The sequence below is a fragment of the Pipra filicauda genome, unplaced genomic scaffold (assembly GCF_003945595.2).
Source record: "Pipra filicauda isolate LSUMZ 115617 unplaced genomic scaffold, ASM394559v2 scaffold644_size270591_pilon, whole genome shotgun sequence".
NCBI lineage: Eukaryota > Metazoa > Chordata > Aves > Passeriformes > Pipridae > Pipra > Pipra filicauda.
In genome coordinates, this window is record NW_024104803.1 from 121,206 (window position 1) to 191,018 (window position 69,813).

The 69,813-nt window shown below is 39.3% G+C and overlaps 2 long non-coding RNA genes across 4 annotated transcripts; both read left to right on the forward strand.

The window, feature by feature from the left end:
• Positions 1-32,822: 32,822 nt before the first annotated feature.
• LOC113999342 lies at positions 32,823-52,118 on the forward strand. Of its 3 annotated transcripts, none has more exons than XR_005566152.1 (5): positions 32,823-32,890; positions 35,980-36,179; positions 41,662-41,775; positions 48,288-48,536; positions 50,276-51,619. It is a non-coding gene; the product is annotated as an uncharacterized LOC113999342 (long non-coding RNA). The 3 variants fall into 3 exon arrangements; XR_003544832.2 differs by lacking the exon at positions 32,823-32,890 and adding an exon at positions 51,777-52,118 and having other exon boundaries at positions 35,974-36,179; positions 50,276-50,421; XR_005566151.1 differs by lacking the exon at positions 32,823-32,890 and having other exon boundaries at positions 35,974-36,179.
• A 2,229-nt stretch (positions 52,119-54,347) lies between these two features.
• Positions 54,348-59,932, forward strand: LOC120324664. Its single transcript, XR_005566153.1, has 2 exons — positions 54,348-57,420; positions 57,851-59,932. It is a non-coding gene; the product is annotated as an uncharacterized LOC120324664 (long non-coding RNA).
• The last annotated feature ends 9,881 nt before the right edge of the window (positions 59,933-69,813 follow it).

Here is a 69,813-nt window from a genome sequence, read left to right on the forward strand (position 1 = left end):
GTTAGCCTGTCTTACTTGCTTCAAGTTGACTGGTTGACAAGAAGTTAACTTCATCCAAAGAGTCAGTAAGTCACACAATGGTGCAGAGGAGTGGAGAGGAATGAAAAGCAGTGATTTGCCCTTGCTCAGGACACTCTTCTAGGGTGGGGATTGTTCTGGCTCTTGGGTTCAAGCTTGTTCCATGCTCAGTTTTAATTAAGACTTTGAGTCTCACCTTTCATATCTTCAGTGGTGTGAAAAGTCAGCTCCTGGCATTATGGAAATATTGCAACTGATGTCTTCACCTTCAGAGTTTGCCATTACTGTTACTTCTAAACCTCATCAGCACTTTCCTTTGGTGTAGTGGTTTTGTTTCTTGGTTTGGTTTGGTTTTAAAAATTATTTATCTGTAGCACTGGAGCCCCTTTAAAGTCTCTAAGTAATAAATCCAAACACCAAATCACCAAATCTGCATTAGAGGAAGAGGCAGCATTTGAAAATATATCCTTTGATCTCTAACGTCCCCTTCTACTTTCTATTATAAAGAAATGCTTTTCTCAGTGAAATACATTCTTATTGAAGACTTTGAATCTGAACATAGCAGAAAGGAGAAGTTCTTTGGTTTTACCTTGGCAATTTTTTGTTCGTCTTAAATTCTGGGACATTTCTGATAGGATATGATGGCTGTTAAAAAAAGTCAAAAGTCACTTCCTTAAAAATGTAAATAATAATAAATATACACTGCCAGGGAGAGACATATAAGGAAATAATATTATTTACTTTAAAGCTATTCTATAATTAAGAGTATATTTCAAATTTTTTTAGTGATAAGACAGTAGTCTAAGCAGGACAGTAACACAAGATTGGAATGACAGTGAGAGAAGACATACTCAACTTTAATAGTCCAGTAAAATTAAGTGGGCTCATGAAGATTTCTGTACAGACCAAAATATGTTTTGTTACCCATTACCTTTTCCCAAGTGCATTATTGGAGATTTAAAGGATACTTAGGTAGCATTTACATATATATGCCAGTTTTTAAATTAAATTATGCTGGCCAGGGGAACTCATCATTCCAAGGTGAAACACATTGGTGACTTGATTACAAGCATTCTAATTGTGGTTCTTCTCAGTATGAATCCCTTGCTAATGTTGCCTCACTGGGGACAGGAAGATCCCACCCAGAAAGACCTAATTAGACTACATGTAAATGAACAATGACCAAATAAGCCCATTGACCCATAAGACCAAACATGTCTTGTTAGGCCTGTGATTTTTATTTCTATAATTGGATTTTAATCTGAGTGAAGCATCATTATCACCATTGCTGATGAGCAGGGCAAAGTCTGCCTGGAAGAGCTCAGGGTTGAGCTGGCAGCTCCAGATGAACAACCAAGCAGCTGAAGAGATGTGTTATTGCTGCTGCCTTCTTCCTCATGCTTGTCGTCCTCCTCCTCACTGCACATCTGCCACCCAACACCTCTGTGGATCTGCTATTCCTTTGCTGACCCTGAGCTGTATTATTTCTCTCTCCCTTTTTTTTTTTTCGTCTATCTGCAAAGTCACTATGGTTCACCATACCTATGATCTTTCAGGAATTTTGGAAGTGATACATCCCCAGGAACAGCCCTGCTGGCTTAAGTAATTGTCATTCTATACAGTATACAAGGAATCAGTTGTATTTGTCTGATTTAACAGATAATCTCAGAGATTTTGCTCTTGCAGATCAAAATCCCATGGATTTTGACTAAGCAGAAGTCAAGTGGTTTCCGTGGTGTGGAACCCATGGGAAGTCCAAGGTTTGCCTGCTCCCACCAGCTGAACTAACAGGAAACTTCTGAGCTGTAGAAACATTTCTTGCTAATTTCCGATTTGCAAGGGACGTGTTTATAATCATGGTCGCCTTTCCTTTCTTCACACTTTCGTTATCCAAACAGAAATTAACCTGATGCAGAGCTTAAAATTGCTCAGGTCAGGCTTCGGGTGGAGCCGGACTTGCTGGATGGAATTTTGTCAAACATCAGTGTAATTTTATCAGCCATTAATGTGTGTCCCCCATGTGTTCATACACACTTCAGCACGGTAGTTTGGCTCGGAGACAATGTGACTACTAAGACAAAGGCAATAAGACAGCAGCCTGCATGAGAGCTTTTGATGCTATGTGTTTGCAAGGCATCACCAACCCATGCTATTGTTGGATCTGGGGTGGTTCATCTCCAGAACCTTTCCCATAAGTTGTCAATATAAGAAATACATATATTTTCAAACAGCTGTGTATTTCATTGTTTTATCACTTTTCCTCCTCTCCCAAGTGACTTTCAGTCCTCTTTGCCTTTACCTCTACTTGTGCTACCTGTGTTAGGAGAACGTTCACACTTAATGTTCTTAGACTTTTTAACTTATCTATTATTTTATTTATGGATAAATGGTGTTTGATTCCAATTGGCATTTCTTATTCAAAAGTAAAGCACAAAAGCACACAGAAAAAGCCTGTTTTCCTGTAGTGAAAGACTGATGGAAAATCTCATTTGAGCCCTGATTAGTGGAACAATGTGCTGGTTATTTATGGATGACTATTTTATAGCATGTGTACATGACATATCACATCTCAAAGAATCAGTTGTGGCCATCTCCCTGCACGAATGCCAGAATCTGAAGGTCTAGAGGATTGAAGTGCCACTCGGCTTATGATGATCCTTGCTGATGATTTCCACAATGCTTATGGTGAAGTTGTAGTACTGCCCTTTGCAATGTAGCTCTGGACTAAAAATCAGGAAACATTCTCCTTCTGCAGCTCTGGAGAAACTGAATTTCTTGCCCTGGGTTTAGAACAGGCATTGGCATTTTGCTATAGTCTGAAAGCTCATCATATGTCTGTGTTTTAAGTGTTTGTTTCCGCCAGGACTGAATTAGATAGAGGACAAGAACAAGAAGCACTGGTTTAAAAGAACAAGGAGCAATGGTTTTAATAGAGCATGGAGTGGCAGATGGTACTGATTACAGGTACATGTTGGATACACCAGGATGTGAGTCATTGCTCTCTTTATGAGCGAAACTAGAGTATCAAGAGCAAAATTAACAGAAATATCCAGTAGATCAATTAGCATATTTAGATAATGTAAAATATACATTTATAGGCTATGGTTGTTCTGTCATTAAAAAACAGAGGGAAAGGTAATTTAAGAATAAACAAAGTTATTTTGCCATATATGGCCCCGTTAGACAGGGAGTCCAATAGAAGAAGTTTGAAAACGACTATGATTAAAAGGTCAGTTTTGCATCAAAACTGAGTAATTGGTTTAGGTGGAAGGAGAGGCTGGACACAGAACAGACACTCACCTCTCTATCCATCAGACCCCTTGCATCCAAGAGATATGGCCACAGTTTTGAAGTAAAGTAGTGGCAGCAGTGGAAATGAAGCGTAAAATTAAGTCACAAAAGGTCAAACAGAATTCTCATTTCAATCATCACAGACAAGTTTTATGGTCCAAGAAACAGGACCTTAAAGGCCTTTAGCTACATTTTTAAGAGGTAGACAACTCTCCAACTGTGTTTCTCCCACCAAATCCCAAACAGTGTAATGAAAACAGTCCTTGTTAAAATAAAACACTTGAATTATGTTGTCAGAACATATATGAATTAAGGGGTAAGGCTTCATGGAAGAACGTGGAACATAAATGTTAAATTCCCCTCAGCTGAAGTAGAAGAAGAATGTATACAAAAAAAATTACAAACAGAGACATGTGTTTTTACATTGCTGGCCAAGAGGCAGCTAACTGTGAGTGATATCCAATATGGGAAATGATGTATTTTTACAAATAATACCTTGGATGTTGATGAATTAATGTGTTCTTTTGCCAAAGGGTACTTTGTGTGTGGAGCATTACAAGTAACATGTATTTTTTTTCGATTACTATGCTTTTGAAAGTTATTATAACTTATTCACAAAGACATAAAACCTCTACCTATTCAGATTAGCACAACTGTGAGTGTAAAATCCTTCACAGTGTGGAAGAAATGTGACAAGATATCAGGAAATATATTTACCTGAAGGAAACAGAGGAATGGGTAGAAGGTTTGGATACTGTAATTTATACTGCCAGTTTGGTGAGTAGATGGTGAATTTTGGAATGCAGATATTACATTTTCCATTCCCTTTTGCAGCAACCGATCTTGGACAGGATCATCTCCTGGGGCAGCATCCTGCCTGGGGACACAAGACATGGATACCAGACATCTTGCTGTCTTCTTGAGCTCTTTTCTGCCCTTGCATTCTTCGCAGCTCTTGGAAACTTCTGATGGATGTTTACCTGTGGAAATAGAGCTTCTGCTTATTTGTAAAGCAAATATGGGAATCAGATCCACCCCAAACTTCTCCCATGTGTCTTCTGTCATCCCCTCAAATTTCCATCCCTAAAAAAAGGACTCCTACACCAAACTGTGCCTCTCACTGTGCTCCTTTTAATAATCAGTCATCATAACCGTTTCAATGAGACCTCCTTTTCTAATGGAGTTAAGTGTAAGCACATGTGCCAGTTGCTTTCTGGACCCAGTTAATTTTCTATTTCAAGTAGGTTTTGTTGCACATCGGTGCTTGTGGGAAACTAAAAGATTTATCTACACTCATTTAAATTACTGCCTGATTTCCAGCACGACTGGATAAAACGGAACCTCTCAAAATAGGACAAATTATTGAGTCAGCCAGTGTCCAGTATGACCATGTAACAAATAAGTAGTAGTAAAGTAATTTACTCATCAAATTAGTAGTGGTAATAGTTGTAGTAGAGTAATTTACTCATTTAATAGTATTGCATGTTATATTTATATATATATTATTGTAATCAATGTTCTGTTAAGGCCAGAGGACTGTAAGTTGCAAAATGGGTAATTAACCTGTCAGTACTATAGGCTGATAGTCCTGCAGCTGCAGTTCTTAAGCTGACAAAACAAGTTGTTATGCCTTACTGAATAAGTCTTTTGTATATTGTCTAAAAGTGTACGCTTAAAGTAACGAAAGAAAGGACAAGGATCAAAGAGTCAAGTACGAGGATGATAAAAAGGATCCAAGATGGACATCTGGAGGGGCTCACACACTAAGTTTCAAGGACGAAGAATTACCTAAAACTATGGAAGGGAAAGTACCTGGCAACTGAAAGCGAGCTTGCAAAAGAACCAACCAGAACCAGACTTGCGAACTCGGATCCAACAGAAGGATAACAAGTGACTATGGGAAGGCAATTGACAATAGTATAAAGATTACTGTTTTTGCCCGCTGCTTTGCTGGCCGTGTGTGGAGAAGGGGTCTCCCCGGCAGCCCAGTGCGCTGTTTTGCTTATTTGCAATTTATACACATCTTCAATAAATTTTGCTGCTATATTTTAGCCTAAGTTTCGTTTACTTATATCAACCATATGTGGGAAGCAGGATGCCCTTCTTTAATTGACATATCTATGGTATTGAAGTATTATCTCCATGTACTTGACATTAACTAATTGGTGGTAACTAAGACATGGTGTATCTTTTCACTCCAAATGATATAGATAGCAAAGGGCTCAGCATCTCCATGCTTTAATGGCTGAATTTTCCATAGTATTTAATAAATTCCCAGTGTACAGGTAACTTTCCTCAGTTAAGGGTAAGTAGTGAGCTAAAACCCCAAAACAATTAAGAGACACAAGATTTGAATAATTATTAAACAATAATTAGACAATAATTCAAAATTTAAAATGAAAACATGCTTTCAACATTTTGATTTCTTGAGATAAAATAATAAGATGAAAAAATGTTTTGCTTTTAACCTGCAACTTGACCTTTAGGAATAATGTTTCTTCTTTAGTTAGCAGATTTTTAAAATAACAAATACAATTGTCATGGTCTGAAAAGGGGGTGGGGCCATGGCACAAGGTGGAGTGCAGGTAAAATTCTTTATTCCAATGCGCACGTGGTTTCTTATCAGCTCAGGAGGGGAAAGGGCCAGAAGATAGGGCGGAGCATGAGACAGACAAGCGGGGGGACAAACCAGGATAGGGACACGGGCAAAAGGGGGAGGAGCACAGGAGGGACCGAGGGAGGAAAGGGCGAATGGGGGCTGTCTCCTGTCTGCAGCTTCTCCAGCTACCCAGCAGAGAAACGGGGGAGAAGGGGAATGAACAAGCTGGGACATGTCCAGGAGATACAAATTCTGGGGAAACATACAATGTGTATATACATAATACCTGTAAAGTCTGCATCACAAAGTCCGTTTAATCACTATACATATTTTTCCATTTCTGGAATCTAATTCTTGGTCCTCGACACACAATATAATAAATGTTTGGCTGATTTTAAAATATAGATAAGTCTAAGCAATACTAGCTTCTGCAAAGTAACATTAGTGATCCATAAAATGTTGTGTGGAAAAAAGAACTATTGTTATTTATCCCACATTACAGGATAAAATAGGGTGGGTAAAAGTTCCATGAGAATTCGACTGGATTCACTCCTAATTCCCACAGTCTGATCCAAACTAAAATGTGGCACTGACAACTGGAACAATGCTATGGGACAAAAAGAAATTCTCACTGCTCCATCTCACAAGAGATGGACTTGACCATGGATATTTTAACGAGGGGCCACACTTCTACAGCAGAGATAATAATCCCCTTTCATGGGTGAGGTACCTTTTATTTCATCATGAAAGCAATACTTGAGTATTACATTTGTCCACATTCAGCTGTGGGATCCAAGGGTGAGGAGCTGCTTTGTCCCCCCCAAGCTGTGCTGACACTCACAATGCAAATGTCACGCTGCGGATGGGTGATTTGACAATTGATTTCTTGGCTTTTAGGGAAAAAAAAAACCCTCCTCCACATGACAGGTCCATCACACTATAAGGCAATTGTGCTCTTTCACTCTCTGTCTTACATGGCAAGACACTCCATGGATAAAATACTGCATGGGGCAAGATTTGGAGGAATGATGTTTTCTCTAAGACACTAATAATGTATTTATTTTTCCATTGTACATTTATTTAGCTTAATCACTTATAAATTAACAGATTTATGAACCACTTAGGGTAGTTTACATGTTGTACGCCACTGTATGCATTGATAATGCCACAAGAATATTAAATGTTATAACCCATAACGCCATGCTGTGTAACCCTTCTCAAGTAATTAAGTCCCTGATTTATTGAAATAAATATAAATATAAATTTACTGAAATAGTAATATAAACAGTGGATTTCATGAGCTTTGGATCAGTACTCCTGCTATTCCAATCCTGAACTCAGATTCTTGGTGAGTACAGGTGCTGCAGGTGGAAAATGGGCATTGTGTGGGCAAGTAATTTCTCCCAAGAGTTTATCCAGATGTGCACGCTATTTTTGTAAATCCATAGTGTAAATTATTGGGCCACAAAATTAATTAATCCAGACAGAGCATATCAGCAATCAGCAATCAGCTAGTGTATAAACTGAAAATCATGAGACAAATGGGCACTGATTGCAATACTTTGAATTGAAATGAATGAAGTCAGAGATTAAAGCAATTATCAGTTCTGAGGTTTTTTTCCTTTTCAAACAAAATAACCTCAAAGTTATTGGAAATTCATGCAGATGAGATCCATGGTTTTTTGTCAACTCTTCTCACATTTGTTGGCCTCCTTGCAGCCAACAATAATTGATTTGAACTGGTGAATCATAACTAAATAACACCCTTTGTTTATTATGTTAAACCCACTTGAACACACAGTGAGCAAAGATATAAAGCAAGTTGTCTGAGTATTCCAGTTTCATAAATGTGGAAATGGAAGAATTTCCTAATTCAGTGTGCTAGTCGAAATGCAAAATTCTGAGTTATTGATTTCAAATACAGAATTGCAGTGACCTGGCAGTGGAAGGGAGGAAAACAAAGAAAGAAAAATTCAAATGGAAAAAAAATACCCATTGTAGAACTTGCGCATTTTAATATTTGTCTTTTCAATTTGTGGTTTAAATGGTATCCTTATTGCAGAATCACATCACCATAAAAATAAACAAATCTAATATAAATCAAATACTATTTACAGGGCATTTATCCACACTGCCAGTTTTTGGCAGCTCTGCAGGTTTAAAAATCACATTACTTCCTTTTGATCAGGAACATGATCACCAAGGTTTAGGGAACAAAAGGTTTTAAAGGGGCAGCAGCACAGTAATTAGGATGGAAGTTAAAAGACCTACTCCTCACAATATCCTTGCAAGTTACATCTAGCACATTTCTTATAAAATTGAGAATCCAGTAACAACCATTCCTGAAGACTGGCCCAAATGGAGGTCTTGTTCTTACCTCCTAAATGTGCCAAAGAAGTTCTCTGTCCTATTGCTATTCATAGCTTAAATTTTCTGTTAGGTTGCAATTCTATTCTGAAATTCACATCAATCTAAATATTTAATTTTCTTTACCATCTTTGTTACATCCTGATGAAAAAGAAATCCTCATTGCAATGTTCTAGATTGAATGATAGGTAATGCCTAAAATAACCTTCTTTATCCAAGCCAGGCTGAACGTGATCCTGGGGCCACCCACCTGTAATATTCCCCTGTGGCTCATGTTCCAGTTTTTCTGGCCTGAAAATGAATTGTTTGGCCACAAAATGGATGTTGGGAGTGAGATAAAGTGTGTATAACATGGGAAACCAGAGGGTAGGACTGAAAGTGAGGCAGTACACAGATCTCCCAGGAGGTCAGAGAGACTAAGTTACAAAACGCTTTGACCCTCCACTCATACCAATAACAGATTTTCAAAATACTAATGCGCAGGACCAGGTCCTATCTCTGCATTTTAAAATGAGTATCTATGCACAGTGTAAGTAGAGACCACACATACTCATCACCCGAATTTCACAGGTTTTGCTTTATAAGAAGGTTTTCTTATTAATTCTTTTGCAAGAGATCAGACCCATTTTGAATTAATTTTGCCCAGGAGTGTCAAGTTTATTAGCAGTCAAAATACCTCCTCGTGCATTTATGATGCTTCCACGCAGAATGAACACATACATATGAAATGTAACAGGAGCACGTGTTACCATCTTCAAACCTAGGAACATCTGTGTCATGTATTATATCTTGTTGCAGGTAGTGGGGAAATACAGGACAATCATTCCTCTGTCAGCACAAAATTGCTTCTTCCCAGGTGAAGACACGTTGCATGTTTTCTCTGTAGTGGTGTCATGCCGCGGTCTGAAGAGGGGATGGGACACGAGGAAGGGTGCAAATAGAATGGTTTATTCAGGCGTGCGCAGGATTCTTATCGGTTCAGGCAGGGAAAGGGCCAGAACACAGGGTGGGGTATCAGACAGACAAACGGGGGAGTAAATCAGGATAGGGGCACAGGCGAAAGAGGGAAGAACGTGGGAGGAACCGGGGAGAGAAGGGGCGAATGGAGGCTGTTTCCTCCCTGCAGCTCCTCCAGCCAATCCGCAGAGAAACAGGGGAGCAGGGAGGTGAACAGGCCGGGAGATGCCCGGAAGATACAGATTCTGGGGGAATATACAATGTGTGTGTACATAATAACTATAAAGTCTGCATCATAAAATCTGTTCAATCACTGTACATCCTTTTCCACTTCTGAGATTTTCCCCATTCTGATTCCTGGTCCTTCACAGTGTCATATGTGACTTTTGGCACCTTCTAAACATGGGAGGGTTTCTCATAATCTTGGAAGTACGCTGAAGATGGACAAGTACATTAACTATTCATTCCAGATAAGGGCCAAAAAAGTGCTAAGCAGGGGCTCTTCACACATGAGGGTGGTTTTGTGCAAGCCATGGATAGTGCAGAGTGATGGGTCTCCTACCAGTGCTGAGGGCACCATCATCTCTCCTAAGGTCTGGCCACTGCCAAGGAGCTAATCAATTTCCTTTATTAGATTTATTACTACAGTAGGAGGGCCTTTAATCTGAAAGTACAGACTCTTGTTGTTTCCAGTTAGGATGGGATGGGGTCTGCCACATAACCGTGTTTTTCATGCTGGAACGTGGGGAGTATTCCTGTTAAATCCTGGGTTTTGAGTTCAAAAGGGACCAGTAGGTCAGATAACAGTCTGACGTCACAGGTTTTAAATTTCACCTATCATCTCCTAAATACAGTGCATTAACTCAGGATGGTGATTTTCATCCTGAATGGTAACTCAAAGTACTAAACTACTACCTATTGAAAGTGGGGAATGGGAACAAACTGAGATACCCCCAGATCTCAAAAGCCTCTCCAAAGGAAGTAATTAATGAATTGAGTTGTCCATTTTGCTGCAGTGGGATATAAAAACCTTCCAATGCACCAGGCACTTTGGCTTTGAAGGAATTTCTTTTTAGCCCTCAAACAAGGCATCTCCTTTAGATCTGTGCATGCCAGCAAAGCACGAACCAGAGAATCATGGAAAAGGTTGGAAAATACCTCTAGACACCAAAAAGATAGGTCATGGCATGCAGGATCTCTGCCCTTTGCCAGGGACCATCCACTCCACCAGCTGCTGGAGGAGGAAAATGGCAATAAAACTTTGCAGAGAGAAAAGAAATTTTTCCTGGCTCCTGAGGGCACTGGGGAGGTAAATGCAGTTATAATTGTGGAAACAAGGCAAAGCAACCTTGAACATGGTTTGACCTGTTGGTCCATGAGAAACACACTCTCAGCCAATTCTTTTGAAAATGTCAGGAGGGAAACGTAAAAGTCTTACAAATTGCCCTGTAAAGATGTCAAATGAAACTCTGAGTTGGAAAATGGCATTTTCATTCAGACTTGACTGCAAAATAAAAGTATCATAATGCTCCTAAATAAAATAAAACATCTCATTTTATTAGACTCTTCATTTTTGCATAATAACATATTCCATTTACCCTGAATTGATTTCCCCCCTCCCCGATTTACATTTCTATTTGGTTTTATTTAATTGAACAAAAGAAATATATTCACTATTTTCTCTGCTCTAATTCCTAGCCTTTCTGTGCTTTGAAACCTGCCATGAAAAACCCTGGATAGCAGCTAGGTGGCATTGCTATTGTTTCTACTGGTTTTCTTGACATTCCTTTTGTTATGCAAAGATTGCATTACCTCTGTTTCCACAGATTGATGCTCAGAGCATATTTAGAGGCAATTATTTATGATGTTCCATAAATTCTTTGAATCACTGCCTTCTAGGAAAAGTTGCCTGTTTTCTAGGAACAGTCTTTTTTCTCTGCACCAAAGAGGAACATTTTATTACTTGCAGTGTTTGCAGACATGATCATCTGTACTATTAATAAATGGTTCCTAGTAAGACTTTTCTGGTTTCTTCTTAACTGTCATCTCAGCACTAAACAAGGTGTTTTAGACGTGAAGTATTTGAGTTAACCAATGTTTTTGCAACAGCAAGTGTTACACAAAATGCTCAGTAAGAAATAATCAGTATTATTATTTTGCAGTTCAAAAATCAAAATGCGTACATGGTCTTGGCTTCCTTGTAGACAGGTTTTCCTTTACTAAGGAAGTATCTGTCCCAAGAGCTGACTGTGATTGCAGTGGGACCTTCATGGTGACTGCCTGTGCTCTGCCAGAAGAAATTGTACTGAAAACCAACTGAGTCCATTCCCCAAGGCAAAAGAATCTTCTTTGAATACAGTAAAAAAAAGAACTCTATATGCCATCTGGCAGTCTCAGATGTAAAAATATCACATTTTTTTTACAAATATTTGTTGAAGGGGACTGGCCAGGCTGTGTTCCTTGAGGTGTCTCTGTAGAAATCAGCAGGGGATGGAAAGGATCTGGTTGGGGCTAAGGAAAACTTCCATGGAAAGGTGATTCTGGTCTTGCGGAAATGTCCATCAACAAATCTGAAAATGCATCCTTACTCTCAAGTGGGGTAAAAAATAGATGTAATATGTGGTTGGGAAAATACAGTGTTGTAGGAGAATTGCTGTCTTTCAACCAATAAATGGATAGGGATGGGGATATTTTGTAGACATCCCCGTGCACACCAAGGAGGTAAAAGCCTGGTTGATCTCCAAGCTGAGCATTGTCAACAAGCTCCTTTGAGGTGGGTGCAAGAGCTGCAGTCACTTGGCCTAAGAGATCCAGATTAAATTAAGATTTAATTCAGATTAAATATCTTAAATAAAGACTTAATCCCAGATTAAAAGGACTTCTCAACCTTTAACACAAACTATATGGGTCACTATTGGTGGATTTGTTTGAAAAAATCATTTGGTTTCCCAACATAATTTGCTACTAAACCCCAACTGCACCAGTTATGAGTGAAGACAGATCCTCAAATGTGCTTCTGCCCTTTGGTGTACAGAATTGTGCTGGGAACTAATCACGGGCCTGTCAGCCAGAGGAAGCTGTGCCTAGCAGCTCTTTCAAATCTGATGAGGGGCTTGGGTGCCCAAAATTTCCTCAGTTTTTCCAGCTATATCCCTTTGTTCAATAAAAACTGCACACGCTTTGCAGCCCTCCACAGTCCTGGACAAGGGAGAGGCTTTAAGCATGGCTTTCCATTTGGCAGAAGTTATAGCAGACATAAAGCTCCTCTGCCTTAATAGCTAAGCCAAATTAACTCCACGATTCCCCTGTCAGAAGGGAAGTTTGTGAAGTCACTCATAAATCTGCCTGCCTTATCTACTTTGTCCATAAAATGACAAATCTTAGAATACATGGCATTGTTTCTGTATTGGTTTAAATATTGTTCTCATCTACAGTACTGTGAATCAGTAAAATCAATGAATATTTCTTACTGTCTCTTCCTGGATGTAGAATTTAGATATGTGTAACAGATTTGACTTATGCTGTTAGAGCAAAACATTTAGAGAAAAAAAAAAAGCTATTTTAAAACATTGCTTTAGAGAAGGAATTAAAGGGAAAGAAACTGAGCTTTAGATGCTACAACACCTATGCCTAGAATTACTAGGAAAAAAAGACTAAATCATTCCGTGCTGCCAAAGCAAAAGGATAACAAGTGGACTGAAAGATTTTGACTCATCTAAATTGTAATAAGTAAATAAGCAGTTTTGTTGGACAGAAGAGGCAGACTTGGGGTGCATCCAAATTTTGTGCTCCAGTGCCTAGAGGAGAGGTCTGGTTAACAACTTCTGATAGCTCTTAGAGAGCAGGATACTGTTAATTAAGACATGGGGAAGAGAGTTCTTGGCAAGATTGTGTCCTCCACTGAATCTGGAAAGCTAGTGAACAAACCCCAGGAACATGAAGGAAACCTGAGATGTCATGAACACCTTTCTTTTCAAGGGATAGAAAATGTTCCTTTGAGCCAAAGTAAGGAGGTACTGGACAATTAATCAGAGTCCAGAATAACCACAAAAATGGTGAGATTTAGCAACTAACCTTACAGGAGAGAACACACACACACACACACACAAAAATCAAAATAACAAAAAAACCTCCAAAAACCCCACAAAAGCCCCAAAACCTCAAACCAAAAACAACAGAAACCCAAACCAGTAGAGTTTATTGGATCTGCTCCTGGAAGTAAATTTTGAGCCAAAATGAATATAGTGTACTAAGTATCCAGCACGTACAACATAAACTTATAAGCTTACATGCACGTAAAGCAATATATCCTCACCAACACACACAAAGCACAAACAAATCTCACCAGAAACCACCATTATAAATCTGATCTAAAACTGACTATATATTTTTTAAGTCAAACCCCTGTTGTATTACTTGGATTTGTCCATGTATTTATTTTCTTCTTTTTCCACACCCCAAGCACATTAAAAAAGGTGGATATATTCAGATTCCAGATTATGCTCATTTGAAGTTCAGAGGCTCTGTTGGTAGACAGTGAGTTTTCTACAGATAACAGCTCTGCCAGAAGAAATCTGACCTCTAACATGATTCCCAGGAGAAAAGTAAAAATCGCATAATTTTTCTATCACTTGATCAGATTTTTAAAAAAAAATCATATGCAATACCTTTATTTTTTGTCTGATAGAGCTTAAAATTTCACTGTTTTCTTCATCTGGTGGAATTATTTTTTTTTTTTGTATCATTTATTACAAGACTGTCTCTCACAAGTTTGTTTTGTACTTGCTCTTGAAAAATATTTCTCTTTGAAGTGTAACTCTTAGAAGTACTATTCTTATAAGACCAGTTCCAATTTGCCATGTAAGTTCTGTTAAGCTTATCTAGTCTTCTGCAACACAAACAGTACTCTTCTTAATCAGGATTTTTCAGGATTTTGATTAAATTATGGTTTTTACTTACTTTTAAATTAAGATTAAAAAAAAGGTTGTGTTTTTTTTCTTGGGGTGTCCTGTGCAGGACTAAGATTTGGACTTGATAATTGTATGGTTCCCTTCCAACTCAGAATATTCTGTGATTCTGTGATTCTGTTTTTACAAAAACTGTAGTGAAAATATCTTTTTTTTTAATCTTGGTTTTAAAACAGGTTTTAATAGGTTAAAATAGAATAGGTTAGAAAGAGGTTAATAGATTAAAAGGAAGTTGCATTGTGGACTCAATCTTACAGAGCTGCAGTCTAAAGTTTTGATATCTATGAATTTTTTATAATATCTCCCTCTTTTGAAGAGGGCAGGGTTATTCAAGAGCATGCCTTTCAGAAACAACTGAATAATTTAGTAGACCAATTCCCATAACAAGGAAAAAGTGGTCCTAAAGTAAAGACTCTGAAAACTCTCAGGAGAGAATTCATGAAGGTTTAGGTTCTCCTTGCCTGTTACTTGGTTTTGAACTTGAAATCCAAGTGCTTTGAAATGAAGACAAATGAGCAACCCTAGGGAATTTTTTCTCCTGACAGTGCCTTTGGGAGTCTATATTCTCACAAAATACAGCCCTGGCTTGGCTGCTTACCTGTGTTTGATGGCTGCACTGATAAGAAGAGGTCATAACATTTGGGAATGCCCTGACTTGATAAAATCAAAGTCTCTTCCAAGACTGCAGGTGGGAAGCAGTAGCAAAAGGAAAACTGTTCTTAAGGAAAGAAAAAAAGTACCATTAAGAGGAGATAGGAATTATGGAAAAGAGGAGAGCTATGGGGAGGTAGAAAATGGTAGGGAAAATGAGACAGAAAGGATGAGATGTGTAGTAAAGAAGGATGACAACAACAGTTAAGGAAAGGAAGTTAAGGAAAAAGAAGGAAACCAAAGATCTCGGTGAGAAGGAAAAGGAAAGAAGCAGAGATGATGCAAAAGCTTCAGAGGAGAAATATGTAATGAAAAAAGACAAAGTAAGCCCAAAGAAACTGTGGCTGCCACTTCCCTGTAAGTGTCCAAGACCAGGTTGGATGGGGCTTGGAGCAACCTGGGTTAGTGGAAAGTGTCTCTGTCCATGGCAGGAAGTTGGAACTTAACAACCTTTAATGTTCCTTCCAACGCAAACCATTCTATGATTTTATGGTAAGGGAATATTCCCCTCTTGCAGATACTTAGAGTCAACTGATGATACTTAGAGTCAACTTGCTGGGAAGTCAATGAAAGAGATAAAGATGAGACTTGAGGCAAAACAGCAGTAGAGGAATTGCCTTGCTTGAGATAAAATGAGAATAAATTGTTGTTTACTTTTAAAAACTAAGTGTTAGTTCCCCCATGGGATGGACAATGAAATCTCTGAATGTCTGTCTTCCAGCTGGTATTATCTTCCCAAAACTGTGAACATTGACCTGAGTGCTGATGTTTAAAATCAGAGGAAGAATCATTGTCAATATCCTGGAGGAGCTGGTGGAGTGCTCTCCATAGAGTCTGCAGGTAACACCAAACCAGGGAGGACAAGGAGTGCCCTTTGGGCAGAGCTGCCACCGAAACAGTTGACTGGGAATATGGGTAAGAGGAGTCACACCAAAGTCAACAGGGACAAATGCAAAGCCCTGCCCTGTGCAGGGAGATCCCTTGCAAGGGGATGGGTGCTCAGTTTTGGGATGTCCAGCTTGGGAATGACCTGGATAAACTAGAGTGAGGTTGGGGAGGTTGCCACTCTGGGACTGGAGTCTCTGCCCTTTGCATCTCCAATCCTGGGGTCAGTTCTGGGCCCTCAGACAAGAGAGACGTTGAGGGGCTGGAGCATGTCCAGGGAAGGGAATGGAACTGGGAAAAGATCTGGAGCACCAGGAATGGCTGAGGGATCTGGGGGAAATCAGCCTGGAGAAAAGGAGGCTCAGGGGAGACCTTCTCACTTTCTGCAACTCCCTGACGGGAGGGTGGAGCCAGAGGGAGGTTGGGCTCTGCTCCCAGGTGATGATTGACAAGGACATGAGGCAATGGCCTCAAGTTGCACTGTGGAGGTTTAAGTTGGATATAAGGAAAAAAATTTTCACTGAAGAGGTGGTTGTGCATTGGAATAGGTTGCCCAGGGCAGTGGTGGAGTCACTGTCCCTAGACGTGTTCAAAATACATATGCATGTGGCGCCTGGGGACATGGTTTAGAGACAAACGTGGTCGTGGTACTGGGTTGACAGTTGGATGGTGATCCCAGAGGTCTTTTCCTACCTTCACAACCCTGTGATTCTGTGAATCTGTGATGGGAGGCTGTGTGACTGGGGCTGATTGAAACTGAGCTAGTGCCAGCAGCCTCAGAGCCTAGGGGAAAATGATGGAGGAGATGGAGAAGGGACCTTCACAGCAGCAGTGTGATTAACTGGAATTTCAACAGTTCAGTGAATAAGAGATCATTATCTCCACAACTCCTGGAATAAAAATCTTCCCATGACAGTATAATTTGTGTAAAAAACCAAGCTACAGAGGTTGAAATCCTCATGAAAGAACATTGATGGAAGCCTAGTCTGAACCCTCCTTGCATCAAATATGTAATTATAATAGCAGCCACAGTATGAGTAGAGTAACCTTGTGCTGTAATTTCATCAGACACTTAAAAACACATTATAGTAATTAATTCTGTACTTACCCATGAATGTCCAGGACATTCAGACCATGATTTCCAGCTGTATGGTCAGCAAACAAAAAGGTCTCACCTCCATGTACATTTCACAGTATAATCTAGACAGCAGTGAACAGCAAGTGGAAATCTGACCTTTCATTATCTTCCAGGACATGCCATTAAAAAACCAAAGAATTTGTCAGTCCTGCTGGTGAGGAAAGCGACATTGTATATGGTGTTTAGCATGAGAAACAGGCAGTACTTTATTTGAAATTAGGAACACTACTATTTTCTATTAGTATTTAGGATTTCTGTGCTTATGCTGATTCACTTCCACTAAAATCAACAGAAGGAGAAAGATGGAGGAGTGAGTGCCCTCCTTTTAGTGGCGGATTATGCATTTTCACAAAGAGCCATATGCAAGGCCTTTTGTCTAAAGTGGATTGAAAGACTTTTACTTACTTTGATGGCAGTTGTATCAGGTCCTAAGAAGAATAAAAGTCTTATGAAAAGCTTCTGCTACTGCTGTATTTGAAGAAGTAATTAATAACAAGGTTACAGGGAGATCAAAGGGCTATGGTAGGTAATTAGAAATGTCAGGAAAATTGCTTAAAACAAAACTTGTACCCCCCAAAAAACCGGAATAAAAAATAAAGCTGTGTCTTGCTATGCTCCCAAACAAAAAATATGTTTCTTATTTCTGTTTCAGACAGAAAATAGACTGTAATTTGTTTCTCCCTGCTACTTTAACCAGTCACGGCAAAATCCAGTTATGCCAATAAGAAGCAATAAGAGCGGCCTAGACAGATGACTGCTTACTCACTTTTTCATTAGGAGAGCAGCAGTGAAAGCCCATTTCACTGCAGGCAGAGAATTAGAGGATTAGGTTCATTTGCTGCACTTTTACTTTAGGCTCCATGTGGTCCCCATCTGGAGCCCTCAGAAGACAAGTGCTTGACAACACATGCTCGCCAGCTCTTTTTCACTTTGTTTTTGCTGACATGACTCCTGGGCCAAAGCAGTGCACAAACCCTCCCTGGGCTGCCCCCAGCCCAGCCCTGTGGTGGGTTGTTGCTGCAACCTACCTTGACCCCTCTACATGGGTGCCCACTCTTGCTCCAGCCATCTCCTCCCTCCTCAACAGGAAAGGGAAGATCACACTTTGAGGGAAAATTTTCTGTCAGTGGGAAGGATGCTGTCCTTGGCAAAATGGTCTTTTGTTTTGGATTCTACACTTTCTATCAGGGTAGGGTGAAGGGGTCTGCAGTGGAAAACCAGATTGCAAAATATGATGCTCACAGCACCTTCCTCAGTGTACCCTGGAGGTGCCTCCCCAGCCAGGATATCCAGGAATGGCATTTACAGCTGTTCAGAAGGGCCACGTGGGGATTTATGACCAGAATACCAGCTGCCATTTAGTAGGGGGCCCCCACTGTCAAGTAACAACTATTGTCCTGCAGCAGGAAGGCGGATGAGCCCAAGGCAGTGAGTGAAGATAATGTGAAGTCTAGGTAACAGCAATGGACTGGGGATGAGGCACAGTCAGTAACAGGGGATCAGGGTTATGGCGTGCAGGAAAGACAACAGATGGCATGGAAACCCACTCTTCCCTCCTTTTTTCTTCAAGGAGATCATACTGATGGGAAACATGCCAAACTTTTCCAGACTCTCAAAGCTTGAGTAAAGGATTATTACGTTTCCATAATTCAGGAAGGAAGTATTTTCAGTCTGTTTCAACCTCAGTGGCTCCTCCAGCTGTGGAAGTCTCCCCACATTTGCTTCACATGGTAACTTTGAGCCATGGAGAGCCCAGGGTGACATTTCTCACTCCTACAGCCCAGACAAGGAAACCCCTGACAACAACTTGCCCGTTTCTTCTTGCACATCAGTATGAGGTAGCACATCCCCTAGTGATGGTGAAATCATCAGGCTTCAAATCTCTTACATCTCATTGACATAATTCACTTGGTTTTTTATCCCCTTTTAAAATCTATGTGAAATTTTTGCCTTTATCCTGTTGTGTGGTCCCATCTGCTCTTGTTACCCACTGGGGAAGGTTCAGAGCTTGGGAGCCAAAGGGGAGCACAAAGCTCTGGAGAACATAGAAATTCATGTGCTGCGGCACTCTGGTCTGATGCAGCAGAGACCCAGGCTTGGCCTCTGTGAGCCATCACACTGCAGTTGCAGATGCTGTCTTTCCACAGACACATAAAACAGGTTCAGGCAAATTGCCGTGATTAAAAAGCCACTTTCCCTGCAGCAGTAGGAGTGTTACCTCCAGTGACTCAAGTTGGCTCAAGCCAACTTTTAATTCCAGAAATTTACATGTTACTCACCTAGAATTCTCCTGATGATTTCAGCTAGATAAGGCAATATAAGTTTTCCTGGTTGCTGCCACACTCTTTGGTGCTGCTATGTCATTACACAGCTGCTGTGTTTCACCTCGAGGTGGCTGCACAACAGCTGTTGACAAAGTGATTCTACATTTACAACAGGTGTGTAGGTGAGGTTTGTAAAGCCATATTGAGTACTTTCTGGATTAAATGTGCATGCAAGTGTGCGGCAATTACCATTAAGCACATTTCCTCCCAAATACTGTGTTTGCAGAATCATCAGCCTTAATGGGAGCTGCTAACCTGCATCCCAAAACGACTAATTCTCTCCAGGCATAATAGCAATGTCAGTAAAAGACGTGCTAATAGCAAATGGCACTATTCATTCGAACTTATCAAAGAAAGGCTTCAACTATTTTCCTCAGTAGAGCGACTTCAAAGACGTCTTCATTCATTCATGTGCTGCAAACTTGCCTCGGCCGAGGACGAACGCTGAATAAACACTGTGAGAGGGAAAATAAGATAAGGCGCATAGGAGGTTTAACTGAGAGAGAACACATTTCACTCTTCCCACTACCCTACATGGGTTTAAGTGCCTGACCGTGAGCCCCACTTACGTTATTGTTGAAGTCCCTTTGAAGCACTGTGCAAACTTATATTCCGAGGAGGGACAGGAAAGGATGTTGCTGTTGTTTTTTTTGTGCAGTTCACCAGTCCTTAATGGACTTCATATGGTCTCTGTTTTTTCAAAGCAGACTTCTTATCACAACTACAAACAGCTTTTTTGTCTTCTGCAAATTCTTCGTGACAAATTTATCACTTGTCCCTCTCCACATCCCTACATAAATAAATCCCCCTCCAATGCTGGAGAAGCACGTGGAGCAACAACCTCCATTAAATATCAGTGTAAGTGGCAAAAGTCTAACTACAAATACTAACTTCAGATCAACTACATTGCTGTCTCTCCTGGTGTGTCATGCCCAGACTAAACACAGAATCCAAATTTGACCCCAAGGAAAGCAGGAACATGAAATCATTGGGTTTGGTGACTTCATGGAAATACCACCAGACTGCAATATGGTCATACTTAATGATGTTTCTTCCTGTTTTGGTGTTCCTGGCTGTGTTTCTGAGGAACCCTGAAAAGCAGAGCCCAAGCCTGATCTTTTGGGCACCCAGTTTTTGGTAAATCCAGGGGAACACAGAGCCATGAGCAGAACAGAGCTGCTGAGTGTAAGTCTTGTCTCTTGGAATTTTTAAAGTCTCCTGGACTCTTTCTTGAAGCATCTTGTGTTGTGGGTTTTTTGCAGTTTTTTGTCGTTGTTGTTGTTTTGGGGTTTTTGTTTGTTTGGGTTTAGTTTTTTTTTTCTTTTCTTTTTTTTTTTTTTTTTGGGGTCCTTTTTTTTTTTTAAATTCTGTGCATTACCCAGGGGATGAGTTAACTATTAACTCTGACTTCAAGTGTGACTTGTTGGAAAAAAAAATAGCCATGAATGGTCCTTGACTATTTCAAAGTAATGATGTTATTCATCTAATCCTGTTGTGAAACTAGCAAAGAATGTCCTTTTTTTAACAGTTGTGTATGTGACATAAACCAATGAGGCTCTTGGCTTCTTGCTTCTAGGCTTAAAGAGAAAAAAAAAGAAAAAAAAGAATGAGCTTATTATCTTATTATCAGTTTCTTCCTTCAGAAGTAGCTACTCACTTTGTTTGAGTGGGACAAGCTTCCGCAATTCAAAGTCTGAAACCTTCATCTGAACCTTATGCTACAGCTGAGCAGGATTCTCAGCTGTGCACTGCACAGATATGACAATATTTCACCAAGAACTGGTTGGGCTGGTAGGTGAGTAGGATCAGGAAAAAAAATAAGAGGGGTTTTTTGGGTGCGATTTTTTTCTAGTTGTGGGATTTTTTGTTTGGTTGGTTTTGGTGGTTTGTTTTTTTCTGGGGGGAGGTGGAATTTTGTTGCTCCCATTTCCTGACAGCTGGAGGCTGTAGTCCACAAAATATCTTCAAATTAGTTTACATGCCATCTAACTGTAAAATAATGTTATACAACCCCCCATACAGATACTTATTGTCTTAATAAGGAGAATAGAAATTACAAGGCACAAAAAATCTTGGCTTTAGAAGGTAAAAGCCAAGTTATTCCTGGTCATATCCATAGAATCTAAATATCCCCAGCCAGCTTTGCTTTTCACTGGCATATTTAGAACCAATTAGGTTGTACTTTGTCAAAGAAATGGGCTGTGTGACCAAGTTGATTTTTTGTCATCCAGACTTTTACACTGCCAAACCACCTTCCTCCTGTTTATTTTTCCAGTCTGTTTGGATTTTGTCTGAACCTCTACTCTTCCGCTTATAAGACCATTATGTCTCTGAGCAATCTTGATATGTACATCGTATTAGAAGCAAGTTATCTTCTCAATGCCCTTGATTTAGTTACTTGGTTTGTGAAAACTCGTTGCTGAAATCTGAAATGGCCCTTTCTGAAGCTGTCTGTGCAGAGAAACGCTGATTTCTTGGTCTGCAGCCAGGTTGGCTGATTGCCCCTTTCTAAGTAGGGAGACTAAAGTGGATCTTTCAAACTTAAATTTAAATTTAAATACTCTTAATGGCGTAGGAATGAGATCACCTCCTCAGTTAGTGACTGCCAGGGTTGCTGCTTTACATTGCTCAGTGGAAAAAAGAATAAAAATTGTAGACATTATGAGCTGCACAGATTTGTGAGAATTTCCCATTTTATTCTGATATGATTTAAAAAAAGAAAAAATGTTCCACGGCTGGCAAGCACATTATTTTTTCAGGTGGCTGAAATGTACATTAATAATTTACATAAGGAAAAAGAAGTATAAATTACATTTCATGTATTGTTAGTCACTGACTGATTTCTTCTCTTTGAATTAGCTTCTATATTAAATTTGTGTGGCATTCTTTCAGTTAGAAGAATTAAGATGTAAGGCACCATCATCCAAGAAGAGCACCCAGGCAGATCATGAGGTTATTTTGAATCACATGTTAAAGAGAGCTATAACTGGTACCTCTATGCAGCATTGCACTGTATTACTTAGGCACACTTTCCTTGCATTTCTCGGTATTGCATAATTTAAAAAGTAGCTCAGAAACTTGATTTTTCAGCCATCATATTTTTTAAGAAAGATTTTAAGAAATTTTTTTTTTGTAGGGAATGCATGATAAGTTCCCTGCTAGTTTCGCCCACATAAAGGTGCATCTGTATCTAGGCAAATTTTCTCTGAGGACAAGAGATAAGAGGATGTTTTAATCAGTCTGTTGGACTCTTCTTCCTGATCTCTGCAGTCAGATGTAGTACAAGGAAAAGTCTGGTTACACAGAAAGGCAGAATCAACAAAATAAATAAAATTAAAAAACCCTACACCCAAGTCCTCTATGATGTGTACTTCAGCTATTGGTAAAATGGTCCTTTTTATTATTTTTTTTTTAGTTTTAATTTTTGCCTCCCTATCCCTACAGCTTATTTTATTGTAATTTGGAGGAAAGATGCAGCTAAGAAAGGAAGCTGAGCCTCTTACCAGCTTAATCCTGGCTAGTCAAATCTGGGAAGCTTGGGTTTGCCTTTGGAGGAAACTTTGAAGCGAATAACCTTGCAAATTGGATAAGTGCTGTGTTATAGTGGCTTGCAGCTCCAGATAGGGCCCTTATCTGCTCTGTACTTCAAAAACAACCTCAGAAAAATCAAAATGCCTTTAGCAAGCAAGAACTTACTTTCCACACTCAGGTTCAGATTTCCAAAGCATAAAAAGACCCCCCCTTTTTTTTTTTTTCTCCTGAAAGCAGAGCTAACACAACTATAGCAAAATAAGAACTTCATCCTTGCTGTTGAAGTTCCTCTGAGGAGGAAGCCCTTATGAGTACGGATATACTCCTGATACAGAAGAAATTGTCGGTGTGTGTATTGCTCACTCGAACAGCATTTGTACAGTCCGACCCTGAAGCATCAATTTATTTCGCCTGAGAAGCTGAAACCTTTTGAAATTGTGTGGACTTCATGTGCCAGCAACATAAATCAAAAAGTCTTTCTTTTACACAGTCACAGGTTTTTGTTATGTTTTTTTTTCTTTTCTTTATTCTGGAGTGATAATCACAAACATGTTTAATTGAGCTCAGACTGTGTGGGGAAGTGGGTATTATTAATTCTGGCATTGTGTCCTTGCCAGCCATTTACAAACATGGTGAGAAAGGATTTGGCTCTGCTCTTGTCCTGCGAGGGATTCTGCTGATACTTCAAACCAGCCCAACGTGGACCTGTCCATACTGTACATGCTTTTTGCAGCTCAAAGGAAACAACTTCCCCCAAAACTCTGGCAAACTGGTCCTCAGAGCATAAACAGCCTATTATTCCTTCCATTGTAAAGTACTAGTTCTTATCCTAACTCTGATGTGCTCACACTTATTCCCCGTCCCAGTGTGACAGCACAGAGCTCTTTGAAGTTGATGCATGTGGATCAGGAGAAGAGAATCTCTGCACATCTTTGCCTTTCTGAAACTATGTGTTTTATTTTATTTATCTTGGTTCAGAATGATTTCTGAGTCTCTTACAAGCATCACTGCTCTAAATGGTCCCACGGAAGTCCATAAAAGCTCCATGCAAAAAGCATCTGGGAGGCTCAGTCCTTTAGTCCTTGGATGAAATCTTGCTTCTGACAAAGCCAGGCAGAGCTTTCCAGGAAAAAAAAGGCTGCATCCCTATTGTTTAGCATTGGCTTTATCTGAAGACAACATATGTCAAGTGAGTCCAAGTGGATTTTTGCTGCCTATATCTCCAGTAGCTGTTTATTTGGTTTTATTTAGAGGATGCAATAGCTCATCTTGATTGTTGCTTGCACCAGGCAGTGTCACACTGACCTCCAGGAGCCCTCACACCTCTGCTATGGTGCAGGCATGTTGATCGCCTACACCATCCAGAGGGTTCCTGAGAGTTCAGAAGTTCTATTTTTATGAGCTGTTAAAGTTCCAGTAAGTGAGAAATGCATTGGCTTGGAGATAACACAAATATAGCACTACCAGCCAGTGGGGAACGAGGTTTTTGCTGTGTTTTAGAAATGTCACAGCAAAACCCTTTTCCGGTGCTTTCTCAACCCTCAAACAACTTTGTCCTCAGATAAATTGAGGCTGATCCTGCCAACACCAACTACAGAAGTGGGGTGCATGCCCAGTACCAGCCCCAGGAGTTTGCTGAGCACAGGAGAACCATTCCTAGGATGTAAAGCCACCCAGTAGCCTGAGTGCTTTGACAGAGAAAGGCCAGAGCAACCACTCTCTTAGGGAATTAAGCTCCCAAGCTTAGCAGTAAGATTTGAAGGGACAGGCCTATAATTTCAGTTTGGATCCCCAAAACAGTCTAAATTCTTCTATAGCCATCTTGTGTCTCTTAAAAACAAAGTTCTGCATAAGCTACCAGACAGAGTAACTAGATAGGGTGAAATGAGCAACCCCTGTGTTCACAGATTAATGTTTGATTCACACCAGTACCTTCACAAGCCAGAGTCTATTTGAGTGAGCAGAGATTTAATAAATTGACAGAAGAGCTCCTGTATCTTTTTTTTTAGTGCCAGCTAGACACTTAACAACTCAGGTCTGAGAAGGACTTCTTGAATCAGCAGCTGCATCAGTGTTCCTACCCAGATGGGGAGGGCTCCTTTGAAAAGAAATGCCCAACCACCTCCCTGTCCTGTGCTTTGTTTTGCTTCAAGGAAGGATCCAAGCACATCAAGGTGTGCATGAAGGGATCACTTGTGGGTGAAACTTTTGGATGGATGGGGACCAGCAGCACCTTTACAGCGTCTCAGTCTCACAAAAGTACTTGGCAACCAATTCAGAAGACCACACCAGAGCTTGTCTGAGAGAATGAAATTTTAAAACCCCAGAAAGGTGTACAGTGGAGACATTGGACTCTGAGCATCACCTGTTTTGTTCTTCAGTTGCACTTCCACTGTTCCTCACAAGTTGTTCATATGAGCGCAGCATGGACCTCAGAATCTTTCCAGTGGGAATAATTTTGACACTTTCACGGAAGTTGATGTATCACAGCACCTAGGAATGGCATTATGTGCCTGTGATCTCATGGTTTGCCTCATTCTTAGAGATCCCACTGCAGCTTGACATATTTTTCTCAAGCTCACTTCAGTTCTTTCAGGTCCATAATCTTCTGATGTTCTTGGTCCCACCTTGTCCCATTGTTAATTTTTAATTAAAATATTTTCCTGAAACATCACTTCAGGGCCTTTGTTGTTTCCTGAAGTTAGTCCTTTTACCTGAAATCTTTATTATATGGCACTATAATTTCCTCTTTTTAGTATATTTTTTTGCAGGGAGTACCTATTACTGTGGAAAGTGAGAGTAGTTGACCCCATTCTCACAAAAAAATATTACAATGGTTAATTTAAAAATAATGAGCAAATGTTTACAAAATAATTATCAAAGGCTATTGCCCCTTAATTCAGCAAAGTGTGGACCCTTTTGGACCTGGTACTTGTGCCTTTCTGTCAATGTTCAGTTTCCTCTGCCATCACCAGCTGCTTCTCCACCAGTCGGCCTTCATCTCCTGCAGCATCTTTCCCCAAACTGCCTGACAAAATGGGCTGGGACCCATTGGGAACTGGTGCCAGAATAAGACAAACTTACCTCAGCCTTTAGAGCCTGAAGATTTGCTTTTTTCTAGAAAGGATGGACACCTACAGCTGTGTGTTGTCTTTAGGGAAATCGGTGTTTCACAACACAAATGCATTACAGCCTGATGTCACAGAAAATCCAAGTTGTTGTGTTCCAACCACAAACGCAAATCTGGAACTGCTCCTCATGAATGCTGGGCTTTATTCAAAAAATTGCTGTCAAATAATTGCAGTCCCCATCCCTGCTGAGGATTGCTGAGGCAAGCAGCAAGCAAATCCATCTTCCAGAGAAAGGGGCTGAAAAGCACCATCCAAACAGTTAAACTGGAGGCTGTAAGTACAGCTTGTGGCAATTTATAATTGCCATTTCCACATGGCACTAAATGCTAATGTAAAAAATACTGATACATTTCTAATACATTTCAAAGCGAAATTGGAAACATATTTCTGTGTAACAAGTCACTAGGCACAACTTCTTGGGGAATAATGGTCAATGTTTTATGGGATTGCTTGTTAAAGCTGTTTCTAAATGGGAAGAACCCCAGGGGAGCTGGCATGAACAGTAAACATTCAAAGGAATAATTTGTGGTGACAAGTGATTCCTTCAGTATTTATTTTACATTTAAAATTTGTCTGAATGGAGAAGGAGGCCAAGGACTGGCTAGGTCTGTGATTTGCTCCTGACTGTCTGTCTCTTGTTCACCACAGGTTTCTCCAGGTTAAGGAAGCCCCTGGGATAGGAGATAGCCCAGCTGATTCCTGGAAGCCATAAAGCCGACATGATTTGCTCATTGTCCTGTGTGGTTGCTGTGCTCACATGGAGCTCATAACACATGCCACACTTTGAGTTGTTTCCTGTCTCCTGAAAAATAAAGGGCCACAGTTTATCTCTTAAATGCTCCATGAACTTAATTTTCCAAAGTGCAGCAGTGCCATAAGGACCCAGGACACCGTGCTGCACTCAGAGGTGGTTTCTGCAGGAAAAAAATAACTATATGAGGAATAAAGGACCATGATCCAGCCTGCTCTGACATTCCCTTGGTCATATCCATGCTCATCTCTAAGTGTTGGGCCTTATGTGAACCAGCATAAGGAGCCTAAAGCAAAATAATCTGTTAGTCAAAGGCAAAAACCAGTTTAATCCAGATTTTTGTACCCATCAATTATTTTTAACAAGAAGGGGTTCATCCCCTCTCCTTTCTGAAATCTGTACGGGAAAGCCCCATCCCTCCTGGGCCAGCCTTACATCTGCCACCTCACAAATGTTCAGAAAGTGAAGATTTCAGTGTAGCATGTGTCAAATATATGACATTTCTTTCACAGGTGCCAAACGGGATTTGACAGAAAAAGAAAATATACATGACAAATATTATTTCTTCAGTGAACATACCCTGAACTGATGAATAGTGACAATCTTTGTAGAAACTCTGAGTTTTGAATGGCTATATTTTAATCACACTAAGATAAATAAAAAACAGACTCAGAATGGAAAGCAAATACAAAAGGATTTCTGCGAGGCCAGATGAGGTTCATTTTGAATCTGCAATTGGTAGTTAGAGAAGATTTATCAGCGCTTCTCCAGATATATTTCCCCCTAGGAAAATAAACCTGAAAAAATTATCATATTCTAAAGCACTGGCTGATGTAGGGTTTTAAGTTGGATTTTTTTTTTTTTTAATAGGACCAGTGTTTGCAAAAGTTTTCTGGTTCCAAATAACTAAAGTAAAATTTGCTGGCTGTTGATTTTCAAGTTTATTTGGCAACTTACCCAGATTATTTGGCTATTTGAACCCCATTCAGTCACTGTAAACATAATTAGTGTTTTCTTTATATTAAAATTGTTACTGAATTAACCTTGAAGCTACTGAGAACCTCATTGAATGCTTTCAATTGTTAGAAAATATAATAATATAGATATAAAGGTGGCTTTTTCTTTAGCAATATTTTTACCCTTAGTCCAATTGTTTGACAATTTTTCTTGACTTCTGAAGGATCAAAAACCCAAGCTACAGTTTGAAGGTATGTTCAAATAACCTACATTTGCCCTCTGAGTGGGGCCCAACATGCTCCCCATGCACAGTGTTGGGGCACTTGGAGGGAAGGTTTGACAACACCTTTTTATCAAACAAACAGGATTTTGCCACTTCTTTACTGAACTATGCCAACATATGACTGGTGTTATACAGGCTGGCTTGAGCTCCCCTCTGAGTGTTCCCCAATCTATAGAGGTGTAATGTGCTCTGAACTCTCAATATGACTATGAATACCAAGGATATTTCTGCTCACAAGTCAGTCTTTTTTTTTCTTGTCTTGAAACTGAGTGTAATGATCTCATGTTTAAATTGAACTTTATGGAAGCTGGAATTTATTAGAGATTCAGGTGGCAACAGGGAGCCCACAAGAAAGATGGAGAGAGACAATTTACCCTGGCCTGGATAGAGAGGAAAAAGGGGAATGGCTTCATGCTGACAGAAGGCAGGGTTAGACGGGATATTGGGAAGGAATTCTTGGCTGTGAGGGTGGTGAGGCCCTGGCCCATGTTACTCTGAGAAGCCATAGCTTCCCCATCCCTGGAAGTGTCCAAGACTAGTTGGACGAGGCTTGGAGCAACCCGGCATAGTGAAAGGTATCCCTGCCCATGGCAGGGGGGTGGAATGAGGTGGGTTTTAAGGTCCCTTTTAACCCAGGCCATTCCATGATTGCATGAAATCTTGTTCAAATACTCTCCTTATTCTCGTGAGACAAAATTATTTTGAAAGGTAACTTGGCCTTGCCAACAGGGAAATGCTGTGACTATGTGTTTTGAATGTACCTGGGTTGCATAGATGCTCGGTGTGCATGTGCAGAGAAATGAATGAAGTTGTTATTAAAGGTATCTATAACACCAGAGAAAGGGTAATGATAATCCCAGCCCTTGGACAGAAGGAGAAAAAGGATAAATAAAAAAAAAAATCAGAGAGGAATATATTAAGTGTGGCAATATCTATTTCACTGTTGTGCTGTCACACTGTGGACACAGCAGGAAGTCTCTGGAGGTACTTGAACATGGAGGAGGCAGAGAGCCAAAGGGAAAGACAACCCTTGTTCTCTCAAATTTGGCACTTTTCAAGCAGTTGAGGGTCCAAATCCCTCACATCACCAATGCAGGCCATGCAGGTATCTGCTATAACCACACACAGTGTCATATGTTTTTGTTTCTCCTCAGCCCAGGGCCTGTGGCAGCCCTCCAACATCCTCCTCATGTGTTATTGTACTGCTGCCGTACCCCACAGCAGAGCGCGAGGTTCTTTCTCCTTTGAAATTATTTCCCATGCCATTCCCAGACCTTGGTCCTCTTCCAAGTCCTCCCTAATCAATCTAGCATTGTGCGATGTCAGTTCTCATTTTCTTTCCTATGAGCTTACGTGACTATACATTTTATATTTGTGGCATAACAGTCTTCTTTCTGTTCCTGACTTTAGTTCCTTTCTTCCCTGAGAGATTTTATTCTCTTACTCTTTGGCCTCTCCCTGAATCACCACCACCTCCTTCTTCCTCTGTGTAGCAAAGCTGTGAGAATATTTTCAAGCAAGGGCAAATCAGCAAAATGGTTATTTCCTGATGTTATTGCACTTACTGGAGGTCCTGCACTTCGTCTTGGGAAAAGGTACGTAACAAAAGGAGCAGTCTATGTTTCTACCTTAGGGCTTCACTGAAGGCAAAAAAGGACATAATTGACAATACAGAACTTGCCAGACTTCCTCTGGGGAAAGGTTGACATGACTGTGGGGCCAGACTGTGCCTTAGATAAGCAAGTTTCATGAAAGCTGAAGAAAAGCCTTTGTTTTACCTTTACTTAACCATTCCTCACTGTTTTCTTATGTCTGTTCTCATGCAAGGCTGGGTTGGTGTTTTGCCACTTGGAGGGCAATGGTGAGACAAGGTCACCCTATCCCCGTGTGCTGGCGCCCTGCATTGCCTCCCCTGCCACGTCTAGCCCCCGAGAGACAAAAGGGGATCAGCAGCAAGGATCTGTTGCCTTTTTGCTCCACAGCACAAGTGCAGGACAGGCTCTGACCCTGGGATTTACCACAGGAAGTGCCTGCCCTGCCGGTGTTGAGGGTATTAGAGGTGAAGAAAAGGGGGGGAAAGCAAAGCAGGGCTGAGAAGGGCATTATTTTTTCTCTCTCTCATGCTGCTTCTGCAGGGATCACCCACCACAATGCACAAAGAGGTGATGGCTTTCTCCTGTGCATCCCTTGGTGCAGCTGAGTGATGGAGTTAACTGGGCTTAATTCCAGGGGCTTCAATTTCCAGGCTGATGCTGTAGGGCTGAGGGAGACCATTAGATCAGATGGATTGATTTTATAGTAGGGAATCATCAGCCAGCAAGAGCTGGGTACAGCATGTTCTGGTTGTGATCCTTTACTTCTTCTTTCTTGGCCAAATAGGATTGGTAAAACCAAGTATTTTTACTATTTTGTTTGTGTAACATCCCCTCTCCTTTAATGTGTGTAAATAGTGGTTCTCAGGATGATCTCTTACAGCAAAACTTGATTTTTCTGTGGGGAGAAAAAAAGGCTGATTTGTTAGGATTCAAGCAGCATAATGGATCAATGCTCCGCTTTTCTGGAACAGATTTTATTAACAAATATTTTTTGTTATAGCAGGAGAGAAATAATTGTGCCATCAACATCTATAGAATAATACATTATTCCAGAGTGTATATTTTTTTTAACTATTTCTTTTGATTTTGAGCCAATGTATACTTGCAGGGAATTAAGAGGAAATGAGTACAAAGCAGAATGACTGGTCAATAAAGACCATGGTGATAAGGTTTTACATTTTTCTTCCTTGCTTGGCACACTGCATCACTGAACCCTGCATGACAAATTGTGCCAGGGAGGACACAGTTTTCATTGTAGTGACAGCAGGACCAGTATCCTGAGCAAAACTGACATCTTGGCGGGGGGAGAGGTGAGGAGAGCCTTGTGCCAATACACGGCACTGCTTTGAATTAGACAGGAGCTTCCTCCCATAATCCAGAAATGACAGCTGTGGGTTCTGTCCCAGGGAAAGGCGAGTCTCAGGAAACAATGCAAGGCCTTTCTCACCCCAATTCAGATTACGTACATCTTTCATGAGCAAGTGTTGTAGTGAAATAGCGATAGCCATGGTAACAGCCAGCACTGTTGCTGATGTTTCTAAGGTGAGCAAGGCAGGTGCTCCCAGGGTGAGTCACTGCCTCCTGCAAACAAGTCAAGGGAGAGTATCCTCCTATACCTGGGTGGGACAGACCCCCTCCAGAAGCCTCAGCATCAGCCCGGGGGTTTACTGTGCCCTGCACATCAGAGCAGTGTCTCTGTCACCATCTGAAACCCAACAACTGGGTGCTGTCTGCATGTGGCATGTGACCCTTCCCTCTGCCTGCCTTCTCCTGTTCACTTATTTGGGCCAAGGACATCACAGTGGGATGCCACAACAAAAAGAAAATGCACCTTTAGTTATTTTGTTCTTTTTTTCTGGAACAGGTAAAATTGTTTTAATTTTTTTCTTTCTGTTGTTGTTGTTTTTAAGATTTTTTGCTTTCTGGTTTTGGTTTGGCTTTTTTTTGCCTTTTTGTTTTGTTTTGTTTGTCTGTTTTTTTGTGTTGGTTCTTTTTTGTTTGAGTTGGGTTTCTTTGGGGTTTTTTTTGTTTGGTTTGGGTTTTAATGTTTTGGTTTGGTTTGGGTTTTTTTGGTACAGATAATCTATTCTCCTTCTAGATAATTATCTTTATTTGTCCCAGGCTGACAACTTTCTACCTTTTTTGTCACACTGAATTTTAATACCAGCAGTAAGGCAGAGAGAACAGCAAAGGCAGCTCTATGATTGTGCAAACCAGCACAATAGATCCCATAACAAGAGAAAAAGATGGAACTGCAGGAAACTAAGGCACCTATGGGAGCAGTGAGAGGGTCTGAGCATGGTCTGGTGCACCCTGGAAAGAAAATGAGGAGGTTCAGCTCCTGCCCTGATACAACAGGACTCTAAAGTAGGGGCAGCGTTGAAATCAAGGGTGTACAGACAAGAGATAAGACATTGGCACTTGTTGTCCCTGGGGAGAATTTATTTCTCACTACAACTCCCTGAAAGGAGGTTGAGGGTTGTGAAACAGGCTGCTCAGGGAAGTGATGGAATGACTGCCTCTGGAAATGTTTAGGAATTTTATGACTGTGGTGCTGAGGGACATGGTTTAGTGTTGGATAAGGCAGGGATGGGTTAAAGGTTGGACTTGGTGATCTTAGAGGTCTTTTACAACCTTAATTATCCTATGATTCTATTCCTCATTCATGTGTATCCATGAATATCACATATACATACATTTATACACGAAAACGTAGTGGATGGCTGGATGGCTCCTTCCTCCCCCCTTCTCCCTCTTTTACAGTTGATTTTTGTCCCTCACACCACCTCTTCTTGCTGATCTGTGAGTGGATGTGTCTGCTTCAAATTCGACACTAAGATCAGACTTTCTTTTACACCTGCTCTGAGTGAAACATGGTCCCAACACCTTCTCACAGCAAATTTGTATTTCATATGGTATTCCAAGTAGGGAGAAAGTAATATCATTAAACCAGGAGGAATCACTTGGGCTTCTTGAAGCTTGGGTTCCAGAATAATCCAAGAAAATATCTGTAAGAATAAAGGGAATAAAATATAGAAAAAATAATAAAGGCAAATGGGAAAAAAAAATCCTAAACCCCACCCCTTTCCTGGCATATCCAATGTACACACTCCTGTCATTTTTGTTAAAAAAACAATTCTTTTTTTGTAAATAGATGAGCATATACATCACTGTCTGGAAATCAGGTCTGAAAGCATTATATGGTCCCTTCAAGTGAATTTTTTTTTCCTGACCTCTCATCTGGTTATTTAAGTAAAACAGACAGAAGTTTCATTTTTGTTTGCAAGTGTAGTCATAGTTCCCTGCAGACTCACGTGTCTGACAGTGGTTGCTCTGAATGTCCCTTTTTTACAAAGTGTGCCTTTTTGTCCAGAGAAACAAGACAGAAATTTTGCTTTAAAAAGGATGATAAATCCCAGCATGGCACAAGTTCTCATATGAAAAGGTGAGTAAAAAAGCTAAGGGTGCAATGGAAGCAAATTTTTTTCAATATCTTCATGCCCTCCATCTTTATGTCATGAAGGAACTCGGAACTTTGTTCCTAATAGTAAATTTTTAGACAATTCTTTTGGCTGAGCAGCTCTGGATTGTGATCGTAAGGATCTTGGTCTTTGTCGTCAGGAATTTAATTCTTTTGTTGGTTTAGTTTCTCATGGGTGAGGCTTATGTCTTTACCAAGTTGCAGGATCCCTCTGCATTTATATATATATCTTTCCTTTTTGTGGATCTATGTGACCCCTTTGAGGTGGCATGATGCAATATGGAGGGATCCTGTGGCTACTGTCCATTTATTTTTCTCATGAATACATTATGTATTTTTTAATGTTAAGCATTTTTATGTCACAAGATTAAATAATCCTCTAAAACACAAAACTTTAAACGTACAAAAAAGTTTGAAGTTGTGTAAGGCAAAGGACACAGGCATGTATTTCTCACTTGTTTTATAATCCATGTGGAATAATATATTAATACTTGGGGTAGTGTGAAGATCTCTAGCTCAGCAGATTTTGGTCATAAGACCTTAAATTTCAATCAGGATGTTACGCTTCCACAAACGTCAGGTCTGAGGCCTGAATATTAATATCTACTTCCCAAATATCCTATTGAAAAACCCCACCACATTCATCACAATAAAAATGAGAAATGCAAGAAAATGAAAAAAAAAAGAAATCTGCAAGTGAACTCTAGTTTTGTGTGTAATTGATTCCTCTTTCATGATGGGGCCATTATCTAAGAACGGTAACTGCAGGCTTGACATTATTAGTGCGAATTATCAGGGTTTAATAGAATCTTTCAGTTAACCTAGGTCTTTCCTTCGTGGGTCCTGACTGTGAGTAACCAGGCTGGATGCTCAGCTCTCTATCTGTTGCATCCTGCACATTGGGAATCTCACAGGCACTGTAGTTGTAGGAGTGATCTAAATTTAATAACATTTCCATTTGTGTTTGTTATGACCTGAATGGTGGGTCCAGATGTGTGAATTCCCAAATTAAACTGAGTATCACTCCCATATGCCTTCCCCGGGCCTGTTGTTTGCAAACAAAATCTCTTGGAAACAGTGGTCTTTGTTCCCTTTCTTACTGGCATTCCTCCTTTCTGGACCAGTTAGTGTTAACATATGTGATAAAGGAAGGGGATTTGTGAGCTAACACACCATATCCATGCATGCCCTGTGCACTGGGCAGATGTTCCCAAAGATAAACCCAGTTTAAAATATAAGCAAGTTCTCCCTTTGTGATGGAAATGAGAATAACCTCAAATACAATCATTTTTTTATGTATCAGCAGTTTCTTTTCATTTCATTATCAGACTAGAAATGTTTGCAGCCATGAGTCCCTAGACTCGCATGTCACAACAGGAAGGCCCTGGAATATCCTGGAGTGGGAACCTGTCACTTCAGCTGGAGCTGCCCAGGTGCCAAAATGAAGCAGGAGATACTGTTGGCAGTATATGTATACATATATATGTATAATTATGTAAATCAAACAAGACAGGACAGCAGGGAAAAAAACCTGATATGGTAATTAGGGCATGGTATAAAAATGATAATTTAAAGGAAGATATGATATTTTAAAAGGATTTATTTATTTTACCTTAATGAATTCTTCAAGGACCACAATCAAATACATTTATCATGGAGATTTGGGCTTTTTTTTGGTTTTTTTTTGAGGAGGAGGTGAGGCTGTTGCTAAAAGACAAGTCCTAATGCCTTTGCTTTACTTTAAGCAGACCCCTTTGTGTGGAGGAACAATGATCTGTACACCTAGAATTTAAACATTAACAGGTTGATGACAGTGAAAATGTACTTTCTTACTGGCTGATGCATTTTTAGGTTTGTGGAGGGTAAAGAGATGCATTTATTTAACTGTGTTTCTATAACTTTAGTTTCCACTACTTTTTTTTTTTTTTAGCATAGAAATTATTTGTGGTTGGTAGATGATTTTTTCAGTACTCTATAAGGTAGATGTCCAGTGACATCTCTACAAATGTAGCTGCAGTGCACTAACAAGGAAAAAATAATTTTATTCAAAAGATCCCACAACCAATCTGTGGAAGTCATCAGGAAAGAAAGGCATAGAATAATTAATTAGTCAATTGGGCACACTGTTCTTTGCCATTTGCAGGGCTTAGCTCATTGCAAGCTGGAAGAAATTCTGAAAAATATCTTGAATTTTGAATTTTCATATGATTTTGAAAATTGAAAGTGGCAGTGAGGTCTGTACATCTTCTCCTGTTCTGTGTAGCCCTGACTTCAGTGAAGTGTCTCAACTGGGTGCCTTATATCAACTTTTGCATAAGGAACAGTTCGTGCTCTGAGCAGTAGAATTTGGGCCATGGTGAAAACTGATGTAATTCGCATTTTCCGTGTCATCTGACAGTTTGGCCTATTGCTTTCCCAAAACTTTTGAAAGAGAAAAATAAGGATTGGGATTTTTTTTGTTGCCATTGTATCTTAGTTACAAAAATCAGGGTTTCAGCCAGGACACAGCATGGATTGAATTGAGTGGCATTAGTTTCTGTACCAAAAAGTTGAAAATAAAGACAATGAGGGCTGAAGAGGGGGAGACTTAGTGATTCTTTCCCTCCAGACAACAACAGTCTCTAACCAAAATGAAACCAGCTACTTGGAATCCTCTCTTTGGAGACTGATTGATTCCCAGATAGTCTAATGAACTGCTAAAGCTTCCCAGGCTAGATTGGGAACTAGATCAATTCTTGTTAAAATCTTGCTGTTCCTTAAGTAGAGAAAAAAGAGAAATTAAAGAACAGTTAAACCCATAAATTTTAGCAATTCATATCCTGAAACGTATTACTGCTCAGAATCAGAAATATTTTAACTGCCATTTGTCTTGAAGACCAGCAAAAATATTATGCTTTTGCTGTCACATGTATTCAGAGTCTGCACTTTATTCGGTAATTTTTTGTTCTGGAGTTTGTAACTTCATACTGAGAAAAACCCCAAACCAAACCTTTTCCTGATTTGTATTATGATATTAATTTTACTAATGCTTAAATATTCCCTTTCTGTTTCAGTCATATTATAATAATATGGAAATAATCCAAAGGAAAATGAAATTACCAGTTGCACCGCAAATAAAATAATGTAAAATAAAAATATCAGCTGTTTTGATGTTCAACCTGTTCTGGTTGAATGAGGTTTTGGGAGGACTGATGCCACAAAATGCAGTTGAGAAAGGATAAAAACACCAAACCCTACAAAAACAGGACATAAGGTAAGGAAAGTGTTTGAACATTTGTAGGAGAAAATTATTTGTGAAAATTATAGTCCATGTAGCACTGATAGGAGTTAAAAAAAGAGACCATATGCAGGAAAAATTAAAAAAGTGATTATTCTGTCATTTCCTCTTAAAAGTGGTGTAATAAGTGTAAACTTCCAATAAGTTGAGGGCAAGGGCATCATTTGTTATGTGGATATTGGGTTTCTCTTACTGTCTGTCAGAGAAACCCCTATCTCATCATACTCCCAATAAATTAATTAAAGACCAAGTGACCGCACTGATACATGAACCCACAAGACACCCACAAGAACGTGCTTTTGTGTACTCAGAGAAAAAAAAAATCCTTGATATATTTGTAGGGTTTATTTCTTTCCAGACTTTAATTTTTACATTCCTCTCTCCCTTCTTCACAAGAGAGGTGAAGCAGAGAGAGATGCATTTTCCTCAAATGCATGCAATAGCTCCAGAATGAGGACTGTGATAGAGAATTCAATATTTTTGGCCTAATGAAACTCTCCTGGAAGTAGAAAGCTCATCCTTATGGGGATGGCCTGCCCTGTGACAGCAATGGGAGAGATGGAGAGGGCTAGAAATTAAGGAATATCCTCATCCTTTCCCACTGAATGAAAAAAACCAGAAAATCAGAGACTGTTGCTCCACTTGCCCCCAGGTAACTCAGGATTATCCTGCCTAAAAAGTTCCCTTCTGAGCTACTGCATCCTGGGATCCGTCAAAAATTTGGGACCTTGCAGCCTCACTCCTTTTACTGCAATAAAAAGGTACATTGCAGTGAAACAACCTTCTTGAGATGAAAAAAAGAAGATGGCAAATGCTACCTGGATGGAAGACATGGATACTCCTACAAAAGAGGCCAGTCTTGTCCCTCCAGAGGTGTGCCCTTCCTAAAATCCTTGTTTTTGCAATCAAGGTACAATACCAAGTGTGACAGATCAAAAGTTAGTGAAAAAAGAACAGTGCAAAATCTCAAGTGACCAGAAAATAAGAGCCTTTATGGTTCAAGCCAGCATGAACTGCCTCACGTGATTTTGGGATTCACAGAAATAGAGCGCAGAGTGGAGTTGTGAAGCTTTGGGATGTGCCGTGCTTCCTGATTCCCTGGTGTTACAACAGACAATATATTACGCCTTTCCTGAGCTCAGTATTGGCATCCCAATATCAGAAGTCAGAGATAAGAAGTGTATTTTATTTGCATATTAATTTTTCTCAATTCCTATTTTTCCACTTACAAAATTACACTGTCCTGTTCACATCAATAGCGCACAATTGCTTGCATTCTTACCTTGCCTCAATTACAAGCTCCTTATAATATGATGATTATAATTAAATTATATATGAATTGTAATATTATAAATGAATTGTAATATAATATATGCCCCATCCCTGGAAGTGTCCAAGGCCAAGCTGGACGAGGCTTGGAGCAACCTGGGCTAGTGGAAGGTGTCCCTGCCCATGGCAGGGGATGGAACTGGATGGGCTTTAAGGTCCATCCGAACCCAAACCATTCTGGGATTCAATGATTTTAGGATGTTAAAGGTTTTCAGCAGTCATAGGCAGATGGTGTCAGAGTCAGGCCACAAAGGGTGCCACAAATACCCAAATCATGGATCAAATGCAAAGACTGCCTTCTTTATGTGCTGGCTACTTGTGCCAGTACCCTTATCCCATAGCATGTGCTGCTCCAAGGAGGAGGCAGAAATGAATGATGATTACAACTTAAACTACTATGTAGCCTGCAAACCAACACTGCTTGTGTTTTTGCCAGTTCTTTGGTCTGCCCAGTACTGACTGAATCCAAACTCAGCTGAAAAGCAGTTGAGCTGGCTGCTAACAGTCCCCATACTTCCAAGCACCCCTGACTACCCTCCAGGTTTGTTACTGACTTTCCTGTGCGTTCCAACTCCACGCTGTCTACTCTGATTTATTCCATATGCCTTAAGTTGATATATGTCATGGTGTGGAGGAAGTCAGTAATCCCTCTCAAGTTTCTGCTGGATACTGCTTGAATCTATCTGTGTCTGTTCTTCATGCTGCCTCCAATAAAATCTGAAATGGCCTGAAAAACCATCTGTTTCTTTCTTTTCAGCTCTTGCTTTATCTTCTAATAGCATACTTTTCAGTATTATGTGCTATAAACCCACATTTGGGCTTGTATATAAGAAGAAAAGCAACAAGAAACATTAAATTTTTTTAGATCAAGCTGTGTTTGTTGTAGTGCAATTACCTCCCTGTGATCTCAGAGGTGCAGGAACCTGCTGCTCTGCTCTGTGCCACCCCAGATTCACCCCGGGGAGAGCAATGGGACAAGGACTTTGACATATCTACTATCTAAAAGGCCTCTCCTCTTTCTGGACTGCATGGCTTCATGGCTGCGCTGGTAGAAGAATAATCCTTTCTGCACTCCCTTGTTTGAAAAAGAAAAAAAACCCACTCCCTACTTTACTGCAAATCTGAGATGACTGAGCTATTTTTAAAACTAGATTTTAAAAAACAGTCCTGCCAATATATTAAGGTATTGTGTGCTCTGTTAAATGAGCATAGAACAATGTACTTTTCTATGCTGGATATGACCTACAGGGAACATTAATGTTTCCTTAGGTTTGAATGTCATGAAATGGTTTGTAAAAGGACCTTTTCCCTTTTTTATCTTCCTTTATCTTTTTATCTTCCCCCCCAAGAGAGAAGGCCTATGGCTCTTGCATTAAAAAAAAAACCAAACTCATCAAACTTGTAGGCCTGCACTCCTCTATTTGCATCCTCGTTTATTCAGGGTGTGTGGCCTGACAAGTGGCAAGGGCAAAATGCGAGAAGCAGTGCTTTCTTGGGGACTTGTGAGTGTGGAATGAATCAAGGACCTTAATAAGACAAACACTCTCTATTCTGATTGTCAGAGCCACAACTCTGACCTTCCATTTCCTGACAATCACCTCACTGAAACCTACAGTAAACTTAGCTTTCTTGCAGTTGGTTTCTGAATCTACCTAGACAGTTAATACAGATTGTAATATTATCTAGGAATATCCAGTATTTCAGTTTCATCTGAGTTATTTTGTCTCTTCTACTCATACATTCTCTTCCCTTTTTGGCAATGAATTCTAGACTATTGAAATATATTATCATACTTTCTTAAAACTTTTCTCTTTAAATCCTTGAGAAATGTGTCAGCAATAAAGATGAGAACCAAAGTAACGAGTTTGTGGGAAAGGCCTTTCGATCTAATATTGACTTTCAGGTAGTCACAATATGGTGGTCCATATTACATCTACTTCAAACGCAGTACATATGTAGCAGCAATGAATGAAATGCTGTTTTAAATAGATTCATGAAAAACAAATGACTTTGGGGAAAAGCAAGAAACCCCTCAATAAATTACCACACATCATAAGAAATAAATCCAGATAAAATCTTCCTGCTATGGTTGTTACTGTCTTTCAGTATCTTTTTTTTTTTTTTTTTTTTTTAAATTTCAATAAATCATGAATGATCAGTATATAATAATTTAGGTCAAACGAATGAAAAATATGAACCACAGACTGACGCATAATAGCGAATTATGGAATTATTTATCAACCCTGATCAATTTACTGATCCTAGAATTGGTCTCTACTTTCTAGATTTCTTTTCAGTTTATGTGGAAAACTGAACAGAAACCCAGATGCAACTGTATCACACCTGAACCTGCTGTTGTAGGCTGTTGAAGTGGATGAGGTGCTTGGTCTGTTGGCACAGTGTAGCAAGTTCCACTCATCAAAAAAATGGAAAATTTTGGAACTGGTGATCCTCTCCACTGCAAATTAGGAATACTATAACAATTTATAATAATAAATGAAAAATGGCCGTACTGGGTCAGATGAAAAGTCCTCAGCTTTAGACCCCTGACTCTGAGTTTGGCCAGTAAGTGAAGAGAGGTTTTAAAAAGGCATGTGAGACTTGTGCAGGTACCTAATGATGGGCTCTCCTTGATTCTTGGTTCTTTTTCTAGCAATTCCTGCCATTCCAAGTTATGCCAAATATTGAACTGATACCCTCTAAAAGCATCACCAACAATTCCACAACCATTTGTTTTGCTGCTGTTTGTAGTGTACATCATTTTATACTCATTCAAACTGAATTTCTCTGCTTTTTTTATCACCTCATTTCTCAGTATCCAAAGAGTCACTCATGGCTCCTTAGAGGCAAGTTTTGATCAGTTTGACTACTTTGGTGTCAGCTGATAATTGCTTTATTCATTACTTTCCCTTTCTCCATATTAATTATGAATATTGGCAAAAAATGCATTATATATTTACATCCATTTTATGTAATGTATATGTATTATTCAACATTAATAATTTAATCTTTTACTCTATAAATAATTAATATCTATCAAAAGGAGAACCACGGAGGGAAAAGTTTGAATTCCCTATGAGAAACACGAGCACTCTTTGAGAATGTTTTCCCGAAAAATGTATATAAAATGTAGTGCTTTTTCTTATGCATTATTCACAGCAGGGAATCTTTATCCAAGTGTTATGCACCATTTTGAGGAATACTGGGGTGGCAGTTAGAAAATAGTGTTTTCATAGGATTTTACAACTATGGCTCTTTGTGAATCATCTGTTTCACAAATATACACACATATCAGTGCCTGTGATACCTGATGCATCAGAGCGGTCCTGGAGAGCCTGTAGCTCGGAGAGGCAATTGTATCCCTGAATTTTTACCTGGTTGGCTGCAGGCAACCCCTGGAAGCCTACAGTTTAATTTTGGAGGATCAATAAAACCTGATGTAAACTGCAAGAAGCTTCCTCTCCTCACCTTCTGAAATCAGCTTTTTTTATCTAGGCCTGGAGCTGGTGAGGAAAAGTGATGGTAAAAAGGGCTAATCAACCCTCCCATCCTCCAGGATTCCTTCTGCTCTTGAAAGTAGAAATGCAAATGTTGTTATTTTTACCCCTACTGTTACTTACAATAAGCAGTGACAGGATATTCTCTCCACAAAACAAGGGAAGAACAATCTCATGTATTTGTCTCAGTTGTACTTCTTGTTGTTGTTATTATTATTTAATAATAACAACAAAAATTATTATTTAAAATAATAATAATAATAATGATACCAATAATGATGATGATAACACACAAAATAATAGTGATAGTAATAATAATCATCATCTACTACTACTACTACTACTACTACTACTACTGCTACTACTACTATTACTATTTTATGAACATCTAGTTTATTTTAATACCACTATCCCCACTCTGAGACATGAAACTCCAAAGCAGGTAAATGCAGGATATGGAAACGGGCACAGAAATGAGTAAGGCAGACCAGGAGATAAGACTTAGTGCATCAAGATCATCATCATTTTACAAATAAATCATAAGGCACTGTTTAGATTTTTTGACATTTTGAGTTATACAGGCTAGAAAAATTGTGGTTGGATCAGTCTTTTGCCCATGTACTTGTGCACAGGGAGCTGAAGCTCTGCAAAATGACACTAATTAGCTGAAGACTGTTAAGGAGAAAGAGGTCCCCATCGACCAGGGTACAGCATCCAGAGCACTGCCAAGACCCAGCACACTCCTGGTAAGCAGCACTGATGAGTTTCATCAGTTTACGGTATCTGTGTTTTTTATGTTTTGTGGAATGAGTGAATAGCATTTAGACTGCACTTTAACATAACAATATGCCACTGTTCTTCAAGTTCACTTTACAGGAAAAAAATTGCTGAGATGCTTTCCAGCAGGAATTTTTGTTTGTTTTCTGTGGATTACATCCTAGTTTCTTGGATGGTGCTTCTTATCACTGCTGCAGAATTTTAATGAATGGTGTCGGTCACTGTACTGTTAGTGATGGACACCAGTGGTTTGGGTTAGCTTGGACAAGCACTGATAAGTCTGGACTTTCTGAACTCCAGGAGGTTCCTTTGACCACCTCTTAAACATTCCAGTTTATTGCAAGTTTCTAGAAAGGAGCTCTCAAAGTCTGTTTGTTTTTATACCCTTTGCCTCACTGACCACAACTTGTTTTCATCCTATGGCAGACAAATTTAGGTTTCAATGATGGGGCACTGGTGCATTGATATCTAGTTCTAAAACAGCAATTTTTCTGTTTTGTTTTGGTTTGTTTGGTTTTTTTTGTTGTTTTTGTTTTTTTTTTGTTGTTTTTGTTTTTGTTTTTGTTTTTGTTTTTAAACATCCCTTATGCATGCTTTATAACTTTTAGCAAGCTAAATCTCTTTTACTTCAGAGTTGTGTGGACACTTTTACTACTTTTTCAACTAAGTTCATGTGACTTAGAGAAGAAGGCTGTTCTTTCTGATTTGATCTTTCTGACTGAAAAATCACTAAACCTAAAGACCACCTTAATGGCTTAATTTCAGAGTCTACCTAAACTAAAGGAAGGTGAGATGCCAATTTTCTGAGGATGCAAAATTTCGACTTATTATGTACTTGACAGATTTCTATCCTTCCTGTTTTCAGGAAGAGATTTCTTGTGAATGTCAGAAATTTAACTCATACCATTTCTTCATTTGGAAAGCATAACACACTGTAACTATTAATAATTACCAGTCAGATTCCTGACTATATTTTTATCATTGGAATGTTGGACCTGGAAACTGCCACAGAGGCACACATGCATACACACTGGGCTCCCAAAGAAAACATTTTCAGAAGAAAGCAGTAAACATAAAATTTGAAGTGCTAATTCATTGAGTTTAGATGATGAAGTAAATAACTAACAGCCTTCTACTGAATAATATGGTTTGTAGATTATTGAATTTTTTGCCAGTGTTAAGATTTTCCTGTCCCCATAATGTAGAATTTAAAAATAAATCAGCTAATATTTCATCAAAATTAACTGTGTTTCCTCTGCTTTCCCACTTGGTTGCACTTGTTTGCTAAATCCTTTAGCAGTAAAAAGTTGTGGACATTTGAAATATACATTCCATCCATGTTAAATATCTGGTAAATATTCCTCTCTAAAAGCAAAAGAAAACAAAACAAATAATTGTTTAAAATAACTCCAGGAAAATAAAACCCCTATAAAAATATTTCTGTTGTCAGTCATGAATTAATATCTAATTAACGCCCAAAATAATTTTTGTTTTCTGAAACAAAAAGGTACCATTTTCACTGCAGATTTTTCCCTGTAATGTGTTCTTCCTTTTCTTTTGCAAAAAAAAATTGACATTTACTGGTGCTTAATAAGGCACAGGGTGGATGCGCTGATTTATTCAGTGTTGCCCTTTGAGAGATAGATTTTCAAATCACTGGGCAAAAGGAAAACAAAGAAAACATAAATTCTCTGTTCCAGCAGAATGCAAGGATTTTGCAAATCACCCAAATGCAATTTTAGATTTGCAGGTGACCTAAGAAACAAGTAGACCTGAATGATGCTTCTCCTGTCAATAACCTACTGCCTTCCTTCTCACTGCAGAAATTCCATTATTTAGTCTTATAGGTGAGTATACTTATTTAAGGCTTGAGCTCAGAGCAGCTGGAGCTTATTGATGCTGCGTGTTTTGGTACAGAGGAGACTCTCCAGCCCCAGGACAAGACTCCCAGTGCCACACTTCTCACCTGCACATCAGGGGTTTTAGCTCTCCCAACACCTCACTCACTGCAGCTACTGGTAGCACTCTTGCAAATAATTTATGTCTTAAAAGAGGTCACCTAAAACTGCCATAAAAACACAGGAAGAGAAACAGAGAACCCCTAGGATGCTCTGTGAGCCCATGTTCCTCACCACTGCAGTCTCCCAGGATATCGTATCCCATTTTTGTGAACTGTTGGGGAGAACAACTAACTAGGCATAGTCTGGGTTGGGTTTATTAGTCAGAGGTTTACACAAAACTTCTGGGGAGGCAGCTGCTTGCTGATTTTGGGTGCTCTCCTCTGACTCATTTCTGTGGGAAAACTTGAGACAGAGGGCAGGCTCTCATCCTCTTGTTTTTCTGGGATCGCTTTAATTGCAAGCACTCCCGAGTACAGAGGCAGAGACTTGGAACAGGAAATTGTAGCTTGACTGGTAAAGCCACGGCTGCATTCTGGCACCTTGTCTGTACATGTGTGCTGGAGAAATGCATACCTTTGAAGATGAACTCCATGTGGTATTTCAGAATGTTTATACATGAAAAAATTGGTTTCAACATCGGCTTTAGTACCTCTCAAATAAACGAGACAAGAAAGTAAAACACTACTGTTTCACAAGCTGACTAATCTGATCCTGATTCTGGGCTCTGCAATGTATTTATAATACTTCACAACATATGGTGTCTAGAGGAAATGCTACCTTCTTTCAGCAGTCTGGGAAATGTGTTGTGAGACAGTTTAATGACAGGAATGATTCAAGGGGTTTCTCTGGTTTGCTCTGGCACAGGAGTAATATGGACACAAGTACTTTTAAATAGTGTTTTCAATACTTTCCATGAGGTAATGGTGGTCCTTACATGGTTTACTTCAAAACAGAACAGATATCTCTGTCCTCTCTTACACATCTGAAGGCACCACACCTTTGAGCCAAACACTGTCTCCATTACTGTGCACTCCATGCACCAGAGTTACATGGAAGAATTTATCTTTCTAATTAAAAGGAACTATTGGAATTGTAAAGGTTTCGAACAAACCTTGTGCTTGTGTCTAAATAAGTGCAATCTTTCTGTTTATTGGTCCTTTCTGTGCTGGCTGCTGTAGGCAGTGGCTATACCAACACATGAGAAAAACCATCAAGCACAGCTGGATTAAAAGCTATTGTCATCTGATTGCTGAACCCACATAAAGGTATTTTGGCTGGTGGCTCCCAACAGCTGGCCCCACCACAATCAGGGTTGGTTAGCACTGCTGGTGGTGCATTGTCTATTTTTATGCCCCTTGTTTCCTGGCTGGAATGCCTGAAATGTGTCAGCATGTTGTTCTGGCCCGTCACCACTTCTCGAATGTGAGGCTTTGATAAGGTGAGGTGTTGATGGATCGTAAACTGGGGCCAGTCCTATATGATTTGGGATGCCTGAGACCACTGCTGGGAAAAGCAGAGAGAGATGAGCCGATCACAGGGCACTTGGGATAGGAAAAGTAAAGAAAGGGCCGTTTACAGGAAATATTTTAAGCCTGCTGATTTCTTGGTGACCTGCAGCAGACTTCCATTTGGTGACACATTTGGAATGTTTCGGTATCTTTGGTTCTCCTTTACAGGCCGATTGATGATCTCATGTGTAAAGCACTGGTTTATTAACTCACACACTTTACATTTTCACCAGAACTGATACAAAATGAGAATGAGCTCCTGTGAAGTTGAGTTCTTCTGTGGAGACACAGCACTAGCCAGGACAGGCAGATATGCTGTACTTTTGGGAAGCACATGGGATGCCAGGGAGAACAGATTTGGAATGATCTCTGCTCCTGTGTTCTTTAAAAGCAGAGCAACACTTCATGTCCCTTTTTAGTTAAATGACCTTCAGGATGTGTCTTGGGAGGATGTGTCTTTCTCATCCTGAGTCCCAACTTAGGTGTTGCAGTACAGTAGCCATGGAACACTACTACTAAAAATGACTGAAAAGTCTCCTGGTTGCTGAATCTGATGTACTGGTGTCACAAGAGCTGTGTTGTATCATGCTTTGCATAAGCTCAGATATATATCCCTTCAATATTCCCATCCTAAATTCCTCCTAGAACTCATTCCTCTGAAGAAAGATGTTTCCAACTCACTATATATTTTAGACAAACTTCCACAGAGAAAAACAGGCAGACTTGGTTTAAATTAGGTACAAAGTACTTGAAATTAATTCTATAGCTTAAGAAGTATAAAAGTAGGAAGTGCTGAGACTGGTATCTAATAATAATTAGCACATACTAGAAAAGTAAAAACGCAGTAAAATAAGGAAATTTTATAAATCAGAAAGCTATTCTGAAACTCAGATACTAAATCTTTGTCAAAAATCATTACTAAGACCATAACAGCAAAATATGGATTATATTTTCTTTTTCTTAAAAGAATAAGCCTTCCTCTTCATTAAATAATTATGAAGGATATTACTGTAGTATCAATAAGGGTCTTTCTTTAAATCAGTGGATAATTCAATATTCAATCTCCATCAGTTTCTATGTTTATGCATTGCTTTGCTGAGATGTTGGGAAAAGTGCCTACTATTGTTCCTGAACATCAGTTATTAAACGAACTGCATGGATTTTTCTTTGTTTGAAGATAAAGTTCATTTATTTAATTTGAAATATTGCTTTGAGACTCAGAAGAGTCTCAAAAAAAAAAATTGGTTGCTGAGACACAGAATGCACTACTTTTTCCCTTTCCTGTGTGTTCTCTTATTTTTTAATAAAGAAAACAAATCCATCAAAACTCAGAGATAATTAATCTGCAGAGAACAAATTAAGTGAAAGACACTGACCATTTCTGCTTCCTCCCATCTTCCTTGGCCAGCAATATAACATGTGGTAGATCCTTTATCACCACAGTTAATTGTTTATACTACAAACTCAGCCTTCCTTGCTGGCATGGATAATCTCGCCAAATGAAGTTATTAGCTCTGGTCTCCAGCCAGAGTTTACTCCCAGATTTCATTATTTAACCATTTCATTGTGCAGAGCTAGGTTGTCATTGAGGCTGGCATGAGTCACTGTGCTACTTCTGTGCACACATTCACCAGGGCTGTGGGAACAAAATGTGGGATCTTGCACACACACACAGAGATATTGAAATATGAAGTCTTATTTCCTCTACCAGTAAGTTAAAAGGGTGTGGAAAGAGGAGCTTGGAAAGCCATGTGTGAAGATCACAAAGGACTCAGAACTCGTTTTTATGAAAAATGTGGATTTTGCATTAGTATTCTTAATGACTTGCAAGTACTTCCTGGGAAGGTCACTCTGCTTACTGGAAGCTTTCCTGTGAGACTGGTCCCCATCGCCTGCACAGTGTTGGTGCATATACACAGACAAAACAATGCCTTGAGTAAAGCAAGTTGTCTTTTGAAGAACACAGAGGTCTGCAGCCCACAGTCAAAACATGATCCTGTCCCATGCTGATGCACTGCAGCAATCTCATAAAACCACAGTGTTGAGCCATGCTCTGCTTTGTGGTCCCCACAAAGGTTATGCAAGTGCTGAAGGGCACGTGGCTTATCGCAATACTAAGTAAATGAAAGCTGCCATAATCTCAGAGGAATAATTTATATATTTAAATTGACAGAAAGGATGAAAATTCTGATTGAAGGAACATATCGGTCACCAGATGAATTTTTTGAGCAAACAGTTCCTCATTTAGAACACAAAGAAAGACCTACCAGATGCATCATGGGAGTGGGTCTGCAGAGTACAGCAGCAGCATGATTTCCCCTTCCTCCCCAAAACTTCACTGAGATTTCAAAAAATCAGGACACAAGGGTCCACCTGAACAACTGAAAGAGAAGAAAAGTGTTTTTCCCACTCCTTGCATCCTCAGGTTACCATCTTCTTTTTTATTTTCTCAATGTTCTTCTTTAAATAATACTCGTAAGAGAAAATCTTCCATGGTTCAATGAAAGGTTTAGTGAAGGAAAGCCCTGTGAGCTGAGAGCATGTCCCACAGCTGCTGTTGCTGGTGCTGAGTTCTTCTTGGGCTTCCAAAGCCTAATTGTGGTCTTCGTGTTTCTGAAGAGTAATTTCAGTGACGAGGAAAATGACTTCTTTAAATTTAGTCCTGCTTCTCAAGGAAATAAGGTGGCCATTTCAAGTATTTTCTTGTAGTGGAGTTTCTAAATAGAAAAGGAACATTTTAGATTTTTATAGAAACAAGAAGGAATGGTTGAGGAAGACAGACAGGAATGAATGCAATGATGGGAACCTGGAATTCCTGCCTTCTCCATTTGACTCTGATCTCTGGGGTCTTTAGTGCATGACTTGGCTCTTGTTCCTTTAAAATAGCAATTCTACATTTAAATAAAAGCCATGCAAAGTAAATCATCAGCTGATGAGGAACAATTCATTAGCAGATTCTTGGAAGGTGGCCTTGTAATTATGTTGTAGGATGGTTGGTTTACTCAAGTTATATGGTTAAATAGCCACAAGAAAGCCTATTACATGTCATAATTTTGGCATTTTTCTACCCAGGATTTTAAGGCTCTGGGTCCAAGAGCAGCTGTGTAGTGATCTGAAGGCTGGTAAGACAAGCACAAGGACTTGTACAAGCATCAGGGCTCCTTGTCTGACAGAAGAATGAAGAAATATGTCAGTATTGCTGAGTCCTCTTCTATGAATCACTTAAGTTACTGAGAAGAGGAACAGCTGGAGGCCAAAGATTTCCTCAGACATCATTTGGAGTCATGCACAGTGGGGAAAACCTGACCCCATTTAAATCTGGTAAGTGCTCTGGGGCAAATATTTAAATTGTAAACAAGGGTTTTTTACCACAAAATAAACAATTTAAAAATGTATGATAACATATGACAGACTGTTCTCCTCTAACAGAATGTGACATAGTTGGGGCCCTTGGGACTGTGGAACAACTCAACCTCAGGTTGTATGGGAAGGGTGAAGGAGGTGGAAGCTGAAACATGTCGTTTTCAGAACTCTTGTGTAGGCAGCAAACTGAACTGTAAGTTTTCCAGTTCTCTGCACCACTGCTTGTTCTGGAAGAAATTGGCCCTGCCACAGTCTTGCTCCACAGCTAACTGCACCCTGCAACCCTTTCAGTGAGCTATAAATGTTATGTTGCGCCATTCCTCAAATTCCACAGAAGACTCCTTCTGAGAGACTATTTTAAAAAGATTCTTAAGATACCTCTTACCCTTGCCTCATCTATTCTTCTCATCTTGTAACACCTCTTCTCTTCCCTCTGTCTCCTTCTTTCACTTCCTAATGCTGATCCTCCTCAGAAAGCACTCAATTTTCCTTAACTTTCCCTCTTTTCTTTGCATTCTTCATACCATATCTCAAAAATCTTACATGCTATATCTGCAGATGCAATATCCCAAATTGTTTGAGACCAGAGAACAAAGGATCAAAAACACAGAAAAAAATTTGACAAGTAAGAAGGCAGACATTGTATCTTGTCTTTGCAAGTCTTATTTAGGATCCTTGCTTGGATCCGTCCTAGATGCAGGCAGGAGCCTGAAGAAGGCTCCTCCAGCCCCACAAGTCTTTCTAGCAGATGGCAGCCAACAGTTGGTGGAGAAGAGGGTAATTTCCTCCTCTCTGCCTTGCCATTAATCTCTTCTGGAAGTTGTGGTTACAGCTCGTTGCTGCTCCTATCTTTGGTGACCCCATGAAAAACGATAGCTGTTTCTTCAATGAGCTTTCCTACTATCAAAAGAGACTGAGAATCTGTTCTCAATTGTGGACTGGAAGAGGCTGTGCTCAACAGCTTCACCACTCCCATATTTTTTATTCCCTTTTAGAAGAAGGAGGTATCAAATAACTTTCCATTTTAAACCATGAGGAAAATTACATATCCTCTACTTCAAGTGTATGACCTTGAAAATCATGAGGCAGGAGGCCCTAGGAACTGCACTAGTGGCTGTCCAAACATAATTACTCCTTGTGTGATGCCATGGTGCTGTCAGAGATTCGGAGCTGCTGTCTGTGGCACATAGCAGCACAGCATCCTAACACTTCTGCAGCCAAAGACCTTCAATTAAAAGCTGCCAGACCCCTAAATTCCAGTTTGGGTGAAGTTGGAGCATAGCCAGGCAAGCACATGCACACACTAAATAAGAGAAATTTGAATTGGAAATGCTTAAATTTTCAGATTTAGACAAATCCTGGCCTTTTTTTTTTTTTTTTTGATGCTAGTTTTTCAGAACACCCCTGCTAGCTTCAGCTCAGCTCTGCAAGGCTGTGAGTGTTGGAAAATCATGAATGGAATCACAAAGTCCTGGAATGATTTGGTTTGGGAGGGAACTTAAAGCTTACCTCATTCTGACCTCCCTGACATAGGCAAGGACATCTTCCACTAGACTAGGCTGCTCAGATCTGAGCTTGAAGTTTGCCTCTTCAGTCATGGAAATAATTGATTGTTACATACATCACCTTCTCTTATTTATCCATGCTAAAGGAATGGTTTGCAGTTGTGGTTTTATTGTTTGGGGTTTTTTTTGCAGGTTGTCTCATGGGTTGTATTGCCTGAGCCCAGGAAGAACACTAAGGCATATTATCACTTCACTGAAAACAGGAGAAACAGCTCTGTTTGAAGAATATGACAGATACGGCTGTGGTGCTACCAGAGTTCACTCCATTAACTTTTTGAGTAAAATCTTTTAATTATTGTATTCTATTCAACTGAAATATCACGTTCAGCAATGTCACAACGTAATAACTACCAAAGCAATGAAATGCATCTGTAAAACTTCAGGGCCTGATCCTTGACCTCTTTAATGTGCAGTGACACTTTCTGTCCTTACAGATGGCTCCAATACTCTTCAAAAACATCACAGTGGGTTGGGTTTTTTTTCCCTAATGAGTTAAAATTTTCCTCTTACGCTGAGGAAGTCAAAGCTATAACCCAAAACTTGTTTGGCAAGCCGTAGAAAAATGAGGTTTGAACTACAGACAGAATAAATAGAACAAAACTAAAATGACAGACAATCTGTTTCAGTGGATTTCCCATGCTATTTGTTTATTTTTTTTCAAGTTATATGCTCTTGATGGTTTAAATATTCGTGGAAGTGGAGCACTTATAGCTGAGATCTAATTCAAATTTACTGTGTAATGCAGAAGGCTTGAGATCTGTCTCTGTGGTGATGTTTAACAATGTATAACAGGTCATTTATGTAGCTAACTTCAGATCTGGGGTTAAATGGAATTGCTCATTTTGTTTTTTTGTATTGTCACTTGGAAGATTCTTCTCCTTGGCTTGGATTTCCCAAAAAAGTACAGAAGGATGTCCCAAACTCTTTTTCTTCTCTTAGGCTATGCCATCGTTTCATTCCTAATCCAAGCATTAAATAAGGGCTAATTTGAACGAGGTGGAATTTTTATATTTTTTTAATGCACTATTTTATTCATTTTATATGTGACCATGAGCCAACACCTGAGCTGCAGTTTTACCCTGGTGATGCTGAAACAGAAACTCAAGGTCTGTTAATGCAACAAACATATTTGAAGCAGAACTGAGCTCAATTTGGCAGAAAAACAAGATCAATGAAATTTCACAGTTTAGGAAGTTTGTGAGACTTTAATTTTTTTGCTTGCTTGAATTTTTAGAAATGCTGACCTCAAAATCCACTTCTTAAAAGATGACTCTCTTTCGATTACATCCCTTGGCATTTTGGAAATGCAGATGAGTTTGCGTAAATGAACACATGCTAATGTCATGTGGGAGAAGAGGTTATTTCCCCTCCCCCCCCTTATAACCAATACGGAATTTCTGAACCATTATTTTATTTTTCCTGATGCTTTCATTTTTTTAATAATGTAAATATAGGTCTCACCTAAAAGAAGGTGAATGAAGGTATCAAAACTACACTAAGACTAAAAAGTGAGACTGAGATAAGAACTCAGATTTTTTTACTCAGATTTTTTTACTTCAGATTTTTTAATTCCTTAGTCTGTTTTGTTTGCTTCTGTTATAGCTTATTGACACAGATTTCTCTTTAATCACAGCTCTTCAGACAGCATCCTGTTCCTAAAATTTATTTCAACCATTCACCCTGGACAACAGCTGAGCTGCAACACCTTTATAGAGCATATCTTTTGAATCTCCTCATTCAACTTATTTCTGAATTATTACCTTTTTCCTCTCTGGGAAGATATGGTGGTCTGCAGAGAAAGCAGGGTTCCATGGCATAAAAGGAGTTGTCTTCTTTGTAGTTCTGCTATTTGTATAGTACAGTATGTGCCTGTATTCAGGGTTCATTGCTCTTTCCTGATATTTCCATACCATGACAGTAAAAATTAATGTTTCCTCTCTCATTTTTTCTCTCTTTCATTTCATTCCTTCCTTCCTCCCTCCCTCCTTCTAATTTGATTTTTTTTTTAATATACTTTTTATTTTATCTTCAGGGTTTTTTTGTTTCCTTTTATTTTCCTTTTTGGTTTTTTTCCCTCTCACTATTTCACAAATTAATCCCCACCCCAACCAGTCACTGTTTCTATGAGTGTAGCGAGATGATGGCAGCTGCGAACCCCTCAAAGACCATAAAAATAAGATGATATTGGAAAAAGCAAAGTTTGCCTGATTTCCAGTGTATGATGAGGATGGTATTTTATTTTATTTACTCAGTTTAGCTCCTTCTAAGAGTTTCTTCACTATAAGATGATCAACATGTCTTTCCTTAATCACTCTAGTAATTTTTGATCCAATCCTGCAAAGTGTCAGCCAACATCCAAGGATTCCCAGAAGTCCTCCATGAATGGGACAGAGTCCTGCATGGAGTTCAGTCTGTCCATTCTAGCCTGTGCTGATTTAGCAAGGTAAGCCTGTGCTGGAGGCAACTTAAAAGCTTTTTAATCTTACAATCCTTGATTACTTAGACACAGGAAAAACTGTTGTTTGAAGCTGATCCAAGTAGGGGGAGGAGGATAGATCTGGCAGATGTCAATTTGAGCCCTAGGAATAACAGTCTCCCCCAAGCAATCTAACTCATCAAGCTAGTAGTTACTTAGTCTGATCCTGCAGTGCCTTGTGTTTTATTTCTGTTTGGGTCTTCCTGAGAAAAGACTCTAAAAAGGAAAAAGAAAAAAAAACAACAGTGGAAAGCAAAACATACATAGTCAACTATCTGCAAATTTCTGGCACAGTCAAGCCTGTAGTGAAAAGTCAGCAATGCAAATGATTCACTGATTGTGAGAATATTTTGTGTGACACAAGCACTGTGATCTGTGTCTGATACTAAATTGATGGACAAGATTCCACTTATCTCAGAAAGTCCAGGTTTGAACGGTAGCTCAGTGGTTGCAATTGGAGCGGCAACTTGTGGGCCACTGACCAACAGTCATACAATGACACGTCAATAAAATAAATCAGTCAAAAGAAATAGAACAAACAAATTCAGCATGATTGTAATCTGTGCTGATGGTTCCCTCAGGTGATCCCACCACCATATCTGATTTTTGTTCCATTAGGTGGGAAAGAGTCTTTTAATGTTTTGTGCCATCAGATACTCTGGTCTTGTAGTGTACTGGGAAGGAAAAAAAAAAAAAAGAAAAGAGGAATGGTGCCAGGAACATCCAGAAGTGAAATCTTAACTCCAGTAAACTATATGGGAGTTTTACCTGATAGCACTGTGTCCAGAAATTTGGTGTGGCCTAGAACACAGGGTGTTATCAGGTCCTCATACAGGGAGGGAACAAAGATTTACACTAATAAAACCCCCCAACACTAAAATACTGCCTTTTTCTTCCAGACACAAGATGGGCAAGTTCATATTTTTACTTCCGATGGTAAAAGAGCTGTGGTTCTTTTGACCACATCAAGCACAGGGCCTCTGGGAATTTTTTCTTGGTGATGGCATAACCCAACCACATTTAACTCTTTATGGAAGACATGCCCTGAAGAATTTGCAGGCAGTTTTTATACTTCTAAGGATGAGAACTAAGAGTGACATGTGGGTCTGTGGGTATGAAATAACATTTAAATACTTGTTATAGATATTTAATGTAAGTACTTCCACTGGCTCTTTGATGATACCTACGAAGCATGAGATGAAAATCTGTAACTTAACTTGGCACAGGTAACTCAGATTCATGGTGAAATCAGATACTGCATATGTTTGCAGCTTCACACAAGGTTTTCCATTCCCAGATTTGACACATTCTGGAGAGAAGAGACATTTGGAGTCTTTCAGATGCTCATTTTTTTAACTATGAATTTTGTCTCATTACTGAGAAATTGAACTTATGGCTACTGAACTATGGAGTTCTCTCTGATCTAGGTCAAAATTGACATCTGTGTGATTGTGTCAAACTAGTCCTTAGAAGCTACAGCAAAATCTGTGAAAATCATCAGGCCTTGAAAAAGGGCTAGAAGTGCAAAGGCTGACTCGGTGGCAGGGACAAGGAGGGGGGAACACAGTGAGCTAATTCACAGTGCTGATGTGCATGGTTACAAATTTTCACCAGAAACATTTATTTGCAGATTTTGAAAGAAAGTATTCTCTTTTTTTTTTTTTTTTTTTTTTTTTTTTTTTTTTTTTTTTTTTTTTTTTTTTTTTTTTTTTTTGGTAGCAAAATAAATTAGGTGGCACAGAAAGAAACACTTGACAAAGTTGACAGGACAGTTATTGCTCCTTTACAGCAACATCCATCTCAAGCATGATCTGAATTCTGGACAAAGAAAGTACCACTGAAAGAGAAAGAAAAATCTTGCTTTTAAGGTTGGACACCCCTCAGCCAAGCCATTCACTGTCCTTTTTGGGGGTAAGGGGATGGAGGAGGGAAGGCAAATGCTGTGCTAAAAGCATTTTATGAAGTGTGTTTTTCTCATGTCTTCTGCATAAAGGCAGCACCATTTATAACCCAAAGTCTTTGTTTTGGTTTTGGCCCCAAGTATTCACTGGCAAAGTTCTGAAAAACAACAGTGGAACTAACAAGACCAAAAAAAAAAACACGTAGGAAAAACAAGGAAATAAAACCAGACCATAGTACTGCAGATGTATAGATAAAAGACCCACCACAGCATCCGAATTTTAACTCACCAAAACCAGAAATGTACAACAGTGCAGCAATTCTTTTGCACAGAGAGCAAAGCTGCTTGAGATATTACTTTCACCCACTGACAGGGAATACAATTTATTTGTGGTTTTTGATCTTATACATTAAAACAAAACAAAACAAAACTCTCCTGGACAAGCAGAATTGGTGCTAATGTTAAGGTAATGCTGTAGCTCTTCAGTCCAGGAACACATTTCTTATTTGTACTCAAGCCAAGTTCGTTCACTTATATTTTCACTAAAGCCACAGCCTTTTGAAGATGTTGCACTTGGACTTCCTTCCTGCCAAGTTTCTAAATTACGATGTGCTGCGTCCATGAGAAACTGAATGAGTTTTATTAGAACAAGGTGCCAGAATGTTTCACCCTCCACCACATCAGGTCCAGGGCAGAAGTAGTGCATGAAAAGACACTGTCAATACATTCTGTCCCTCAAATGTATAAAGATTTTCTTTTCCCTCTCCCAACACTGATTGTAAAAACATTGAAAATATCTTGAAAGAAAATGTTTATTGATCTCTCAAATCTCCTGGTGCACTTTCACTCAAAAAGAACATCTGTCTACGTCTCCTGCCACTCTTTTGTTTTCAAGGTAGGCTACACACTGCAGAAAGCTCTACCAGTGAAATATAAACTATCATTTGTAGCTTTATTGATGAAGGGTTTATTGATTGGGGATTGACTAGACAGGTTAAACAGAAAATCAAACACAAGGTTTTTTTCCACTGGATTGAAGAAGAAAGCCTATCAAAGAAGTCCACTGTATTCCTGTTTTGGAGTTATCTGAGGGAGAACATGCCCATTTAGCTGCTTTCTTGTTGGCATTGCTGTCCTGAATCTCCCTGCCTTTAGACACAAGCCCAGCTCTCTTACTATGTTGTTGATTTTGATCCCTTGGACGAAAGGCCACCTGGGTGGTAGTTCTGCAATTCAAATCGTCACGGTGTTGTATGATGTAACATTTCTTCAGAGCTGGGGGGAAGCCAGTTTTTTCATTCTACCCTTTTGGTTCTTTTTTGTTGATAATTAAGCTTTCACAAAGTTTGTAAAATATTCCATAAAATACTGAGATGGCATTATTATTAGATAAATATCATTACTTATATTAAAATATTATTAATAATTGGCAGTAATTTCCATTTCATATCATGCCTTGAGACAGCACATTTTCCCTCATATGTGATGTAGGAAATAACCTTTGTACAGTCAGTATTACTGTGTAGTAATGTTGGCTTTATTATGGAGACCACAGTTCATTAGGGAGCCTGATCACTTCTTTAACAGAACACTTTGCCTCTATTCTGAGATGATTTAAACCTACAAAAGTGAGAAGCTCCACATGGAAAGCAGGAAGTTTGAGTGCAGAGCACCAAGTAGGAGAAAGCACTTGCATTTTTGAATGGGACACAGGTCAGGAATAGTATTGCATACACTCAGCTTTTCCTTAGGGCACAGTAGGACCACAAACTGAAACCCTCCTAGAGAGAATACAGAAGGGTCTTTGAAAAGCTCGATTCGTTAAACATTTGTTCCTAATCACCCAAACGACTTTAACCATTTTCACAAATGCAAATTGCCATTATCCTCTGCTAGCCAGAATAGGACTTCATGATTTAATGCAAATTGGTCATGTCCCACAGGCACAGTTGGATTTTTAAAGTATGAGGATTGAGTTGCTTCTCAAAATGTCAGCAGGTAAAATGAATTTGCCCAGGAAATTTATTAACAATTGACACTTTCTCCCTCCTGTTCATCATGAAAGGCAGTTCTGACACTGAAAAGAGTGAACACGGTGTATGTATGGTGGATGTGAATAGTTCCTTATTACCCTATCAGCATCATGTCAACAGAGAAGCTAGGAAAATCAATTTTCCTTTTAAATACTAGAACACTAGTGAGGGCAGTGCAGCAGAATGAGATTTGTCACCAATTTCAGAGATGCCAGTATTTCAACCAGTTTGTAATGGGTTTTTCTCAAAGATTGAATTCTGTTCTCAGACTCTGAAATAGATTCCTCTTCTTTTCAATATTTTATTTTGCTACATTTTTATGTTCTGCTTTGATTGTTTAGACAATTCCTCAAGGTGATATCTAAACCAGCTTGAAAGTATCCACCAGAGTCTCCCCTCTAGGGTGAATTTATCTCAAACACATCAAACATGGCAGATGATAAAATTTCTGTTTGCTGAAGTGCAAATTGTTGAGAAGATCCAGTTTCAGAATGTGGTTATTACAGCCCCTAAAGGATGCAAAGTATCAGCCAACACTTAGGTGGTGTTTAATAGTCCATGAAATAATCTCAAAGATTATCTCAAAAAGCTCCTCTAGGTAATTCCTTCTAGCTAAACTTGACCAGATTTCCTAGATTTACCAGAGCACTGGAAGAGCAGAGGACTCTGAAGAAGTGGAGGAACCCATCAATAGGGTACCATCAGCCTCCTGGTGCTTTGTGCCTCATCCCACCTTCTTGTTCTACCTGGGAGCTGCCTCTTGCTCCTTCTGAACGGGTTTTTGGAGTGCTTGTCCTGATGCCCACACCACCCTGACTGTGCTGTTCCATTCAAGCCATGGGATGCAAAAGATTAAAGCTAATTTAAGGTACAGCCATGCATTTCCACTTTTTTCTTGGTCATCAAATGTTAGTTCATTTCTTGCTTGCCCCTGCAACATAACATGACTAGAACACCAATCCTGTATTCATGATAAATATACATTATTATATGTTCATCCAAATATAATGAATATATGTTGCAATATATAATAGATATATTCATGTACCTGCAAATCTCAATACAGAGCATTGGAGAGAAGCCTGAATAAGTTCTTCAAACTGGAAAGGAGATATCCATGTAAATGTGAAGAAAATATTCATGTAAATACATGGATTCATGTAAATCCATATATCCAGAAATATCTCCCTCATCTTGAAATACAGGTAGAACAATGCACAGGCCTGAAAGGTGAATGGGAACATCTGGTTTTGATGGGTTAAAATGTTTTCTGTATATTTCCCTCGTTGTTTTGGCAGATGGGAGCTCTCAAGCACAGCCTGTAATCCCAGTTCTGCTGCAGGCTTCTTGAGGATGATGCAACACTGTGAGAGACCTGAAAACCGGCCAGTTCCAGGCTCCCAGCCTTTGTCTGTTTCTTGGAAGCACAGATCACTCATTAAGCATCCCTGGATTTTGCAGGCAACCATGCCTGTCTGGAACATGTCTAAGACAAGAAGATTCACCTTCCAGTGGAACTGGACTCTGGAGAGAGAGAACAGAAAAATCTCTGGCAGATTGCCCTGTGTGGTTGTAAATGAATGTACTATTTCGTTTTCATATTACAGTACCAGGAGCTGAAACAGAGAAAAAAAAAGAAAAAGAAATTGCTCTTTTGCCATGGAGAGCACATTTGAGCAAGGCAACCCAATGAAACACTGGCCCAAACCCATATTTTTTTAAATTATAAAACCATGGTTAAGGTTTTAATGCAGTATAACTCCAGCAGCTATACAGATGTTATCATACCCACCTAGTTTATTACATGAAAACTGTAGTAAACCTGTCATGATTGCAGGAACACTAGACTCAAATACGAGGTCCTGTAGTAATAATATGGTAAAACATGCCAAAGCGTAGTTTTAATCTGTCATCAACCAAATTTATTGGACAGAATGTGGCTTGAGAGCACTGAAACCCCTAGAACAGTGTTTTGATGATTGGGCACAATTTTTAATGAGTTATTCTAATTTTCAGAAAGTGTTTCAGTAGCACTAGAGATGATGCTTAATGAGCTAAAGGCGTGAAAGATCTGGAGGCTGAATTTGCTGTGACATGTCATGATGTACACATAAATTTTATGTCTGTTGTGTTTGCAGATTGACAGTGCTTTGTAGTCTACAAAAAGTAAAGCAGTAATGAGGAATTAGGAAGGAATTATTTTTCACACCTACCAGCAGCTGTGAATCCTTCCTCTTGTGTAACCAGGACGTGCTACAATACCAAATTATAAAAAAAGCTTCAAGTGGAAAACAAATGACAAGTGATATATAGACATAGACAAATAACTGATGTTTGTTTTCATCATTACTGCTTTAATACTTTAGGCTCATCTGAGTTTTGCCCCTTATTGTCTGTTATACAGGGAAGTAATCCCAAAAGTCTTGTACTTAAAACCTTGGCTATGACCCACTTTCTCCTGTAGGCCAGATGACACAGCACCTGTAAAAAGTCCAAGGTATTAGCTAAGAACTCACTGTGCTGGAGGAAATTACAAAAGGTTGGTGATAACTAAGATGAAATGGTGTGTCAGCCTACAGACAATACTATGTCTTCCTCTTTTCACCTCTTCTTTATGGGTTACTGGCAATATTAACTGAAGCAAGATAAGTGTCTAAAACTGGATGTGAATATATGCATTTAAACTAACATGAATGATAATATGTACTTAAGCACTCACAGTCATCATGTGGTGCCCTCTCCAAGGTCTGTGAGCACATCTGCAGGTGCTGCTGAAGTGCTTGTGTTTGAAATTGGCAGTAAAGTCAAATAAATGTGTGTCTGCAAAGAGACTAAATAAAATAACTGCAAACATTTTAAGCTAAACCTTTAGAATATGGTGGTAAACAGCCTGCAGTCATGGGGCAGTGACTGAAATAAGGAGCGGGTTTCTTATTGAACTCGGTGTCATTATATTCACTTTATACCCTGCAGTTATCCTTTGGAGATTACAAAGGCAGAAAGAGTCTGTGGAGATTATCTGCTGAGGTTCTCTGAGGCTGTGAGAAAGTCAGCTTGTTGGGAATATCGTGTGTCTGTTTGGAAGGGTTCTGGCAATGAGCTAGTGAAGGAAAGTGGGAGAGAGCCTGGCTTTGTGCAGCTCACCTCTTCCCTACTCACTTCTCCTTTCCTCCATGGACCCTGGAGCCCAGGTAGGGTCCTCATCCCTTGGACGCACATATTTTGATGGTTCTATCAGTAATATGTCATAGCAAACTCTTTTTGCCTGCTGAATTAAGATTGGAATGGAAGGCTGAGGGGTTGGCTGTAGATGTTTTGATGTCAGCCTGTAAAAACAAAGCTGTTGTCTGCAAAGAATAAACTGTATTCCTTCAAATCTGTATCTTAGTGTTAAACCTGTGTTTTCTTTTCCTCTAATGGAGTTCGAGGTCAGCAGAAGTAAAAGTCTACTTTCAGAAAGTGGAATTAGCAGCAACTTGAGTGAGGGAAAACGATTTTTTGAATGCTCAGGTCAGCGATTCAAGGATATCAGCATGTATTTAATTAAAGTCCTTGGGACTGTCTGTTTGTTTGGTCCAAGGTTATGCTCATCTCTGGTTATGCTCCTCTCTGATAGAAACTAAGGTTTATTCTACTCTCCTGTGAAATGTATGCACATAGAAAAATGTAGGTGGTCTCTCATGCAAACAGTAGTAAATTTAGAGCTCGACATATTCTTTTTTAAGGAATCATCATGGATCACCTGCATCTGCATTTCTGCATTTCTGTGCCTTTTAAGAGACTTGTGTAAACTCACACCGATTTAAAAAAACTCTAGATTCCTTTGTCAGTTTAACCTTCCAGAAAAGGACAGATTTAGGCACAGGTCTGGGCAAGGGAATTTGGGGAACATAACTGTCAAGGAGCAGTGGTGCAGCTGAACATCACCAAGAGTCTCTGAACAACTTTAAATAAACAGGACATCTAAGAAAGATTCCTTCTTTGAATACACCAGGGTCAGTATGTCCAAGTCTTCTAAGGAGTTTTTAGGATCAACATTTTATAGAACTGATAGAAGCTCAAGAGGTGTGCTCAGACGCAAAAGAGAGGGGATTTCGATACCAAAACCCTTTTTATAGAGGATTAATTAAAAGACTTTCTCAAATATGAAGTGCTGATAGAACTGGTGTAGTATGAAGAGGTAAAATGGTGTTCACATGTTCTAATGAAGCTTGAGGATTGCATTTTTTAGCTGATACAGCCAGAGTAACTGAAAACTGGCTAATTTAACCCTAGTTCTTAAAAGGATTTCAGGGGATATCCAAAAGAGGAAACCTGACGACTTTATTTGCTCAGTGAAGAACAGAATAATGTGCATTAGATAAATCTGGCATTGAGGAAGTTTTTCATGTTTTTTTCATAATAGGGAAGAACGGAGCACAAATCCACTGTAGTTAACTAACACTTCACCAAAAGTGATCAGGTCTACTTGGATTAGTACTCGGCATGGGCCAGTGACATTTGGTAATGTCACATCACTTTTAAAGAAAGAACAGTGAAAAATGGATGGTCACCTGCTCCAGAATGTTCTTCCAGCCACCTGTGCTTCAGACACTTCCTAAAGCAAGTGTAGTGCCAGTTTTCTATGTATTGGTTTGGTTTTTTTCTTTTAATTCCAGGAATATATTGCTTTCTTGTGTCCATGTAAACCTTCAGCCCATGCTGTATCTTGTGGCGAGGGGTTGCACAGTTTGTTTGCATATTTTGTAAGCATTCATCTCTTTTTGATTTGTTGAACCTGAGAGTCAATTAGGTTCATTTCATGCTGTTCTCAAAAACATGATTTTTCAACATCAGGCACAATAAAATGGATGCCAGTCACCTTCCTGTTGCCTTATGTTGCTTTCTTCCAGTTTCAAGAATTGTAATGTTTAGTTATTTGTCATGCCAACATTTAATTGGCCTTGTTGCTGTTCCTTGTAATTCTTCCTATTTTGCTGCTATTGAGGACAGAGAACTAAAAGTACTTAGAGTTTTAAACTTGAAATTACAATAGATTTATACATGGAATGAGGGGTGGAGGGGCGTTTCTTGTCCAACATTCCTTCCCTCTAATTTGTACATTGTAAAAAAACGTGCATGTAACGTGGCGGGTACTTTACATGGTAAAGAATCAGTACGCTCCTCGTGAGGTGGTGAGACAAAGAGACTTTATTTTAAAATCGGCGCTGTTTTATCCTTTAACACCATGTGACTACTTGACCAATGAGGTTACCTATGTCGGCGCATGCTCCCCTGGGCTTCTCTGCCCCGGCACGTCCCCTGTGCCTTTGACACACCTCCCACACATGCAGGTACACGTTTTTTGCTCTGTTACAGCATTTCTTCTACGGACTGGGTATGGTTAGTTTAAAATTTGCTTTTCAAAAGGTTACATCTTGCCCAGTCATGGAAGACATATCTCTGAATGATGATATAAATTTAAAAGTAAATTTCCTATAGTTACAGCTAATAAAGAATGCAGGTAATGGTCAGTGCAAAGACCTAATAGACCTCATTCCAATTTCTTTCTCTAGTGCCTCTGACACTGAAGCACTGCAGTAAGTTATGTAGATTAAAATAAGTTTCATAGAGGCAAACCCTGAGTGTAATGTGGCATATCTAATTCAGTTTTTCTAGAGAAAAACCTTCTATTTGTCTAGAGAAAAACCTTCAAAGCCAACCATACCATGTGGTTATCACTGGCTGTGTTCATGATGCTATGATTAAGGCAGCAGCAATGTTTTCATAGTTTTAAAGCTAAGATGAAAAGTAGCATCTGGGATCTTCATATAGTAAAAGAGATTAATTTTACTTTTTAACTAGTTAAATGGAAATTAAACAGATCATTTCTGAACTACTCTTTTTCCACATCCCTCCAGTTGAGATTAACTTTAATACTGTGGATTTCAGAGTAAATTTAAAAAAACCTGTGAATATTTAAATGTTCAATAAGTTTAAATAGAATAGAATAGAATGAATAATTAAATAGAATGTGCTTTTGGTTGTTCAGATAAAACCTGTATAACTTACTTTTTATTGTTACACAGTTTGTGTAAATGTTTATCAAAATGACACCCCTTGGTGGTCCCTGTCCAACTATGAGAAAGAAGAAATGCGAAATTACTTATCTGTTGGTCAAACTTTTTCCCCCAGAACTGATTGGAGATGGTGCTTGTGATGAGATGCCACACTGACAGTAGAATTAAGTTCAGTGTTGTGTCATTTACACTCCATCATATTCATATTTTAGAGGGAGGATCCTTCATTCTAGAGGGATAATTCCTTATTTTAGAGAGCTTTTAGCACTCGACTCTGTCAGTTTGCCATCACAAAGCATGCACAGAGGACAGCATTTGACACCAGACAGATAACACCTAGTCCTCCTGAATTCTCATTTCTTCATGGGACATTTGAAGCAGAAAAAAACTTAAGCAACTCTCCACAGTCTTTGAACATAGTCAAATTTTGCTTTAATCTCAACAAGAAGAAATGGCCTCAAACTGCACCAGGGTAGGTTTTGGTTGGAGTCAGGTTTGTAGGAGTCACGTTTTAGGAAGGATACTCTATGAGGCATCCTGGGAAATGAAGTCCCGAATGTACTCCACGTGTTGGCAGTGAGATATCCCTGGTGATTGGTCAAGGGAGTCACGTGTTGCTTTGAGGTGCATATAAAAGCTGTTGTCTCATTGAATAAATGAATTTTGTTGCCGAACCCCCAACCAGTCGGGTCCGTATGGGTTTATTTATTTATTACATTAATAAGCCATAGATATCAGGAAAAATTTCTTCCCCAAAATAGTGGTCAAGCATTGGAGCAGGCTGCCTGGGGCAGTGGTGGAGTCACCACTCCTGGAAGTGTTCAAAAAAGTGTGGATGTGGCACTTACTCAGCCAAAGTTTAGGCTTTGTGACCTTGGAGATCTTTTTCAACGTTAACTATTCTATGATACTGTGATAACAAGGTCCAACACTCCAAGATGTAACTGGTCTTCAACATACCAGCTAAAACTTCAAAATAAGTTTGGCTTGATTCTGGAACTGGTGTTTTATATGATTTCCTAACATTGTGGTTTTATTTTTCTCTAATGTCAGTACAACTTTTAATTTGAAGGGTTTAGTTTCTCATATTGTAACTGCTGCCTTCCACTCCCTTGTTGAAGGACACTCTGAGTGAGAACCACTGCTGCTCTTTCAGCAGTTCAAAAAAATAGTGTGAGGTAGTTTCAATGTTCAGCCTTAACTGAAAATTTTACCACTGAATTGTTTTAATATTGGCTTCCACTATGGTTTAAATTAAAATCAAACCACATTAAAGTATAAAATTTGTTCTTTGAAACTATATGGACACAGATTTTCTATCTCACCTCAGCATGAAACTGACATGAAGTATCTTTCAGCTATGCCTGATATACTCCCATTCAGTGAAAAATTCTAGTTCATAGGTAGGCTATTAGACCAAAAATCAGGTTAGTGTGACACTACCAGTAAATATAGAATTATTTTTCAAATTGATTCCCCTTTCTATAACTTCTGACATTTGGGTGGAAAAATTCTCAATTTTAGCACTGCAAATTTGTTAGCCAACAACATAAATATTATGAAAGAGAAAGAAGTGTGAATCTTTAGAACTTTTGTTGTAAACTTTGCAAAAGAAGGATTAACATTCGTTCATGACAGATATTTTAATTTTTTAATTTAATAATAAATAATTTTTTAAAAAAGCATTGATACTGATTCACCTTTGCTTGTTTCCATAATCTGTAGGTGGAATCTGACCTTTTTGGTATGGTAGGTCAATTTAATCACTGAGCCCAGCATATAATGGGTCATATTTTTGTCTCAGTTACACCCATGCAATGACAAGCACATGAGGTCAGTGGGATTTTAGGGGTGTAAGTGACAACTTGTTTTCACCCATTGTCACATTCTCTTAGGACAATACACAGAGGCACAAACTGGTGACATCCAGATGGAACACCAGGTAGCCAAAGAAATGCTTGATCCCATTAAAAACTACAGTGGTCTTTGTGTTCTTTACCATCTCAGGTAATTTGTTGAACTTTTGACAGGTGGCTTATTAAGAAATATTTCTGCTTCTGATGCATTTCCAAACTGGTTTTTACACATTCATAATTAGTGCCTTATTCTTCTGTGGTAGCTCCTTGGAGTTGTAGGTTGCAGATGGTTACTACAAAAACAATCAGGATATGAGCAATTAAACAGCTTCATCAGCTTCTGTGGCTCCTCATGTGTACACAGCAGAACTTACTTTTCTTTTAAGGTTCTAGTGTGATAGAGGCATCATTAGATGTATTTCTCTTAAGATGTGATTTATTTGGAAGTAAGCTTCATGAAGTAGAAACACACAGCAAGATTATCTATATTTTGTTTTATATTCTGTGGCCTCTACAGTATGCCACCCCAGAACCCAGGAAGGGAGCACTGGGGCATTACAGGTGTAAATAGGGTCTGTGTGGCACCTTCAGTTTTTTAAACTAAATATGACATTCAGTTCTGTTTTTTCTTTCCTGGAAGTCGATTTTTTTGTGATGTAGCTGGGAGCAAATGGGGTTCGTGAGGATTATTTTATCATGGGACAGCAACTTCCAAGCGCAAGCAGATCATGCAGGAACCACTTTGTTTATGGCCTCATGCTTCTCAGTCCTGCTGCTGCCTGTGGAACAACCAGAGGCTCTGACTGGTTTTGCACACTTGTCTTCATCTCATGGATTTGTAGTCCTGTGAGCAGAGCAAAGGAGTTCAAACACACTAAACCTTTCTTGTCCTGAGGAAGTTCATCACTCCCAGTTGTTTTCTTCTACCCTGAGTCATCAGATGCTGGAATTGAACTCTGACTTATCCTTAACATGGAGGGCAAAGCTTCACTCCTGCCCCTGTCCAGCCCTCTCGTGTCCAAGGCAGAGGTTGGCGCTATCCCAGACTGGTCCCTGGGATGTGAGCTGAGTCCTGGGAAAGGCAGGACCCACCAGCTTACTGGAATGCTCTGAGACTGCAGTAATGTTCTAGGGAATGTGCAACTCTCTGTAGTAACCTAGTCCAGGTTTCACCAGAAATGATGAATCCCAAGATCTCCCTTTGCGTCACTCCTTGCTGTCATTGCTGTCCTAGTCCACTTTGTACTACTGATGAGCCCAAGTATGACAATGTGAGATCAAAATAGTTATGAGACTATTCACCTTATCATGAAATTGGTGTGGCCTGTTCCAAGTTCTCTTGCCTTGGTTTTATACTTCTGCTCTTTTCTCTTATGCAACTAAAGAGGCAAAAATAACAGGCTGGGGAGGAGTTGGAGATATCTTCAGTTTCTCCAGGAAGCTGAGGTGTCAGTTCAGTTTTTCCTCAGCTGGAGGAGTTCCCTGATGGCTGACATGTTCCTGGAAAAGCATTCTTGGTTCCATCCCTGTTCCTATCTCTTTGTCGTCTGTAACCTACTGATTAATGGTCTTTTTAGAGGCTGCGGTATGAAGGATTAAATGTCGTTATCTTAAAGGAATATGAAGAACCCCTGTCTAATATTTGGGTGGTAGTTTCTGTTTTGCTTTATTTAAAAAAAAAAAAAAAAAAAGAAACTATATGTGTTAAGAAGGTCCCGATTGTTTAGGTATGCCTCATCTCCCTTCAAAGTCTTCAGATTTTGGGTCTTTTTCAGGTACAAGCCAGACTGAGGGTTGCTCAAATAAGATGGGATGTCAAACCCTCTTGCTGAGGGAACACAACAGTGACGGATCAGGTAAGGAGGCCACAGTCAGAGTTAGGCTCTAGAAAAGCAGGGGTGGATTGTTGGTTTGTTCTCTAATTTTTTTTTTTTCAGCTAGGACATGAGAAATCAAGACTTAAATTAATAAATGTGTTAAAATGCATAGGGAAACTTACTGTATGTCCCACCTGTGATTGCGGGGTGTTTTTTTTCCCTATTGTGTGCCTGTAGTACTATCAGAGAAGTAGTTTAGTGGAAATGACAAAGATTCTAATGATTATTTTGGTCTTTGATCAGGGATGAAATGTACTAGTGTTGCAAATTCTGCAAACAATATCTTTCACCACGGTTTTGGTTAGCACCCTCTTGAGCACTCGTGTTCATGACTTCAATGGGAGTCATAGATTACATAAAGAAGAGTGGAATTTACTCTGAGTCACCAGAAAAAAAAAAAAGTTTAAAAGATAATATTTTTACAATTAGGCTTTTAAAACGCCTTTGTGAGTTTCTGCTCTGCGGTTTGCTCCACCCCTGAAACATTTAATTTGAAATCCTCAGTTCAATAGGACGAGGGAGTTAGCTTGCAATCTGGGAAAATATTTTAGGCTGAATCAGGATGAAAAATCAGACTAGAAACTTTACCAGAATTCCTCCCAAAAGATATTTTCACATGAATATTGCTTTTAAGTGATTATTTTTTATTTTGCAAAGGTAGGAGGAGGCATAGATAATGTTGGTTACATTAACCCAAGGAATTTAATGTTGGAATCAAGACAGACTGAACCACAGTGACCCAATATGATACTTTGCTGCAGTGTGATTGTAGTTAATTTCTTAGGATAAGTTTAAAATCAGTTTTTAATCTGGTTGCTATGGAATAAAACCCCATGATTTAGCTGGTGGGAGATATCTCTTACAGTTTGAATTAGTTGTTCTTATTGAACTGATGATTTTAGAAGCCAAGAAGTTCTTTTGCTACTTTGCTCCATATGCTTTGATCCCCCTCCAGGGCTACAGTAATTTGGATAAATTTGTATTTGTAGAGAGAGGTTTCTGAGCACCCAATATATGCCACAGTCTTCCTCATGAACTGACTCACAAAGGTACTCACAAGACAAGGATAACTTTCAAAAAGCAAAGGAAAAAAATCCATTCTGGTAATCTTGTTTCAGAATATAAAGCAAATAGAGTGAAATCTGTGTAGAAGACTGCCAGCTTAATAAATTCTTGCAACTCTGGCCTGTGAAGTTGGAAGTGAGAATGAACTTGTGGGGTTTTTTTCTTTATTGTATTTCAGTGTTGTTTATAAATTTTATTGCTGAATTTGTAAGTAAATGGGGAGGAAAAAAAGGCGAAAAATTCCTATTTGTTGACTTGGAAACTCAGCTTTATTCCTGAGCATCAAGCTGTTTTTTCAGGATTTATTATTTCTAGAGGGTGGGGGAAGTTCAATAAGCAAATCAATCCTACTAGTTAAACATAAATTTAAAATAATGTTTCTAATTTCAATGGATTTGTACACCGGTACTCATAATTTGAGTTGGGTGAAAAAATGTCCTGATTTCTAAATTGTCTGCAATTGCCCCATTGCCTGGAGGGAGACCGTGCTTTCCTTCTCTGAGATTTATGGTGTCTAGAAAGTCAACAGAAAAGTCTCTTGTCTTTCCAAGCAAAAAAAAATATTTCTGTTCAGAAAACTATTCCAATGGGTTCTCATTGAGGCTCCATGGACGAACATAATCTAAAGTAGTAACTCTGAAGTAAGTTCTATATGGAAAATTGAAACAAATTTTATATGGGAAACCACTTGAAATGACTGTGAATATTTGTAATCTCTGGAATATTATAGATATCAATAAAATTTCATTGATCTAGAATTTGTTTTTTGGATGGCTATGGCTTGGGTTTTTTCCATTATGTGAAGTTTTACACTGGATAATTGCCTGGCCTTGATTTATTTTGCTTGGTGTGCTTTCCACATTACCAAAGAAGATTGAACTCATACCTGAACTACTATTTGCTCCTATCTGGAAATCAGGCTGTTGTATTATTCACAATACATTGCTTATAATATACTTCGACTTCTGTCTAAAACTGAGAGTTCTGATTCTACATGTAGTTGGAACATGTGTTTACATTTGGAGTTAATGGGAAGGTTATTCCCTTCTTTGGGATGATGTTATACCTTCTTAGGTCAAATCCTTATAGAGGCATTGAGTTGGATGCTGCAGAATGAAAGGAATCTGAAAATGGCTAATTTTTTTTTTACTTCTTATGATTTGGTTTGCTACAATTCTTTATTTCAGAGCTACCTGGGTAATATATCGGTATATTTACCATAGAATACAGGAATGTAGCAACAGGAACCTTATGCCTGACAAGCATTCTCACAGCAAACATCCTCATTGTATTAGACCTGCCAAGAGGCAAATGCGATGGCAAGGATTTTAATCTGAGCTCACAGACCTTGGTAATGCAAAGGACATGTTATAACATCTCTTCCTCTGGCAGCAACTCCGAGAGTTCTTTCTGAACCCCACGGTATAAATAGAACCTTAATACAATAATCCCACTCAGTTTCTCCACTGCTATGGTGCATCCTCTTGTACATGTTGTCAGAGATAAGAGGGGGCAAGGCTGTGGAAGTGGGGCTATTTTTTCTCCTTGTACTGTCTTTTAAAAAAAGATTACATTCCATTTGTTATATTTCTGTAAGTGCATGCCAGGGCCTTAGTAAATGAGTTAAAAAACACTTGGCCTTGGGACTTCATTCAGCCAAACAACAGAGGATGCAGCATCAAAGACACAGGCTCAGATGCTATCTAAGAAAAATGCTACTTTTCAGACAAAGAAAGATGTTTCTGGAAAACTTAGCTTCTGCACACTCAGGGGAGAGCAGATGACATTTCTGTGTGACTCTTACAACAGGCCCAGATCTAGGTAATTCTTGTGAATTGTGGTTAATTTCTAACATCCAGAATCTTGCTCTAAAAGTAAAAAGCAAAAGACACAATTAACACTGAAGGAGAGTCTGCTGCAGCACACACAGTGAGGGTGTCTGTATTTTCATTGCTTCCAGTTCCCTTTTGCTTTGAACTCTGCTGAACATTAATCATTTGAACTTCAACATTCCAGGAGAGATGTGCGCTTTTGGTTAACTGTAATTATGAGGAAAATACCTGGTTGGTTTGTGGTTTTTTTTTCCCTTCCAAAAACAAGAATGAACAAAAGCACATTATTTTGTTCTTGTTAGAAGGAATTCTGGCCAATTTTCTCTGAGAAATTCCAGCAATCTGAGCGTTGGCAGCAAAAGATTCTTTTATGATGTGCATTCTTTTGAAAGCCTTTATTAATTTGAAGCATTTTAAAGATATTACTCTAACTCTGGAACTGGAGAAGGTACTTGTCAATTCAGAATGTGTCTAAACCTAGAGTCTGGCCTCTCCTCTCCTCTCCTCTCCTCTCCTCTCCTCTCCTCTCCTCTCCTCTCCTCTCCTCTCCTCTCCTCTCCTCTCCTCTCCTC